Source organism: Lathyrus oleraceus, chromosome 3 (assembly GCF_024323335.1).
Source record: "Lathyrus oleraceus cultivar Zhongwan6 chromosome 3, CAAS_Psat_ZW6_1.0, whole genome shotgun sequence".
NCBI classification, from domain to species: domain Eukaryota; kingdom Viridiplantae; phylum Streptophyta; class Magnoliopsida; order Fabales; family Fabaceae; genus Lathyrus; species Lathyrus oleraceus.
The window spans coordinates 102,400,049-102,472,137 of record NC_066581.1 but is presented as its reverse complement, the minus strand read 5'-3'; the positions used below and the strand labels follow the sequence as shown (position 1 = coordinate 102,472,137).

Here is a 72,089-nt window from a genome sequence, read left to right as displayed (position 1 = left end):
ATGTTTTATGTCATTAATTGTTTTATTTTATTTGATCATGGTATGGGACATGGACCATCTTATGAAATACATGAGTATTCTTTACTTTCCGCTGTGAACGCATATTGCTGGAATATTCATGATGAGTGAAATGTGTTATTTTGAATGACCAGGTGCATTGTTGGTTTTTGAAAAGTTTTAAGTTTCGAAAACGTCGATGTGACGCCCTTTTCTTTATATGTGTGCTTATTTACTCTGATTATATGCTAAATAATTTGGGGTAGAAAAAGGGGTGTTACATTAGTGGTATCAGAGCATGGTCGACCAGTTGGTCAATGGTAGTAGGTTTCTGTGGTATTTGATTTGTATATATGACACGATCGATATTGTTTGTTTGATGTTTCGGGTTGTTTAGGACAATGGTAGCAGGCAGGAATGACGATGCCATTGCTGAGGCGCTGAGGATGCTGGATGAATCCATGGGTCAGATCCATCAAGCGAATGCCCATCAAGCGAATGCGAATGCCGGTAACTAAAAGGGAGATGATGATGAGTTCCGTGCTTTGGGGAGATTCCAGCGGAACAATCCTCCTATCTTTGAGGGTGAGCATGCACCTGAGAAAGCTAAAGCTTGGCTGAAAGCAATTGAGAAGATCTTCAGAGTCATGAACTGTACTGATGCTCAGAAAGTGCAGTTTGGTACCCATATGCTTGAGAAGGAAGCTGAAGATTGGTGGAATAACACTCTTCAGAGGTTCGAAGAAGACAACATGGAAGTTACTTGGACTCTTTTCCGTGATACCTTCTTGGAGAACTATTTCCCAGAAGATTGTCGTGGGAAGAAAGAGGTGGAGTTCCTTGAATTGAAGCAAGGAAATGGTACCGTTGCTGATTATGCTGCTAGATTTCAGGAGCTTATCAAGTATTGCCCTCATTACAATACTGCTAATGCTGAGAGATCTAAATGTTTGAAGTTTGTGAATGGCTTGAGACATGATATCAAGAAGGCCATTGGTTACTGTAGCGGTGTATTCGTCGCTATATGATTTATTGATTAAACCATAAGCAAAGCATACAATGAATTCGAGTCGCCACCGCACTTTTATTTATCCAAAGGACTGGCTAAAAAGCGAACAAAAGCCTAAGAAGTTTTACGCATAGAAAACTAATCAAAAGATCAGAGAGTCTGGGTAAGGGGTAAATTACGCAATGGGAAGGTGTTAGGCACCCATCACGTCCTAGGTACTCCTAGGGAGCCCTTTTCACACTTGTTGTACTAAATTGTTATTTGTTATGAAATATTTATTGTGCAAACATGATTGGGATGATGAGAAAAGAATATACAATTTTTATTATTTTTGTGTTCGAACGGATGAACCCGTTGCCTACGTACCCTTCCATCAAAGGTAAGGATCAAAACGCCGTAGTTCGGCTAAAAGATTTCCAAAAGTTAGTGGATTCAATTTTAAACACAAGCCCTAAGGTCTTACGTTATCCACGGGAGAAAACTCAACCTTATACAAACAACAAGTCCACCATGTGAGAAAAGCTTCAACTTGCTAGTGAGGGTTTAATCCTATAATAAGCAAGGAAGACTTACAATTCAATCAACTAAGGACAAATAGGTGAGATTAACATCAACCAACTAGGATAAATCAAACCTACGGCTAATGTATGAAAACTTAACAAGAATGGACAAAGCCACAAAACAATTGAATGGGTGAAGTTAATTGATTATGATTATTCACAAAAGGAGGGTCAAAGTATGATTAAGATTGATTCAAAAGAAGTATTATGAAAATGGAGTTTGAAAAAGTCAAGGACTTGGGGTCCAGGTTTTTAATTTAAAAGCATGAAGATGTTTGCACAATATTTATCTCAAGTTTTGAAAGCAATGTGTGAAGAGGTTTAGGACAAAATGGATGAATGGATGAAGGTGGAGTGTAAAACTTCCTAGAAGGTTCACCTCTTGACATCATATAGAAGATGATTCAAGTGTGTCCTTTGGAATAGGCAATGAGCAATAACAAACAAGCAAAGCAAAAGAGGAAAGTCAACAAAAGCGGATACCGGATGCCAATCACTGGACTTATACCAATCTCCTAAACAGAACTGGATATCAGAGGCCACTCTATGGACTTATACCAATCTCCTCAACAAATAAATAAAAAGTGGATACCGGATGCCAATCTATCTGGACTTATACCAATCTCCAAAAAAGCAAAACAAGACATTTGGATGTCAGATGTCAATCTATCTGGGCTTACTCTAACCTCCAACATATGATCATAGGAAAACAAATGCCAAATTACACGGACTTACAATTGCATCCTCACATACAACAAACAAATGCATCAAGCAAAGAGAAAATGAGTGGCCAATGAAATGGTCTTATACTCACTTCCATATCATAGGAACAATGGCCAATGAATGGTCTTACAATTGTCCTCAATGGGCAATCAACAAAGATATGTCACAAAGACAAATGAAATGATCATGCACTAATGGGCAATTAATGATGATAAATGCACAAATCATGCAAGCAGACATGTACAAATGGACTAAGTAATCAATCAATCAAAGTCATTCAGCACACACTATAACCAAGCAATAAGGCTCATACAAAGGGTTAGGCATTGAAGCCACCTGGAATAGGGTTAATGGTGCTCTTAACCTTGACATTGAGAGCCAAGGTGAAGCAGATGAAAGGATATGAGGGGTGTGCCTCATGCTCTTATCCCTGGTCAGGAGAGCTTTGAATATCAGAAAGTGTGGGAGTTCAGAAAGATGGAACTCTCTCCACAAATTATTGACTCGATAGATCTTGGGTTTTTACTCACTATGCATCAACACAAGTAGTGTGAGCAAGGTGAGTGACTCACAGAATAGTAGGAGATAGGTTACATATCTCTTGGATTCTACCAATTGCCTTATTTAAAGGACTTTTCCTGCTTGGGACAAAAGTAAACAAGCACAGACATTGCCTTTTAAGGAGGACTTCAGACAGTTGCCTGGCCAAGTAACAGGCCAGGTCTTCCAGACTACATGAAGTAAGGAAATTATACCTCAATGCAAATTGCTTATCAAGCAAAGCAAATCAAACTTCACAAGGAACTAATAGCAACTAAAGTACCTGAAATCAGTCAAGCACAATTAGTATACCAGACACAAAGTTAAAACAAAACAGCATAAGCCAACAGACAATACAGTCAAGCATATGTGCAAAGCAATAAGCTCATAACAAGTGAGCTAGGCAACCTACAAAACAAAAAAGTTAGTTCATGATAAACAATCAAACTCATTCAACTTGTATTGATCTCTTTGAAGCATTTGTTGCTTAACCTGAAAAACCAAGCTTAAACATGAGTGACAAGACCACTAGGACAAACCTAGGGTCAAAAGGAGATAAAAAGTTTAAAACAGCAAGGGACAAGTGCCCAAAGTCAAGACAAATCAATCAAGAAGCAAACCTAAGTGGTTTCATGTTTATATCATTCATCATTATCATTTCACAAACAAATTAGGTCAAAACATGTCATATAGAAGCTCATAGAAGTCAACAGAATGATTCAACTCAAATCCAATCACAAACATTTCAAAAAATTCTCAAATAATTCAAGATCAAACATAATCCATAACATGCTAGGCATACCAAATTTCAGCTCATTTGGATCAAGGGAAGTAGGTCAATGAAAATCAGAAAGTCAAAGCAAGTTCAAGCAAACTCATACGAAGCATCAAAACATGCACCAACTTCAATAAATCATAAAACAGTGACAACATATGATAAATGAATGGGACTAAAACCATTACAAACTTTAAGATGTCTACAATTCACATGTCAAATTTCAAGTCCATCCAATTAAGCATTAGAATTTCACAAACCAAATGAGAACATGTATCACAAAAAGTCAACAAATGACCAAACAGGGGAGAAAATTCCAATCAAATAGGAAATGCCATCAATAATTCCAGAAAAATTCACATGTATTTTCAACATCCATATGTATGTTCATGCAAAAATCCAGACCAATTTGGGTTCAATAAGCATGGTAATAAAAATCATGAAGTTGGACAAGAATGGTGTGACACAAATTGTCACACCCCTATTCAAAAATTCATATCTCAATAACCAGCAATGATAAATTCACAAACTCCACACCAAAATCACCATGAACATGTCTAGTTTAAGCACAAAACATTTCAGCCTCATTGGATAAAGTATCATCATTTCACAATCAATTTGGCATAGCATACTCAAAATGGACAACATGAACAAACCCTAGCACATTTTAAAATCCACACGTGCAAAAAATCTGGAAAAAACATCATAAAAAACTAGAGGTCATGAGGAGCATTCCACAAAAAATCCCATGTAATTTGGATTAAAAATGAGTGACTTATGATTTTTCTAAGTTGGTCATGTAAAATGAAATAAAAATTGAGAAAAGAAATGATTAAATGAAATAATAAAACCGGCCAGTGGCAATTTTGTAATATGGGAGTCCCTTAAGTGAAACTCTGCGTTTCACTTAAGGAGGTGTCGCGTCCTTACTGGTGCATGGCAATAAAACAGTGACAAACATGCAAAACAAAAATCTCAAACAGCCAAACACGATCAAACAAATTCTGGGTTCATGAATTTTAGGGTTTGTATGCTACAGTGCTCATGTTCATCGTTTCCAGATTTCCAGCACAACTTTTTGCAACCAAAATCGAAAAACAACATATCAATGAATTCATCTCATCATGTACATCAACAAACCAACAATCATTAACACCAATTTGAACTAACAAGGAAGCATCGAGCAAAAACACATTTGAATATCAAACTTTAAATCCATGTATCTTCCTCAATACACAACCATTTTTCACGATTCAAAGTTCAGTGTAACCAGCATGAAAGGGTCTACAAGAAGCATAGCATGATTTTGAAAATAAAGAGATTCGAAATCTTACTTGATTTGGAGGGCAGTGATGAAATGAGGTTGTTTGGCTGTGTTAAGCTAAAACAGATGCGTATGGAGGTTGGTATTGATGAATAGAAGCAAGACTTGAAGCTCAGCTAGCACGATTCAGCTCCAACATAAAGCTGCCATGGAAGAAGGTCAATGGAACAGTGGTGCTTTTCTTGCTTACAGTTGTGATTTGATGCTTGCAATGGCTTCACAAATATTGGTGAATGATGAAACAACCAACAGGGCACGAGTTCTTTTGAGAATTTTCAGAAAAATTTCCAAGTGAAGAAAATGAGAACTTGAGAGAAAATGAGATTTGATCTGGTTTAGTGAAGTGTGGCTAGGGTTTTTCAGACTGAAAATGATCAATATATACTCTGTTTAATGTCCTTAAGTTTGGTTAATGAAATGGTAATCCAATTTAGCTCAAAATGAAATGTTTTTACCAATTTGCTAAAACCACTCAAAAATGTATGGGGTGCATGTAAATGCACGAAAATGGGCCTTAGACAAACTCCAAATGTGATTTCTGAACATTTGCCAATGGTAAAATGTGTTGGAAATGGTTAAATTGAAAGTTCATTTTTTTCACCTCCCTCATTTTTAATTCATGCCACTTGAAAAAGGCCATTTTGATTGGTTGATTTTTGGTGAATTGTGATGAAGGATTTGGATAGAGCACATCAAATGTGACTTGTAGCAAAAAACCTCACTCAATTTGGCCAAATGGTTTGGAAGATATGCCACTTTGAAGTTCAAAATTTTTTGAGAATGATTTGATCATAACTTGCCAACCATAAATGAGAAATGAGTGTTCTTGGACTTTTTGGAAATGGGAGAACAAGATCTTCAACTTTCATGTTGGACAAAAAATCATTTGAAGCTTGTATGATGATGTAATTTGGAGGAGAAGAACTTTCCATTTTTGGCAAATTCCAATTACAGGTCAACTTTCTATTTTGGGAAATTTCTTGTCTGACTTCAAATTCTTCACTGTGGATGTTTGACATGTTATATGAGGCTTATATGGACATGAATGAGACCTCTCAAACCAATTCCCACCATCAAATCACTGATTAAATGCACATTTGACCACAGTTGACTTTGCTAGACTTTGCTAGGGTTTTGGTTGACTGAACCATGTTCTGATGAAATCCAAGTCCTTACCACTTGATATCTTGATCCAAAATGATGTCACAACTCATATGAACTCTTGATGAATGATCATGGTGCCCAAATTCTTCAAGAATGGCCACCATCCACTGTTCAATGACTGATTTTGACTGATTTGACCTAGTTGGCTTCATCTGCAAGTAACATGGTTAGATGACAATATTTTTGTACCTTTGGTTAATAGATAGATGAAAAGCAATGATACACAAATGCAAAACATGCTTGGTGATCAAGAACCACACTCACGAGATAACCCACCCACTAGGAGGCAAGCAAAGGTGCACAAAGATCCTTGAGGCAATGATATGGTATGATATGATGCCATGAGGGATCTTAGGGACAAAATTGGGGTCTTACAGATGCCCCTATTTAAGGTCATTCTAGCCGGAGAAGTGAAGTTTAGAAATCTTCATCTCGACGCGGTAGAATGAGCTTAAATAACAGTAATGAGACAAATTTTGGTCCCTAAGAGACCTCATGATGCAAATGTATGCATGCAAAAGACGCAAACTTTGTGGGGAATATGATTCACACAGAAGAAAAGACGATCCATCAGAGTAATACACTTACCAGGAACAGAGACTCTAACAAGACTCTTATTGGGGATAGAAAAAGAAAAAAGAATACGTGAGCAGGACACGACTCTGATTAGGGTAATAACAGAAATCAGACTGGAGACCTCACTGAGGAATGAAGGACTCACACTGGGGAGAAGAAAATTCCAAAAGGAAAACATCCATTGGAGAGACACAAGCTGACTCCTGGGAAGAACAACAGGAAACTCCACTGAGGAAGCACCAAAGAATAAGATGTTACCGGTATAAGGGTAACAAACTCAGGAAGAATGAATATCTAAGACCGATATAAGGGTGAGAGATATCAATCAACCAAACCTCTGAGAAAGACCTAAAAAAAAAAGGTACATAAACTCAGGAAAATCTGACTCCACAGGGGACCGAGGTCATAATAGGGAGCAGAAAGGAAGGAACACCAGGGATACCGAAGTATATAATAGGTGACCGACCAAAGCGTGAATTGGTATATATGCCAAAACACTCATCATCCGAAAGGAGGTCTTGAAAAAGCAAAACGACTTACAGGATGGACATTCGAATCCACAACGGGAAAACGAACCTTACTCAACTGGGGACACAAACCCAAAGAGTGCATGAGATATAATATCCATTACCGGCAGACCGTGGATAAGAAAACTCGCATGAGATATATTATCTATTACCGTCAGAACGTAGATAATAAACTCGCATGGTAAGAAACACCAGAGATACCAAGGTATATAATAGGTGATCTACCGAAAACGTGAATTGGTATATATGCCAAAACACTCATCATCCGAAACACAAACTGGTTAAAGGATGGACATTCGATTCTACAAAGAATACGAATCTTGCTCAGTTGGGGAAAATCAACAAAGGATTCCAACTAAAGAGCGCATGAGAAATAATATTCATTACCGGCAAACCGTGAATACTATACTCGAAAGGAAAAGACACCAGAGATACCGAAGTATATAATAGGTGACTAACCAAAAAGAGAGACAATCGATACCAAGCATCCGGGTAAACGAAAGACAACTCAAAGGGATAAATTGCAAGCATCCGACAATTATCCGACAACAGAGAATATTCGACTCCGCAAAGGGAAATAACGAAACTTACTCGACCAGGGAAACACAAGAGGCTTCGACTGAAGAGTGCATGAGATATATTATTCATTACCGGCAGACCGTGAATAACATACTCGCATGGAAGATTATCCACAACCGGTATAAGGGTTAATAAAGGATAAATCAACCGAAAAGAAAGGTATCGGGATACCAAACTAGGTATATAATGATGACCAATCAAAAGGAGCAACAGACATTACCAACAAGAGGGTAAATGAAAGGCGATCTGCTGTGGATTCACTGGTGAGAATCAATGATCCGGGGATGAATTGCATAAACAGCAATTATCCACAACGACAAGCTGGGGATATATTGATGACAATCAACTATCCGGGGAACGCAATCACTGACAAACGGTGAAGGGACCCGCTGGGGATAAATTGCAAGCATCCGGCAATTATCCAACTGTACCACAAGGCACAAACTCTGCTGGGGAGAAACATCAACACTTGGGATTTACAACTACCGAATACGGGGTAGGAGACCACAAACTCAAACTGGGGATAGAAATCACCACAGGGAGACACCAACTCTGTTAGGGATAAAACCACAACAACAGAAATCCACTTATAATCAGGACGAACCACAAAGGTTATCTCTGTCAGGGGAAAAGAGATAGGACTTACAACTACCGAATACGAGGTAATAGCCATACTCTGGTGGGGATAACCACGAATTAGGGTTTACATCTACCGAATACTGGGTAGAAGACCAACAACTCTGCGTGGGGATAGAACAAATCACAAATCCGCACGGGAAACCAAAAATAAGGTTTATAACAAATCACAAACTCTGTTGGAGAGTAAGAAAAATAGGATTTACGACTACCGACTACTAGGTAGAAAACCAACAATTCTTGCCGAGGATTAAAAGGTATATAACCACCAATTCCATCAAAAGGGCAAGGAAAATAGGACTTACAACTACCGGTATAAGGGTAGAGGCCCGAAAAACTCCGCTGGGGAACAACCCGCTGGGAAGCACAAGACATTTTGACAAATAGCCAAATCCGGGAATAATCCGAAAGGACAGACTGAATCAAGACACGTCCTAATGAGGATATAACTCAAATAGGAAAATCCATCCCAATATATATGTTGGGAGGGAACGGAAGAAACCGTCATCCACGAGGATATATCTCAGTGGGGAACTGCAGAAGGAAATATAACAGACATTTTCTGCTTATGGGGTTGACTATATATGGAGAGATTTAACACCCGACATCTGCTAGGGGAGATCTATTGGGGATCTGCATCACCATAGCAGGAACAATCAACAAGAGATATATGGCGAGAAATGCAACATGAATATCTGAATGTTTTATGAATATGCATGAATATGCGTGATTTATGTTTGATGAATGCTGACAAAACAGACATATCTAACACAAACAGGTCCAGGAATCAAACGCCCGGTACTATACTTCCAGGGGAAAAACCAACTGGAAAGTCAATCCGCGGAGATCTACATGCTATAAAGCATAGATCTGCGGGTACTGCTGGAGAACAGAGGATTAGAGATATCAGGAAACACCAAATCTCTGAATGCTGGATCAGCAAACAAACCAATCAGGTTACAGAAAGTCACAACGGGCAAAACAGCCACCAAGACGAATCTGTTGGGGAACAAGAGAAAATCTCAAAGATCCGCAGGGGATCTCAGCATCAACTGAGAAACAAAGAGCTTTGCAACTCCAAACAACTCCGGGGAACAACCCACTGGGAGAACAACATCATCCAAGTAGAATCCAACTGTATAAGCAACTCTAGTGGGGAAAACTGCTGCTGGAGAAAACTGAGTCTTCAACAACACTCTGTTTGTAACTATGCTGGGGATCAACCCCATCACAAGATCGGGAGAAAGAAGATACAACCAAACCAGGAATATGAACCAAATGTCTTACCTGTTGGAGATCATGCCACCCTTGGGAGAGCACTGAGATATTCTTGAGTATCCTTTCAACCTTATGAATATTCACTTTGTTTAAAACAGCAAATTTTGAAAAATTTGGTTTGTTTAAAAACAATGATATTTTATCAAATAAAACATGCAAAACATTTGTTGAATTGAAACAAATAAGAGTGCAAATAATTGGATAAAAGCTCAAATTCATTTGATGGAATGGTAGCCTGCAAATGGCAAGACTCCATAGATCTGTACAAATTTGAAATCAGTGATATATATTGGAAGAGGGCTACATTGAACATAATGATCCTTTCTCTACCAATTTGAATCTCGATGTATTCGAAGCTTCAGTTTGACGACGAATCGAGAATCCTCTGACGAAATGACAGCTGGTGAAACAGAAAGTCTTGTCAGGATGCAGTTACTTGCCAAATCCCTAATTTTTGCCTAGATTGCCCCAGAGTGAGGTACTCAATCTAGCGGGATGCAAATATTCTCTCTTTTTTTCAAGTCTCTAATTTTTGCCTGGATTACCCTTGCGGGTTCTCCACCGAGACGCTCATTTTTGCCTAAGCCGCCCTTTCGGGTTTTCAACTTAGCGAGCTATTCTGTTTTTTTCATTTGCATATACTTTTTTTTCTAGGTAAAGTATTTCTTGACTGCATCTGAATTCACAGGACGAGTGAAATCCTCCCCATCCATTGTTGTAAGCATCAAAGCTCCGTCTGAAAAGGCTCTCTTAACAACATATGGACCCTCGTAGTTTGGAGTCCACTTGCCCCTGGAATCTGGCGCGAAAGACAAAACTTTCTTGAGCACGAGGTCACCTTCTCGGAACACGCGAGGCTTGACCTTCTTATCGAATGCTTTCTTCATTCTTTACTGATATAACTGACCATGACACATGGCAGTTAACCGCTTCTCTTCAATCAAATTCAATTGGTCATAACGACTCTGCATCCATTCAGCATCAGTCAACTTGGTTTCCATCAAGACCCTCATTGATGGGATCTCCACCTCTACTGGGAGAACAGCCTCCATGCCGTAAACAAGAGAGAAAGGGGTTGCCCCTGTTGAAGTGCGTACAGACGTACGATATCCATGCAAAGCAAATGGCAGCATCTCATGCCAATCTTTGTACGTGACAGTCATCTTCTGGATAATCTTCTTGATATTCTTATTAGCAGCTTCAACAGCCCCATTCATCTTAGGTCTGTAGGGAGAGGAATTATGGTGTGCAATCTTGAATTCAGCGCACAACTCATCCATCATCTTATTATTCAGATTAGATCCATTATCAGTAATGATCATCTCTGGCACACCATAACGGCAAATCAGCTGGTTTTTGATAAACTTCACAACCACCTGTCTGGTTACATTCGTGTACGAAGCGGCTTCAACCCATTTGGTGAAGTAATCAATTGCTACGAGAATAAACCGGTGTCCGTTGGACGCTTTCGGCTCAATCATGCCGATCATGTCGATTCCCCACATAGAGAAAGGCCATGGTGATGAAATCACATTCAGAAGTGTCGGAGGAATATAAATCTTATCCGCATAAATTTGACACTTGTGACATTTCTTCACATACTTGCAACAGTCAGACTCCATTGTCAGCCAATAGTAGCCTGCTCTCAACATCTTCTTAGCCATGACATGTCCATTGGAATGAGTACCAAATGAACCCTCATGGACCTCAGTCATCAACAGGTTTGCTTCGTGTCTATCCACGCATCTGAGCAAAACCATATCAAAATTTCTCTTATACATCACTTCACCACTGAGGTAGAAACTGCCTGACAACCTTCTCAAAGTTTTCCTATCTTTCACAGATGCCCCAGGCGGGTATGCCTGGTTCTGGAAGAAATTCTTGATATCAAAATACCAAGGCTTGTCATCTTTCACTTCTTTGATTGCAAATATGTGAGCTGGTCTGTCCAAGCGCATCACAGTAATATTGGGGACATCATTCCACCATCTGACCACTATCATGGAAGCAAGCGTAGCAAGAGCATCTGCCATCCGATTATCCTCTCGAGGAATGTGATAAAATTCAACTTCTGTGAAGAATGTTGAAATTCTCCTTGCATAATCTCTATATGGAATGAGACCAGGTTGATTCGTCTCCCATTCTCCCTTGATCTGATTAACAACCAGGGCCGAATCACCATACACATCAAGATACTTGATTCTCAAATCAAGGCATTCTTCAAGTCCCATAATACAGGCTTCATACTCCGCCATATTATTCGTGCATTTGAAAGTTAGCCTTGCTGTAAACGGAATGTGTGAACCTTGAGGAGTAATGATCACTGCCCCAATTCTATTTCCATATTGATTAACAGCGCCATCAAACACCATCGTCCATCTGGAACCAGGTTCCGGACCTTCATCAAGTGTAGGCTCATCGCAATCTTTCATCTTCAAATACAGAATTTCCTCATCCGGGAAGTCATACTGAACAGACTGATGATCTTCGATCGGCTGGTGCGCTAAATGGTCAGCCAAGATACTACCTTTGATAGCTTTTTGAGCTCGATACTCAATATCATACTCAGACAGCAACATCTGCCAACGGGCAATCCTCCCAGTTAAAGCAGGCTTCTCGAAGATATACTTAATTGGATCCATTCTGGATATCAACCAAGTTGTATGATTTATCATGTACTGGCGCAAACGCTTAGCAGCCGAAGCCAAAGCACAACACGTCTTCTCAAGCGTAGAGTACCGAGACTCACAATCAGTAAACTTCTTACTGAGGTAGTATATAGCAAATTCCTTCTTCCCTGATTTATCTTGTTGACCGAGTACACAACCCATCGAGTCTTCAAGAACTGTCAAATACATAATCAGAGGTCTTCCTTCCACAGGCGGAGACAATATCGGAGGTTCAGACAGATATTCTTTGATACTGTCGAAAGCTTTCTGGCAATCTTCGGTCCAATCATGAGACTGATCTTTCCGGAGGAGCTTGAATATCGGCGCACATGTGGCAGTCATGTGGGATATAAATCTGGAAATGTAATTCAAGCGGCCAAGAAAACCTCGGACTTGCTTCTCAGTTTTGGGTGCGAGCATCTCTTGTATTGCTTTGACCTTTGCAGGATCAACCTCAATACCTTTTTCACTTACCACAAAACCCAACAATTTGTCGGAACGGACTCCAAATGTACACTTGTTTGGATTCAGGCGGAGTTTAAACTTCCTCAAACGCTGAAAAAGCTTCAACAAATGCTCAATATGCTCAACTTCCGTTCGGGACTTAGCAATCATGTCATCAACATAGACCTCTATCTCCTTGTGCATCATATCATGAAACAAAGTAGTCATAGCTCGTTGATACGTGGCTCCGGCGTTCTTCAAACCGAAGGGCATCACTCGATAACAGAATGTTCCCCAAGGTGTGATGAATATTGTCTTCTCCATATCCTCTGGTGCCATCTTAATTTGATTATATCCGGAAAATCCGTCCATAAAGGAAAAGACTTTGAATTTAGCTGTATTGTCTACCAACATATCAATGTGTGGTAGAGGAAAATCATCTTTCGGGCTAGCCTTATTCAAATCTCTATAATCAACGCACATACGGACTTTTCCGTCCTTCTTAGGAACAGGCACAATATTGGCCACCCATTGAGGATATGTAGAAGTCACCAGAAACCCCGCATCAATTTGCTTATGAACTTCCTCTTTGATCTTCACTGCCATATCTGGATGAGTTCTTCTGAGCTTCTGCTTCACAGGCACACACTCAGGCTTTAAAGGCAGGAAATGTTGCACAATATCTGTATCCAAACCCGGCATATCTTCATAGGACCAAGCAAAGATATCTGAATACTCTCGTAGCAAGCTGATCAAATCTTCCTTGACAGACCCTTCAAGAAGTGCCCCAATCTTCCCCAGACGAACACAATCCTCAGACCCCAAGTTGACTATTTCCAAGTCTTCGAGATGCGGCTGAATGATCTTCTCTTCGTGCTCAAGGAGACGGGTAATCTCATCAGGAATCCCCTCAACGTCATCTTCCTCTGCCTCAAATACAAGGAATTCAAAATTGGGAGATGGCGTTGGATCATTATGTTCAATGGGTTTTAGGATCAACCTGCATAATGATTTTGGTTAATGAAAAACTTTAGCATTTTAAACAAGCAAACCATTATGCAGATGAAAAAGATTGCTTTTATTCTTGTTTTTATGGGTTTTTTGTGATCACTGATTTCATGCAAAAGCAAAAAGTGAAAACAAAGGAAAAACAAATGTTAAACAATGCATTAATTGAATGAAAACATCATTGTATATATGCTTTGCCAACAATGTCATCACTTCTCATTTTGGCATGGGAGAAGGGTTTTGAACAAAGTGAACATATTACGCTGACTTATGAATGACCGTAGGAACATCTACAGCGACCCAATTGTGGCAGACACCACCAGGTATGACAAAATTGCTCAGGTCCTCTGCATCCTCTTCCAAGATAGCAGTAGCCTCTTCTTCAGGTTGATCGTCATGGATGAATCCTCCACTTGCGAACAAACCTTGCTCCTTAAGTGCCCCAGAACAGTAGCCAATGCCAGCCCGGGATTGGTTAACCAGGAATAAATCCATCAACAGTACTAAGTCTGGCAAAATCCTCCTCGAGTTCACAATTCTCTAGCTCAGGATAGTCCATAAATCTGGCAGAGATGGCTCTGGTATAGTACCGGCGAAGTGCGTCTTCAAAATAAATGAAGATCGCAGGGTCAGACCACAGGATGGGAGACCGGAACAAAACACCCGCTTATGCAAATGATGCATGAAGTGTTTGTGTATATGCTTGTTTTTTTCAAGGAACCCTTAGGGTATTGTTTGCAATATTTTGAATAATTAAAGCATTTTAATTTCTCATGGAAAATATTTCATTCAATATATCAAGACAAAGAAGTACAACATTTTTTTGATCATTACAAAGAGAAAAGGGAAATAAACATCCTATGGATCCCTAGAAGCTCGGGATGCTGGAAGACGAGAAGTACACAGCTTCTTGATCTCTCTCTCATAGGCCGCTTCCATGTCTGCTTTCTCCTTTTCAAGTCGATCATACCTCCTCTTCTAGAATTTGGAAGACTGAGGAAGCAGAGAGGTCCAAGTGTCGTTCGGGTCGTCGATCACTCGGTGCTCGAGGAACTCAATCATAACGTCCTTCTCCTTAAGCTGCTGAAGCAATTCTTCTCTTTCACGGATCCAAGCACGTGAAAGGTCTTCTTCTCTCAACTCCTCTACACGTTGGGTAGGGAGGGTTGAAGGCCCAGCCACATCCAACGGTGTAGGTCTCGGATGATCATATGGCATTAAGTACACGACAGCTCCCTGTCTGACCCAAGAGGTGTATGGCTCCAAAGCAATGCAGTTCTTTGGACCCAACTCGTTCCTACTCTTCTTGTGAATACTGCGCCAAGCACGGACAAATGTGGCTTTCAGGCCTTGGGGATCTTTACCCTCCTGGAAGAACACACCTTCTAACAGAATGTTATGAGGTTTATCCTTCAGGGGGAACCCAAGCTGACGTCGTGCGAGAATGGGATTGTAGCTGATCCCACCACATGTGCCAAGAAGAGGCACATTAGGGAATTCACCACAATAGTCAATGATCTGAACGGTATCATACACGCGATCATACCAAGTGATATCATCATTGGTGAGAGACATAAGTCTCTGAGACCACCGTAGACATCCCTTGTTCTCCTTGAAAGCAACTGTCTGCGGCAAGTGCGAAATAAACCACTTGTATAGCAAAGGTAGACAGCAAACAATAACTCCTCCACCCTTTGCATTCCTCAGATGCAAAGAGACATAGGCATCGCCCAACAAAGTCGGAACGGGATTAAGAACTGAGAAGATCCTAATAGCGTTCATGTCCACGAACTTGTCGAAGTTGGGAAACAACACCAATCCATAGATGAGCAGCACAAACAAAGCCTCAAAGGCATCCTCACTCATGGCCTTCCCATAAAAGGTAGCTTGAGCAATGAGGAACTCGGGAGGAAAACCCTGAATTCCGCCTTTGGTAGTCAGATTAGCTCTAATCAGATCTTCATCTATGTGCAACAAGCTGGCAATCTCTCGAGCGGTCGGAATACTCTCTAGGCCACTGAACGACACTTGATCCAGAATCGGAATCCCAATAAGGTGAGAATATTCCTCCAAGGTTGGCAACAACTGGAAGTCCGGAAATGAGAAGCAATGATACAGCGGATCATAAAACTGAGCCAGAGTACTCATCAACCCTTCGTCAACCTGAGTAGTCAGCAGAGGTAGAAGCTTCCCATAGCGAGCTTTGAAACCCAAGGGATCTAATACATAAGATGTCAGATTCCTTAACTCTTTTACATCGGGCTGTCTAAAGCTGTACTTCTTTGTATGCCTTTTTGGTCTTTCCATGTCTGAAAATTTTGCAAATAAACCCTTTTAAGTTCCTTGAAATTTTTCTTTTTTCCGATGACATGAAGTGCAGATGAGTGCATGAATGCATGAATGCAACAATCACACTCAAGGATCAAACAGGTCACACCAAACAAAGGTCATGGGAAAGCTCATTGTATCCCTAATATCAATCATCCATTTTGGTGGATTTAGGTTTTCACCTTATCGACACCCAAGTTCCATTGATATTAACGGTACATGAACTGGCTCGAACATCCTTAATATCAACCATCCGTTTTGGGGGATTTAGGTTTTATACCTGATCAACACCCAGGTTCCATTGATATTAAGGTTGTCTGAACGACTAAACCACGAATCACGGGTTTGTTCGGAGTCACGAGCATGGAGTCTCGGTTAAGAACCACCCAAAGGGAGTGTACTAGGGTTTAAACCTGCCAGACATGTTCTACCAGAGGTTCCCATAATCATCGTTCCATCTTTCGAATATTATCGGAGGAACGAATACTCGTATTCCAAGAATATTCTCAAGAGAAACTCTTACGAGTGTAGTATCGCGTAACAATCGCGTCAGAACTTACATCTGAACGACCTTCGCACTACGTTCCTAAAAATAGGCCAAGATGGGCTTGGTAAACTACGGTCCTTGGCTTCTGCGGCACATGATTGAAAGAATAATGCCTAACCACAAATAACTTGTGTGACATTATTAATCCAACATGACCTCCACCAAGTGAATGGACTCGCAAGTCAACTGGCTAAGGAATACTCCACACCAGTCAACAAGACTATGCCATTCTCCTATCCTAGAGTGCACTCGAGTTCGGGTATAGAAATCACCTCACAGATCACCAAAGCAAACAGCAATTGTATATCAAGCAATTCAAACATTACAATCAATACAGTTATCCCAAATGGTACAAAAATATGTCATATAACAAATAACAATATATCACACAAGGGTGAAAAGTAGGCAATACCACCAAGGATCTGTTTCCCCAGCAGAGTCACCACTTTTCTGTAGCGGTGTATTCGTCGCTATATGATTTATTGATTAAACCATAAGCAAAGCATACAATGAATTCGAGTCGCCACCGCACTTTTATTTATCCAAAGGACTGGCTAAAAAGCGAACAAAAGCCTAAGAAGTTTTACGCATAGAAAACTAATCAAAAGATCAGAGAGTCTGGGTAAGGGGTAAATTACGCAATGGGAAGGTGTTAGGCACCCATCACGTCCTAGGTACTCCTAGGGAGCCCTTTTCACACTTGTTGTACTAAATTGTTATTTGTTATGAAATATTTATTGTACAAACATGATTAGGATGATGAGAAAAGAATATACAATTTTTATTATTTTTGTGTTCGAACGGATGAACCCGTTGCCTACGTACCCTTCCATCAAAGGTAAGGATCAAAACGCCGTAGTTCGGCTAAAAGATTTCCAAAAGTTAGTGGATTCAATTTTAAACACAAGCCCTAAGGTCTTACGTTATCCACGGGAGAAAACTCAACCTTATACAAACAACAAGTCCACCATGTGAGAAAAGCTTCAACTTGCTAGTGAGGGGTTAACCCTATAATAAGCAAGGAAGACTTACAATTCAATCAACTAAGGACAAATAGGTGAGATTAACATCAACCAACTAGGATAAATCAAACCTACGGCTAATGTATGAAAACTTAACAAGAATGGACAAAGCCACAAAACAATTGAATGAGTGAAGTTAATTGATTATGATTATTCACAAAAGGAGGGTCAAAGTATGATTAAGATTGATTCAAAAGAAGTATTATGAAAATGGAGTTTGAAAAAGTCAAGGACTTGGGGTCCAGGTTTTTAATTTAAAAGCATGAAGATGTTTGCACAATATTTATCTCAAGTTTTGAAAGCAATGTGTGAAAAGGTTTAGGACAAAATGGATGAATGGATGAAGGTGGAGTGTAAGACTTCCTAGAAGGTTCACCTCTTGACATCATATAGAAGATGATTCAAGTGTGTCCTTTGGAATAGGCAATGAGCAATAACAAACAAGCAAAGCAAAAGAGGAAAGTCAACAAAAGCGAATACCGGATGCCAATCACTGGACTTATACCAATGTCCTAAACAGAACTGGATATCAGAGGCCACTCTATGGACTTATACCAATCTCCTCAACAAATAAATAAAAAGTGGATACCGGATGCCAATCTATCTGGACTTATACCAATCTCCAAAAAAGCAAAACAAGACATTTGGATGTCAGATGTCAATCTATTTGGGCTTACTCTAACCTCCAACATATGATCATAGGAAAACAAATGCCAAATTACACGGACTTACAATTGCATCCTCACATACAACAAACAAATGCATCAAGCAAAGAGAAAATGAGTGGCCAATGAAATGGTCTTATACTCACTTCCATATCATAGGAACAATGGCCAATGAATGGTCTTACAATTGTCCTCAATAGGCAATCAACAAAGATATGTCACAAAGACAAATGAAATGATCATGCACTAATGGGCAATTAATGATGATAAATGCACAAATCATGCAAGCAGACATGTACAAATGGACTAAGTAATCAATCAATCAAAGTCATTCAGCACACACTATAACCAAGCAATAAGGCTCATACAAAGGGTTAGGCATTGAAGCCACCTAGAATAGGGTTAATGGTGCTCTTAACCTTGACATTGAGAGCCAAGGTGAAGCAGATGAAAGGATATGAGGGGTGTGCCTCATGCTCTTATCCCTGGTCAGGGAGAGCTTTGAATATCAGAAAGTGTGGGAGTTCAGAAAGATGGAACTCTCTCCACAAATTATTGACTCGATAGATCTTGGGTTTTTACTCACTATGCATCAACACAAGTAGTGTGAGCAAGGTGAGTGACTCACATAATAGTAGGAGATAGGTTACATATCTCTTGGATTCTACCAATTCCCTTATTTAAAGGACTTTTCCTGCTTGGGACAAAAGTAAACAAGCACAGACATTGCCTTTTAAGGAGGACTTCAGACAGTTGCCTGGCCAAGTAACAGGCCAGGTCTTCCAGACTACATGAAGTAAGGAAATTATACCTCAATGCAAATTGCTTATCAAGCAAAGCAAAGCAACGTTCACAAGGAACTAATAGCAACTAAAGTACCTGAAATCAGTCAAGCACAATTAGTATACCAGACACAAAGTTAAAACAAAACAGCATAAGCCAACAGACAATACAGTCAAGCATATGTGCAAAGCAATAAGCTCATAACAAGTGAGCTAGGCAACCTACAAAACAAACAAGTTAGTTCATGATAAACAATCAAACTCATTCAACTTGTATTGATCTCTTTGAAGCATTTGTTGCTTAACCTGAAAAACCAAGCTTAAACATGAGTGACAAGACCACTAGGACAAGCCTAGGGTCAAAAGGAGATAAAAAGTTTAAAACAGCAAGGGACAAGTGCCCAAAGTCAAGACAAATCAATCAAGAAGAAAACCTAAGTGGTTTCATGTTTATATCATTCATCATTATCATTTCACAAACAAATTAGGTCAAAACATGTCATATAGAAGCTCATAGAAGTCAACAGAATGATTCAACTCAAATCCAATCACAAACATTTCAAAAAATTCTCAAATAATTCATGATCAAACATCATCCATAACATGCTAGGCATACCAAATTTCAGCTCATTTGGATCAAGGGAAGTAGGTCAATGAAAATCAGAAAGTCAAAGCAAGTTCAAGCAAACTCATACAAAGCATCAAAACATGCACCAACTTCAATAAATCATAAAACAGTGACAACATATGATAAATGAATGGGACTAAAACCATGACAAACTTTAAGATGTCTACAATTCACATGTCAAATTTCAAGTCCATCCAATTAAGCATTAGAATTTCACAAACCAAATAAGAACATGTATCACAAAAAGTCAACAAATGACCAAACAGGGGAGAAAATTCCAATCAAATAGGAAATGCCATCAATAATTCCATAAAAATTCACATGTATTCTCAACATCCATATGTATGTTAATGCAAAAATCCAGACCAATTTGGATTCAATAAGCATGGTAATAAAAATCATGAAGTTGGACAAGAATGGTGTGACACAAATTGTCACACCCCTATTCAAAAATTCATATCTCAATAACCAGCAATGATAAATTCACAAACTCCACACCAAAATCACCATGAACATGTCTAGTTTAAGCACAAAACATTTCAGCCTCATTGGATAAAGTATCATCATTTCACAATCAATTTGGCATAGCATACTCAAAATGGACAACATGAACAAACCCTAGCACATTTTAAAATCCACACGTGCAAAAAATCTGGAAAAAACATCATAAAAAACTAGAGGTCATGAGGAGCATTCTACAAAAAATCCCATGTAATTTGGATTAAAAATGAGTGACTTATGATTTTTCTAAGTTGGTCATGTAAAATGAAATAAAAATTGAGAAAAGAAATGATTAAATGAAATAATAAAACCGGCCAGTGGCAATTTTGTAATATGGGAGTCCCTTAAGTGAAACTCTGCGTTTCACTTAAGGAGGTGTCGCGTCCTTACTGGTGCATGGCAATAAAACAGTGACAAACATGCAAAACAAAAATCTCAAACAGCCAAACACGATCAAATAAATTCAGGGTTCATGAATTTTAGGGTTTGTATGCTACAGTGCTCATGTTCATCGTTTCCAGATTTCCAGCACAACTTTTTGCAACCAAAATCGAAAAACAACATATCAATGAATTCATCTCATCATGTACATCAACAAACCAACAATCATTAACACCAATTTGAACTAACAAGGAAGCATCGAGCAAAAACACATTTGAATATCAAACTTTAAATCCATGTATCTTCCTCAATACACAACCATTTTTCACGATTCAAAGTTCAGTGTAACCAGCATGAAAGGGTCTACAAGAAGCATAGCATGATTTTGAAAATAAAGAGATTCGAAATCTTACTTGATTTGGAGGGCAGTGATGAAATGAGGTTGTTTGGCTGTGTTGAGCTAAAACAGATGCGTATGGAGGTTGGTATTGATGAATAGAAGCAAGACTTGAAGCTCAGCTAGCACGATTCAGCTCCAACACAAAGCTGCCATGGAAGAAGGTCAATGGAACAGTGGTGCTTTTCTTGCTTACAGTTGTGATTTGATGCTTGCAATGGCTTCACAAATGTTGGTGAATGATGAAACAACCAACAGGGCACGAGTTCTTTTGAGAATTTTCAGAAAAATTTCCAAGTGAAGAAAATGAGAACTTGAGAGAAAATGAGATTTGATCTGGTTTAGTGAAGTGTGGCTAGGGTTTTTCAGACTGAAAATGATCAATATATACTCTGTTTGATGTCCTTAAGTTTGGTTAATGAAATGGTAATCCAATTTAGCTCAAAATGAAATGTTTTTACCAATTTGCTAAATCCACTCAAAAATGCATGGGGTGCATGTAAATGCACGAAAATGGGCCTTAGACAAACTCCAAATGTGATTTCTGAACATTTGCCAATGGTAAAATGTGTTGGAAATGGTTAAATTGAAAGTTCATTTTTTTCACCTCCCTCATTTTTAATTCATGCCACTTGAAAAAGGCCATTTTGATTGGTTGATTTTTGGTGAATTGTGATGAAGGATTTGGATAGAGCACATCAAATGTGACTTGTAGCAAAAAACCTCACTCAATTTGGCCAAATGGTTTGGAAGATATGCCACTTTGAAGTTCAAAATTTTTTGAGAATGATTTGATCATAACTTGCCAACCATAAATTAGAAATGAGTGTTCTTGGACTTTTTGGAAATTGGAGAACAAGATCTTTAACTTTCATGTTGGACAAAAATTCATTTGAAGCTTGTATGATGATGTAATTTGGAGGAGAAGAACTTTCCATTTTTGGCAAATTCCAATTACAGGTCAACTTTCTATTTTGGGAAATTTCTTGTCTGACTTCAAATTCTTCACTGTGGATGTTTGACATGTTATATGAGGCTTATATGGACATGAATGAGACCTCTCAAACCAATTCCCACCATCAAATCACTGATTAAATGCACATTTAACCACAGTTGACTTTGCTAGACTTTGCTAGGGTTTTGGTTGACTGAACCATGTTCTGATGAAATCCAAGTCCCTACCACTTGATATCTTGATCCAAAATGATGTCACAACTCATATGAACTCTTGATGAATGATCATGGTGCCCAAATTCTTCAAGAATGGCCACCATCCACTGTTCAATGACTGATTTTGACTGATTTGACCTAGTTGGCTTCATCTGCAAGTAACATGGTTAGATGACAATATTTTTGTACCTTTGGTTAATAGATAGATATAAAGCAATGATACACAAATGCAAAACATGCTTGGTGATCAAGAACCACACTCACGAGATAACCCACCCACTAGGAGGCAAGCAAAGGTGCACAAAGATCCTTGAGGCAATGATATGGTATGATATGATGCCATGAGGGATCTTAGGGACAAAATTGGGGTCTTACAGTTACCAACAGATTACTCGTTTTACAGAATTGGTTAACAAGAGCCGGATTTATGACGAGGATAGTAGGGAGAGTGCTTCTGTCTACAAGAGTCTGAAGGGGAAAAACCAAGATCCGGGAAAACCATATGATGACAAGAGGAGACAATCTAGTGTTGGCAAGAAGCCAAGTGGGGGAGTATCTTCTATTCCACTTAAGTGCTTCAAATATGGTGTGGAAGGCCATCGTGCTACGGAGTGTAGTAGAGATTCTGGGAAGTGTTTCAATTGTGGCAGGATGGGTCACAGAGCAAACCAGTGTAGAGTTGGTTCGAACGTAACTTGTTTCAACTGTGGTGAGAAAGGTCACATTAGTTCACAATGTGATAAGCCGAAGAAGGAGCAAGTGAAGGGAAAAGTGTTTGCATTGTCTGGTGTGGAGACCACTACCGATGATAGACTAATCCAAGGTACGTGCTTTATTAATGGTACACCTTTGATTGCCATTATTGATACCGGTGTAAAACATTCTTTCATTTCTTTGGATTGTGCTAAGAGGCTGAATCTCATATTATCTAATATGCGTAGAAGCATGATTATTGATACACATGCTATGGGTTCTGTTTCTACTTCCTATGTGTGTTTGAATTGTCCGTTGATCATATTTGGTAGGGATTTTGGAATTGATTTAGTTTGTCTTCCGTTAGAGCAACTTGACGTGATTTTGGGTATGAATTGGTTAAAAGTTAATCGGGTGTATATCAACTGTTTCGAAAAAATGGTTATTTTTCCTGAGGTTGATGCTAAGGAAGATTGGTGTGTGTCTGCTAAGCAAGTTGATGAATCGGTGCAAGATGATGCCGAATTGTTTATGTTGTTGGCAACTTTGGATATTTGGGAGAAGAGGACGATCGAAGAACTGCCAATAGTTCGTGAATTTGCGGAGGTATTTCCGGAGGATATAAGTGATTTACCGTCGGAACGAAAGGTCGAGTTTTCGATTGATTTAGTTCCTGGAACTAGTCCTGTATCGATGGCTCCCTATCGAATGTCCACTTCTGAGTTGAAAGAGTTGAAGAGTCAACTTGAAGACTTACTCGAGAAGAAGTTTATTCGTCCTAGTGTGTCGCCGTGGGGTGCACCTGTGCTATTAGTCAAGAAGAAAGAAGGTTCTATGAGATTATGTGTTGATTATAGACAACTGAATAAAGTGACGATTAAGAACAAGTATCCACTCCCGAGGGTTGACGATCTGATGGATCAGCTGGTTGGAGCTTGTGTGTTTAGCAAAATTGATTTGAGGTCTGGGTATCATCAGATTCGTGTAAAGGCTGAGGATATTTAGAAGACTGCTTTTAGGACAAGGTACGGTCACTACGAGTACTCTGTGATGCCTTTTGGGGTGACGAATGCACCTGGTGTATTTATGGAGTATATGAATAGAATCTTTCATGATTATCTGGATAAGTTTGTAGTTGTGTTCATCGATGATATATTGATTTATTCCAAGGGCGAAGAGGATCATGCAGAGCATTTGAAGGTTGTGTTATCGGTGTTGAAAGAGAGGAAGTTGTTTGCTAAACTCTCTAAATGTGAATTTTGGTTGAGTGAAGTAAGTTTTCTTGGACATGTGATTTCGAGCGGTGGGATTTCTATGGATCCTACGAAGATTGAAGCTGTATCTCAGTGGGAAGCTCCTAAGTCTGTTGCGGAGATTCGAAGTTTCCTTGGTTTGGCTGGTTATTATAGGAAGTTCATTGAGGGATTTTCTAAGTTGTCGTTACCGTTGACGCAGTTGACTAGGAAGGGTCAAGCTTTCATTTGGACTTCGCAGTGTGAAGCGAATTTTCAAGAGCTTAAGAGAAGATTGACTACGGCTCCTATTTTGATTTTACCGGATCCGTTAGAAACCTTCGTTGTGTATTGTTATGCTTCTTTGTTGGGTTTGGGAGGTGTTCTGATGCAAAAAGGGCAAGTGGTAGCTTACGCTTCAAGGCAACTCAAAATTCATGAGAAGAATTATCCGACGCATGATTTAGAGTTGGCCGCCGTTGTGTTTGTGTTGAAACTTTGGAGACATTACTTGTTTGGATCGAGGTTTGATGTGTTTAGTGATCACAAGAGTTTGAAGTACTTGTTCGATCAGAAAGAATTGAATATGAGGCAAAGGAGATGGTTGGAATTCTTGAAGGATTATGATTTCGGTTTGAATTGAGTAGGAAGTCATTGCATATGTCTATGTTGATGGTGCGAGAGTTTGAATTGTTGGAGCAATTTAGATATTTGAGTTTGGTTTGTGAAGCGACGCCTTCATGTGTTAAGCTTGGAATGTTGAAGCTTACGTGTGGCATTCTTGACGAGATTAGAGAAGGTCAGAAGTCAGATTTGAAGTTAGTTGATGTTATGACATTGATTAACCAAGGTAACGGTGGTGACTTTCGGATTGATGAGAATGGTATCATGAGGTGTCGTGATCGAGTGTGTGTTACGCATGTTATGGATTTGAGAAAGAGGATTCTTGAGGAAGGGCATATAAGTGGTCTGAGTATTCATCCTGGTGCTACTAAGATGTATCAAGACTTGAGGAAGATGTTTTGGTGGCAAGGTATGAAGAAGGATGTAACGGAATTTGTGTATTCGTGTTTGACTTGTCAAAAGTCAAAGATTGAACATCAAAAGCCGTCTGGTTTGATGCAATCGTTATCTATTCCCGAGTGGAAGTGGGATAGTATCTCTATGGATTTTGTGTCGGGCTTACCAAGAACATTGAGTAATTGTGAGGCGATTTGGGTCGTTGTGGACAGACTGACGAAGTGTGCTCATTTTATTCCGATGAGAATGGATTATTCGATGGAGAGACTTGCTAAGTTGTACATCGAGAGGATTGTGTGTTTGAATGGTATACCGTCGAGTATTGTTTCGGATAGAGATCCGAGGTTCACTTCGAGATTTTGGGAAGGTTTGCAAAGTGCTTTGGGTACGAAGTTGCGTTTGAGTTCAGCATATCATTCGCAAACTGATGGTCAAACGGAGAGGACTATTCAGTCACTTGAAGATCTTTTGAGGTCTTATGTTTTGGAATAAGGAGGAAATTGGGATAGTTTCTTGCCTTTAATCGAGTTTACATATAATAACAGTTTCCATTCGAGTATTGGAATGGCACCGTTTGAGGCTCTTTATGGCAGAAGGTGTAGAACTCCTTTATGTTGGTACGAATCGGGAGAGAGTGCTATGGTAGGACCCGAGTTGATTCAAGAGACTACATATAAGATTAAGATGATTCAAGGGAAGATGAAGCCTTCTCAGAGTTGTCAAAAGAGTTATCATGATAAGAGGAGGAAAGCTCTTGAAGTTGAGAAAGACGAGCATGTGTTTCTTCGAGTTACACCAATAACGGGTGAAGGTAGAGCTTTGAAGTCGCGTAAGTTGACGCCGCATTTTATTGGTCCTTATCAGATTACCGAGAGGATAGGTGAAGTGGCATATCGGATTGCATTACCACCATCACTTTCTAATCTTCACGATGTATTCCATGTGTCTCAATTGAGGAAGTACATTGCGGATCCATCGCATGTTGTTCCATTAGATGATGTGCAAGTACGGGATAATTTGACGGTTGATACATCACCTATGCGAATTGAAGATCGAGAAGTGAAGAAGCTTCGTGGTAAGGAGATTGCTTTGGTAAAAGTGATATGGGGCGGAGTCGCCAATGGAAATATTACGTGGGAACTCGAGGATAAGATGAGGGAATCATATCCGGAGTTGTTCGTTTAAGGTAAATTTTCGAGGACGAAAATCTTTTAAGTGGGGGAGAGTTATAACAACCCATTTTTTTAGTATTTAATTATTATACTATTATTATTATATTTTAATTTAGTTATGTGGAGTGTTAATTAATTAATTGGGGTATTAATTCATTATCTAGTGGATATGAGAAATAATTAAATAATTGAATTAATTAATTAACTTGGTGTGCATAGTGAGTGGTTAATTATTTGAATTTAAATAGAGGTATTTAAATATTAGGTATTTTGGGCCTGGTGATTAAATTAGATGATTTAAGCCCAACTAGAATACTATTATAAATAGTAAGAGGTGAGGGAAGTGTGAATTAGAATTCACTTGAGCATTGAAGGCAATAGAGGAAAGAGGAGAGGAAAAGCGAGAGGAGTCAAGGGTTCCATCAGATTGACGAGGTAAGGGGGGAAATCCTTATTATTATGGGTTAGTATGATTGGGTCAATGGGTAGGAACATGTTTTAGGTTGAAATCCTTAATTGGCATGGCTTTGAAATTATTAGGTCTTGATAAATACTCTGAATTGAGATGATTAAATTATGTTAAAACTGTAAATGAATATATATTTGGATGAGTCATAATTTTCTGAACGTGTAGCTTTTTACGGAATCGAAATCGGAGGTCCGGAAGTCCTCCAACGATGAAAAATGCGGGAAAATCTGCATTCTGTTTCGTTGTTAGCGCAAGAACAACTTTCTGTTTTGCGTTAACCGGTTAACCCAGGGCGTTAACCGGTTAACACTGTTGCGATTTATGAAAATTTACATTCTGTCTTGCGTTAACCGGTTAACCCAGGGCGTTAACCGGTTAACACTGTTAAAATTTGCCAAGAAGTGCATTCTGTTTTGCGTTAACCGATTAACCCAGGGCGTTAACCGGTTAACACTGTTTGAAAAGTGAAAAATTGATATTTAAATATTGTGTGCGTTTTGGAATGGAATTATGTGTACATATTTGATGATTGGCCTATATTGGTGAATAATATATTGTATGAATGTGTATGTATGCCATTATTGAATTGTGAAAGGTTTATGATTATGAATGTGTATATGTACCAATTGTGAGTTATGGTGATATGTGGAAGGTTAAGACGGTATAGAGGTTCTTAATTGCATATATGTTGGTATGTGTGCATTCATTCATAGCATGGTTGACTTCATTGTGGAAGTGGTGAAACTGTGGGTTCACATGAGCAGACGTTGATTCTTGATTGGAATCAGGCGTAGTATTAAGCGGTGATCCTTAATTGGAAACAGACGTAGCAGACGTTAATCCTTAATTGGGATTAGGCGTAGTATTAAGCGGTGATCCTTTATTGGAAACAGACGTAGGGCTTTGGTCTTGTCCGGATCGGAAGCGTGGCTTGGATTCTAGATATTGAATCGGAAAGCGGTGAAACTTTGAGTTCACATTGAGGTACCGCATGCATGGAGTCACATTGTCTTGCATTGAGTCGTTTATAATTATGTGATAATTGATGTGGGTGTGATGTATGTTTGAAATATGTGGAACGATTGTCTGTTAATGTCATTGATATAATAATATAAAGTGTGATGAATTCTTGAATTGTTGTTTTAATTCATTGTGCCTTATTATGCTATTTCATAATAATTCGAATTCTCACCCTTTCTGTTTGAATGTTACCTTTACATGGGTATCGTGCAGATACTACAGAGTAGTATTGCTGGAGTAGGTGGACGGTAGCTCGCTCAAGATTAGCTGGAGAGTTTCCGTATTTAGTTTAAATTTAGGTAATGAGTCAATGCTCTGGTCATGTAACACTGGGTAGATTAGTGGTATTGAACTCGTATCTTATTTGGATATGTTTTATGTCATTAATTGTTTTATTTTATTTGATCATGGTATGGGACATGGATCATCTTACGAAATACATGAGTATTCTTTACTTTCCGCTGCGAACGCATATTGCTGGAATATTCATGATGAGTGAAATGTGTTATTTTGAATGACCAGGTGCATTGTTGGTTTTTGAAAAGTTTTAAGTTTCGAAAACGTCGATGTGACGCCCTTTTCTTTATATGCGTGCTTATTTACTCTGATTATATGCTAAATAATTTGGGATAGAAAAAAGGGTGTTACAATTATCACCTAGATGATTGCATTGGACTAGGGTGTTCATTGAGTTGTAAGTGTTGTGTCACTCTAAGCTTTTAAGCGTGAGTGTTGTGTTTCTTGATTAAAGCTGTTAAGCACAATCAAGAGTTGTTTGAAGTGTAACTTCGCCATTAACTTTAAACCAATTAAAGGTTGTAATCACTGTAGTGATTGAGGGGGAGTGAGTAGGAACTCTGGTCTTAGTTTAGATTGAAATTGCATTGGGTAGGTATTAAGTGATAGGATTAAACAGTTGGTTTAAGGCCTGAATTAATACTGCTAATAGTGGATTTCCTCCCTGGCTTGGTAGCCCCCAGACGTAGGTGTGTTTGTCACCGAACTGCGTAAACAATTCTTTGTGTTATTTACTGCACTTTACATTTACCTGCTGTATACATTCCTGTCTGTGCAGAATTGGATGTCATAACATCCAGTGTGACATCGAAAGTCTGTTAACTAGAATTTCAACAACCACACACATCAATTCACAAACCAAACAGATCCAAAAGAAAACACAGAAGAAGAGGAGAAAGAGTTTGAACTGGGAAAGATGAAGTACTTATGTGCATCAAAAATCCCGATTCGATAAGTTTCGCTCTGGTCTCGATTTCACTCCTTTCATGTTCGCACATACAGAAGTGATAAATGGATCCGGCTGATGCAATTTCGGAAAGGGAACACGACCCCTGAGCCGTATTTCTTCATCGCTCTTCTCATCGATCACATTCTTGAGGAAGAAGAAGTGAAGTTTGAACGCAACAGAAACTTAACGAACTTATTTACTTAAATTAAATCAAAATTCTTTAACAACCTTATTACTTAAAGATATTAGATTTATTCTATATTAATTATTTTAGAAGTAGTTCAAATGCTTTTTCTTTAATTAAAACTTCAATGCAAAATATGCTTTGAAACTCCATCTATTCCCACCACCCCCACCAACTTACATACAATTCACACTTCAAAAACCCACTAAAAACCCAAAACGACAATGGCAAAATCGTCAAGACAAATAAAATACTCGGAGTACCGTTAGATTATAAAATCCAAAACGCAGTGTCGTATCGTAGATCTCTCAATCTAAGAAAGGGCAAAAAGAGAAGAGCGTCTTTCAAAATTCAAATCTCAAACGCTACTACCGCTACCCCGCTCTCATTTCCACACCCTTTCACACAGAAAAACAAACACTGCAAATTCTAATATTCAGATCTACCACCACCACCGCACACCGAAAATCACCAAAAATGTCCGGTAAAGAGAAAGGCGTAAACGTTCAGGTTCTTCTCAGATGCAGGTATTTCCATTTCTTCGTTTTTTTTCGATTTTTTTTTTTTCGAATTTCAAACTCTAACTATAGCTTCTTCGGTACTTTATAGGCCGTTTAGTGATGAAGAGTTACGCTCCAATGCGCCGCAAGTAGTTACATGCAATGATTATAGTAGAGAAGTTGCGGTGTCTCAGAATATAGCCGGAAAACACATCGATAGGGTTTTCACATTCGATAAGGTTCTTCATTTCTGAACCCTAAACCCTTTTATTTGTGTCAAAACTAGCTTATTCTTTTAACTTTTCAATTTTATGCCGTATCGCTGTTTTTTAGGTTCATTAGGTTATGTTTGCTAAGCTTGAAGTAAAGAGAAATGAATTAGGTTTATTTTTTTGTTGAGAAATTAATTAAGTTATTGATATTAAAATGATGAATTAGTGTTGTTTAAGATTAATTTGTTGCGTTTTTGTTCAGGTTTTTGGACCTTCTGCACAACAAAGGGAACTTTATGAACAAGCTGTTACTCCTATAGTGCATGAAGTTTTAGAGGGTTTTAATTGTACTATATTTGCTTATGGGCAAACTGGTACTGGAAAAACATTTACTATGGAAGGGGAATGCAAAAGATCCAAGGTATGATTTTGCTCTATGGTGTAAACAATATGGAAGTGTTGTTAATTAATTAATTAATTAATAACTACAGCATTAGGTCATGTTAATGACTTGATCTGACCATTTTTACTGCAGAGTGGACCCAATGGAGAGTTGCCTCCAGAAGCAGGAGTGATTCCCAGGGCTGTTAAGCAGATTTTTGACACACTTGAGGGCCAGAATGCTGAGTATAGTGTTAAAGTAACCTTTTTAGAATTGTATAATGAAGAGATTACTGATTTGCTTGCCCCGGAGGAGCTTTCAAAGGTTAGTTTAGAGGAGAAGCAAAAAAAGCAGCTTCCTCTGATGGAGGATGGCAAAGGTGGGGTTCTTGTAAGAGGGTTGGAGGAAGAAATAGTGACGTGTGCGAGTGAGATTTATACTCTTCTTGAGAGAGGATCTTCCAAAAGGCGCACTGCAGAAACTTTGTTAAACAAGCAATCTAGGTGACTGTTTCTTTAATTGTCAGATTGCAAAATCATATATATTCAAACTTCCGTTATTAACACATACTTTTGCTACTCAGTCGTTCGCATTCATTGTTTTCAATTACAATCCACATCAAAGAAGCAACCCCTGAAGGCGAAGAGCTAATTAAGTGTGGTAAACTGAATTTGGTAGATCTTGCTGGCTCCGAAAATATATCTCGTTCTGGTGCGAGGGAGGTAATTCATTAGTAGCATATACTAGTTGTGTAGTCATTTAAACTATACATCATGGGGGTTTTGTAATGATTTTTTTTTTCACTTGATAATTTGAGCTTTTATAATACTTATTAGGGTCGTGCAAGAGAAGCTGGAGAAATTAATAAAAGTTTGCTCACATTAGGGAGAGTGATTAATGCACTTGTGGAGCACCTTGGTCATATTCCTTACAGGTTTTTAATTTTGGAATCCCGATAATGCTTCATTCAATGGTTCTCTGACATTATCCTTTTCATTGTATGCTTATATGGATATATGTTGATATTTAGGGATAGTAAGTTGACTCGCTTACTTCGTGATTCACTTGGAGGTAGAACCAAGACGTGCATTATAGCCACAGTATCCCCTGCTGTTCATTGCTTAGAAGAAACCTTGAGCACATTAGATTATGCACACAGGGCAAAGAATATTAAAAATAAGCCAGAGGTTTGTTGCTGATTGAGTTACTTTAGTACTAAAGCCTCCCAATACTTTTTTTGTTGAAATGAAAATATTCTTTCAGTAATATATTTGATTGATAGCTTTTACATACAATACATTAATGACAAACATGTATGACTGAATAACTCTCAAAAATTAAAATCAGAAACCAGATGAACTGAGTTGATTTCTCTAAATGGTTCCATTATTGGGATGACTTGTATTTATTTTTGCTTCCAAAATCCCCAGAATATTAGCTCTTCCAATGAATTACACTCAATTGTGCCGCGGGACAGGCTGAGTGCTTCAAGGGCCATTATGTTTGCAATGTACTGGTTATCAACAAGAGCTAGCTACAATTTAACATTTTATTTTAGAATAAGATGTGGAGATGTTTTTAGTATTGTTGTGATATGGTTTATTGGCATGCCTATATCATTGTTTTTCACCTGCTTTTATATTCTTTTTGTTTTAGATCAACCAAAAAATGATGAAATCGACACTTATCAAGGATCTTTATGGTGAAATTGAGCGCCTTAAGTCAGGTTAGTTGCTTTGTTATTTTGTTTTTGATAAAGTTAGAATTACCGTCAACCCTTAGATTTCTTGCCACAATACCGTATCGATGATCAAATTTGTCACTTTGATCAGAGGTCTATGCTACCCGCGAGAAAAATGGGGTCTATATTCCAAAGGAAAGATACTATCAAGAAGAGATTGAAAAGAAGGTAGTCTTGTATCTTGGTTTGTTTGAAATTTTTCCAGTTTTTGTAATATGATTATTTCAACAAATCACTTTCATTTCAAGTAACTATTTGCTGCTGAAATTATTGATGATTTTTATGTTTAATGTTGTGCACATTTCTTGTTTCTACCTCGTCTATCCTTTTTTTTTACTTCCGGTTCATGGGTAGATAAAATTTAGTTTATGTTTAATTTGCACAATCTGGTCACTAAACCACTACTCTAAGTCCCTTATGTTGATGCATTTTTTTCTTCTGTTCAGGCTATGGGAGATCAGATTGAGCAGATGGGCATCACAATAGAATCATATCAGAAGGTTTGTCTTTCCAAAAAAAACTATAGTCTTATATTAGATGACACGGACCTGTTTGTTATTTATTTTACACTTGACTCTTTTTTTTTTCAACCAGCAACTTGAGGATATGAGAAACAAGTATGATGGCCAAGTTCGTCACTGCTCTGATTTAAGCAACAAACTTGATACCACTGAGGTCAGATATCATTGTTTTTTTCTTCATGACTATCATTAAGTTAAGTTCTACATAATTGCTTATAGGGGAAATATTCTAAACCATACAGAAAAATTTGAACAAAACCAGCAAGTTGCTTGCCAATAGAGAGGACGAATTAAAAAAGTGTCATTATAACCTGGATGCAAAGGAATTCATCATATCTGAACACAGAAAAGCAGGTACTAAGGATTTTGTTTCTATCACTGTTTCTATTGTAATGTTCCTTTGTGTGGAGCTAATGTTAAATCTGTATGTTCCTCTAAGTTAATGTTAACTATGCATTACAGAAAATGATCTAGCGCATCAGGCTTGTGTATTACGAGCTGATTTAGAGAAAGCACTTCAGGATAATGCTTCACTATTTCTGAAAATTGGTAGGTGGTGTCTCTTCTCTGTCTTGATGATTAAGAACCTAGAATGTATTCATTATTATATAATCTATTCTTATATGTCTCCGGTAGGTGGTGTCTATTCTCTCTGTCTTGATGATTAAGAACATAGAATGTATTCATTATTATATAATTTATTCTTATATGTCTCCGTAGGTGGTGTCTCTTCTCTGTCTTGATGATTAAGAACCTAGAATGTATTCATTATCATATAATTTATTCTTATACGTCTCCGGTAATTGTGTAGGTAGAGAAGATAAACTGAACACAGATAATAGAACTGTTGTAAACAATTTTCAAGCGGAACTTGCCCAGCAGGTTGGTTGTCTTTGCAACACTGTTGCAACATCGTTGTCTGAACAGAATGGACATTTACAAGGTGTGGAGAAGCTCTGTTATTCCTTTTTGGGCATTCATGATAAGGTGCGCACATCACATATCCAAAGCAGCTCTTGTTGTTGACACTCTTTCATGCTTTTTATACTTGTTTGTTTCACTTGAGCTTTTTGTTTGGTTTTCCAGCTCATGGTTTAACATTTGTCTTTAACTTTGAATTCTCAACCCCCTTTTTGTTGCCTGTAGGCGGTTATTGATTTGAAAGAGAAAGTGAAAGACTTGAGGGCAGTGTATGTGTCTCATATGGAGGCAGTGCAAAATGTTGTGCGTTTGCATAGGTCAGGCTCGGACGCATCCTTGGAGGAGTTGTCATCTGCCATATCTTCCCACGGTCATTCAATTGAAGAAGTATGCTACAACAACTCTAAATTTTTTTACTAATTATTTTGTACAGTTTCATTCTTTTCATACTAAGAGAAACTAATTTATTTCTGATAAATCAGTTCCTAACAACTGCGGTCATCGAAGCTGGCTCAATATTTGACGAGCTTCAGAGCTGTCTTTCAACACAACAGGGTGAATTGACACTTTTTGCTAGGGAAGTCCGCAATGTATGTGCTTGAAGTTTTCGTGTGTTTATCGTTTCCCTGTTTTGTATAATTCCCTTTAATTCATTCTTTGTTTTGACTGATACTCTTTATCTACTTTTCTTGTTTTTGTTGTGTCTATTGTGAATTAAAGAGATTCAATCTTAGTGTGGAACAAATAAAGGAGATATCTGAGCGATCTGAAGAATTAGTGGAAAAGCTTTTCGAAGAATCAAAGAAGCTTGAAAATTTTGTAGCACAGACTGACAAAATGCAAACAGAGAGCATTGATGAGTTTAAGAAAGCTTATGAGGTAATAATGTTACGTTAACATGTGTTGTTTGGAAGATGATTATGGTTGCTGTCATCTAATATGGACATTTGATTCTATTCTGCACAGGAGCAATCAAAATTTGAGTCGGAGAAACTCATCGCTGACATGACTAGTTTGGTTTCTGATCACATTCGGCGTCAAATCAATCTTGTCAGTTTTTGGCATTCTTTTCTTGTTTTTTATTTCATTTTTTCACATTTGGCGTCAAGTCGATCTTGTCAGTTTTTGGCATTCTTTTCTAGTTTATTATTTAATTTTTATGGGCCTGAATGGGTAATGCCTATGGGTTGATTGAAATCTGTCTTTTTTATTTTTTATTTTTATCAACTTAATGATTGTCATCTAATGGTTGGTCTCACAGGTAGATTCAAAGCTTGTTGATCTTAGAGAAAGTGGTGTTAAGAACAAGTCATTCCTTGATGGACATGTGTCATCTGTGGGTGATATTGCGACCAATGCAAAAAGGAAATGGCAGTCCTTTTGTGTACAAGCAGAAAAAGAAGCAAAAGATACTGCTGATTATTCTGCGGCTAAGCATTGTCGCATGGAGGTACTCCTGCAGCAAAGGTATGCGTTATTTTTCGTAGTTTTCTTGGTCTTCATCCTCTTGTTCACATTCTAATAATCCTTTTCAATCCCTGTAGTGTTAACACTGCTCATTCAGCTTTGGAAAAAGTTAAGAGGACACACGAGGGTGTAAATGATTTAGGGACCAAACATATTCTTGCGACAGAGTCACTTATCAGGTGTGCAATATGATTGCTATAATTAATTGTACTATATTGTTATAATTAATTGTACTATATTGTTATATCATTGACTTTGGCGCAGGAATACTTGTGATAGCAGTGAGCAACATGTTGCCGAGGTCAATTCTGCACGAGCAGCAGCCGAGGAAGATGTGGCAAAGAACAGTGACGATCTTCTCGAGCAGTTTGACGGTTAGTATTGCATTCTGGATTTTCGTCCTTTGATTTCACAATGTTGCAGCAAAATTCATGATTACATCCAAATATCTCTGATTGCACAAAGCATGCAAATATCTCTGATTGCACAAAGCATGCAAATATCATATTTACAACATTATATTGTATAAATAACATTTATGCAGTGCACGTCACCACCATTCCTCCCTTTTTATTGAAGTGTTATTATATATATATTTTGCATTCATGTAATAGTTTTTCTTGGGGTATATTTTCCAGCCACGTCTGCAGAACAGCGTGAGTCCGTCTGTAGTGTGGTAAATGTGGTGAAAAGCCATGCAAATACACTTGAGATGTTCAGAGAGAACCATGCTGGGCAAGCAGCTTCCATAGAACACAGAGCATGTGAAACTTTCCAGCAGGAGTTTAGGGTAGGTTATTTTATAGTCTGAGTTAAAATAATCAATATTATTAAACCAAACTGTTAACCTTGTTTAACTTGAAATTTGTTTTGTTGATTTGTGTTGTGCAGGACTATGAGCCTAGTGGTACAACACCTATAAGATATGAGCCAGAGGTTCCCAGTAAGGGTACAATTGACTCTCTTCGAACCTTGCCAATCGAAACTCTTCTGGATGAATTCCGGGAAAATAATTCGTTTGAATCTTCTTCTGATGTAAAGGAGTTGAAACCGTCCCTTATTCCACGTTCTCCTCTCACCCAATTGAATTGATATCAGTGGTATCAACCTGCTCGGTTGTTTGTTGTGGAATCAAATTTGTATCTTTATTTGTAACATGACATTGTGTTGTTACCGGTTTATATATTTTTGAAGCATGCAAATCTGGTTATAGGATGTAATGTGATATCTAAGTCAGAGAGTTGTTGTCTGTAAATCCCATCTTGGGATGAAATATAGCTCACTCAAATAATAGTTATTTTTGGCAACAGATGTTAATTTTGTTATTATTTTATCTTTTTCCGAGGATGTTATTTTTTTTCATCTTGGTGCATAGAATTTTGACTATATTTTACAATCTTAATATCTATCTAAATGTACTGTAACATGCTACTATAAGCTATCAAGTTTAAACAAAAATGAAATTGAAGAGGTCACGTTCTCTGTAGATATTCAGGTAGAGATTCAAGTATGGATGTTCATAGGTTGGTTCGGTTTTGAAAGAATTCGATTCTATAATAAATGGAAGGGATAGAATAGTATGGTAAGGATGTTTACGGGTCGGTTCGGTGTTCATGGGTCGGTTCGGTTTTGAAAGAATTCGATACTAAAATATAATAAATGAAAGGGATAAAATAGTATGGTAGGGATGTTTACGGGTCGGTTTGATTTTGAAAGAATTCGATACTAAAATATAAATGAAAAATGGAATGGATAGAATAGTGTCATAGGGAAGTTCACGGGTAGGTTTGTTCTATCTAAATAAATGGAAGAGATAAAATAGTATTTTTATCGTACTATTATTGTTTATTTGAATTATATTGAGAGAATAATAGATTGAGAATATTAATTAGATGGTATAATTGGAAGATACTATCTCCGTTTTTTTTGTTATAAATCGTTTTGGAAAAATATTTTATATTATAATATAAGTCGTTTTATAATATCAATGAATCATTAATGTTATTTTTTTTTATTATACCTTTAAATATTTATTATTTTCTCTTTTCAATTATATCCATTTGTCTTTCAAATATCATTAATGAATGACAATTTTGTAAAACCCTTCATAATTTCTCTTTTTTATATCACACTTATTATATTTCTTAATATGTGTAAAAAGTCAAAAACGAGTTATAATAAAAAACATGAGTAAATATTAAAATTGCATTGAAAATTAAAGCGACTCTTATTTTGGGGCACACAATTTTATAAGATGCGATAATTACTTTGAGACGAAGAGAGTATATCGATTGACTTGGATTTGTACAATATTTTTTTTTGATAAAAATCCAAACTGAACCAAATCATTAAACATGGTTTAAGTTATTATGGAACTCGTTAAAAATAAATATGCAAAACTAATTTTAAAAAATATTTAATATACATTAATTAATTTTTCATAAGGTTCCCATGAAAGTTTAAATTCACTTGCAATAAAGAATTAAGCCCTACAAAAAAATCCAAGTACCTAATTAAATTCCCACATGCATCAATTCATGCACAATTTTCCTGCCAAAATAGAAAAATTCATAAAAAATACCATTCTATCAATCATCAGCATACCCATGCATAACACTCCAGCTGAAATGGGGAGTTTTATCAAAAAGTTACAAAAACATTATTTGCATTCTTACCTACATCTAAAAATCCCCAGCAATTGCATACTGGTATACATCTCATGCATCATTCCATGCATGGTACTTCCACCCATGTCATACAAAACGTCAAACATAATATAATTCATGACCCATTATCAATCATTTGCATCCCAGACATTCTTCTTTCAAAGCTAGCCGTATTTCTCTAAATGGAGTTATTACTCTGCATGTGCTCGTGGAATTATTTCGTAGCAAGTCATTATCCAACTTTATGGTTGATAATGATATTCCCCAGCGTCTTTGCTTTATTTCTCCCCAAGCAGAGGTTACCATAAAAAGTCTCTTATGAGTTTTCCCCCTGCAGATCTTTGCTAGTAAATCTCCTCCAAAGGGAGTCTTTTCTAAACTATTTCCCCAAACATTTGTTGCTTGAGATACTGCTTCATTGATTCGGAGAATCTCGTTCATCTGCTTGAGATACTACTTCATTTCATTCGAAGAATCTCATTTATTTTTTGAGATACTGCTCTAGTATCCTCGAAGAGTCTTAGATACGATTGAGGTATCATTCCCCTTATTGGAATATCTTGATTATATCATATAAGACGCTGCTTCGTTGATTCATAGAATCTCATTTGTCGCCTGAGATACTGCTTTGTATGATTCAAAGAATCTCATTTGTTCTTTGAGATACTGCTCTAATATCCTCGAAGAGTCTTAGCTACGATTGAGGTATCATTCCCCTTATTGGAATATCTTGATTATATCATATAAGATGGTGCTTCGTTGATTCAGAGAATCTCATTTGTCGCATGAGATACTACTTTGTTTGATTCGAAGAATCTCATTTGTTTTTGAGATATTGCTCTATTATCCTTGGAGAATCTTAGATACAGTTGAGGTATTATTCCCTTGTTGGAATATCTCGATTATATCATGTAAGGTACTATTTCATTGATCCTCAGGGAATACCGTATGTTCAGTTCGAGACATTGTTCTGCTGATTTTCAGAAAGTCTCAAATATGATTGGGGTATCATTCCCTTGTCAGAATATCTCGATTATGTTACCCAAGATATTGTTCTGAAGATTCTCAGACAGTCTTGATTGTTTCATTTACCTTATAATAACCTTTCTTACCGTATTTCTCACTGCATCTTCTTTTTGCATTTATCCTTGCATTCCAAAGGACAAAATTAAGGTCTTTTCGTATTAAATTATCTTCCACCATGAATGTACGAAGACTATTGTCATTCATACCTTCTGGTTCAAGGTAATTAATTAGATAGGGACAACTGTCATACCCCAATTTGTCTAAGCATTTTAAAAACTTTCATAAATTCAATTTTATTTTCAGTTTATATCATTTGTATAGCATGACGTGCATTTCATCATGAATAACATCTAAAATATCAGGTAGAAATTGGCTAAATCATTTCTCAAATACATGTAAAATCAGCGGGTAAAAAGTTTCAATATCAAGCTTCTAGATATCAGTATTATTAATGTACGATTCACGTAGTTTAACCTGCTGTGCACGTTATATTTTTCAATGACCTTTTCAGTTCATTTTGACCCGTCTATGCCTGTTTAACCGGTCAAAATTTATTTCAAAATTAAATCAAACCTTGTATTTTTCTGAGAGATTTATTTCACATTAATCATTTTAGTGCATTCATTATTAGCTTTTGAGAATTTTTATACGCATCTTTTTATTCATTTTGAATTTTTTTTATTGTTTTTAATTTTATTTTAAACAAAAATAATTAGTAAATTCAAATAAAACTAAACTAGTAATTAGTTTGAGTCTATTTTAAGTATATGATCATTTTAATATCTACTTTTAATATATAAAAGTTAATTACCACCATAATTACTTAATTACCCTAATTACAATCCATAATACAGCTATTTTCATGTTCCTATAAGTAATTTCGTACTAAACTCTATTTATACTAGTAAAAAATATTACCGTTATTTTATTGTTGTTGCAATCTTATCTTTCCAAAATGAAATCAATATTCTGAAATCAAATTAATTATTATTGTAGTTTTTTTGCCAAATATTATCGTTACTTGATTTTCTTTAAATGACAAAATGAATATTTAATTATATAATTATATGTTATTAAATTATAACTTTAAAATTAAAAATAACTATTTAATATAGTTGAGTAATATTAATTGAGTAATTTAATATTATTGTTAATTTACCTACCAATTAATTATTATTATTGTTATTATTATTATTGATATTTACCGCCATATATGATAAGAATATTTTTAAAATTTAAATAGTATATTTATTATTTGATTTGATTTGATTTATTGAGATCCAAACTCTATAAATTAAAATCAGTTACTTATTATGAACAATAATATAGGGTCATTCCAATGTCAATCTATTATTAATTGAATTTTACATAGATGTAATTTTGCAATAACACGCTGGTATATTGAATCTTATACCGCTGTTATCTTTGCACTAACATATTTTATCCTTTCAACAGAATAATTATAGTAAATACGTGCATTCTGTATACCGAATTATAATAAAAATGCATTAAAATCAAAAGCAATAAAACTGTTTACAGTAAATAAAAATATAGAATAACATCTTAAAATTCTATTCTATTATTATTGATGTTTACCGTCATATATGATAAGAATATTTTTAAAATTTAAATAGTATATTTATTATTTGATTTGATTTGATTTAATTGAGATCCAAACTCTATAAATTAAAATCAGTTATTTATTATGAACAATAATATAGGGTCATTCCAATGTCAATCTATTATTAATTGAATTTTACATAGATGTAATTTTGCAATAACACGCTGGTATATTGAATCTTATACCGCTGTTATCTTTGCACTAACATATTTTATCCTTTCAACAGAATAATTATAGTAAATACGTACATTCTGTATACCGAATTATAATAAAAATGTATTAAAATTAAAAGCAATAAAACTGTTTACAGTAAATAAAAATATAGAATAACATCTTAAAATTCTATTCTATTTGATTATTCATTTACTTATTACTAATTTATTTATTATATAAAAATATATCAAATAAGAATATCAATTCTTTATACATTTAGTTGTACAAGAAAATATTGTAAATAATTAAAGTGGGCTAAGAAAATGGGCCCCACTAAATCCCACTATATATTATATAAAATATAATTAAAAAATTGATTCAAATATATCAAAATACATTAAAAGAGAGTTTTTCATTAGGTAAGGTGATGTATGATATGAGTAATTTCAATGGATGAATTATTTTATGGATTTGGGATAAAAAGAGAATTTTGAAATCTTGAATTATGGTGTGGATTTGGAATAAGAGGTGGATTTCCAAAATATGGGGTGTTTTGTTGATTTGAGATACAAAGAGGACTTCTATCATTTTGCATAAAATTGGAGCATGTGTTATGTTGATTGAGGTTCATTTTCAAATGAAATGTGTACACAAAAAAATTAAAATTAAATAAAATAAATTGGTCAAATTTAGATTAGATGTGAGTGAAAAATGTGATAAAATAAATTACCTATTTATACTATTAAAAAATATTACCGTTATTTTATTGTTGTTGCAATCTTATCATTCTAAAATGAAATCAATATCCTGAAATCAAATTAGTTATTATTGTAATTTTTTAAGGTTGCGGGCAGGTTTTGAATCATCACTTTCTAAAAGGTTGCGGGCATGTTTTGTATAAACCCAATTTTTTAAGGACCAAAGAACTGTACGAAGTTAAATCATTTTTGTTGCTGGACTTATTTCTCACAATTTTAACTAAAATTGTAAACCTTTGTTTCAATATCTTTTGTTGCATTAAACCTTACTGTATCAATTGCAATTAATTTCAATATTTTGTAGTATTCATTACTATATTTTAAAACAAATGAGGTTCTGGTATTTCTTTTACATGGTTTATGTATTTTGGTTAAATAATCATTTATTATAAAGGTTAATATTTGCGCTTTTATACCTCAAATTAGTAACAGATTGGAAAATTTCATCAATTACTAAATAAATATATTTTTATTTCTTATGTCCAAAATCTCAATGATAAATGGAATGTTTATTCATAACATTAACAATGGAATGTTTATTATATATCAATATATCAATAAATTGTAAAAATATTTTTGTGTTATATTTTTTGATTATTTCCTTAATATAGTATACAAAAAAAATTAAGCAAATTATATTACTATAAATTAATAATGTTTTACTTTATTATGTCCCAAACTGGAAAAAGTTATTTGTGGAAATTTTTTGAACCCATTTATTGATCATTTAACATCCATTACATTAAAAAAAACTCTTACGCAATAAATTTGTGTACGTTGATCCAACCATATATATATATATATATATATATATATATATATATATATATATATAAACAAAAAAATATATTATATTTTAATTTTTTTAAAATAAATTATTGCACTTGCGCAACCCATGCGAACACACGGGTCCTTTACTAGTTAATTAATAAATCCATTTACAACATTCAAACCTAATAGAAACAAGTAAAAAAGGAAAAAAGGAAGAAAAAACAAAAGAAGAGATATTCTTTTTCTTGAAAGAACGTCTCTGCCTTCTCTCTCTTTCAACAGATCTCCAGGCCTCCACTAAGAACCAGCCATATGTCCCACTATTGACAGATGCACGTCACAAAAGAAATAATACCCACGCATACCTCACGGATCAGGAGGATTTGTTTTTGAAAAAAAACCTATTTTCCACTCAAAGGGTAGATAATAATACTCTCTGATCTTACTTTGAAGGTGGTGGCAGAAATAACCTTCACCCACTTCAACCACCACCAACTCAATCACCATGTAAAAGTGAAACCCTCCGAACAACCGTCCACACCACCACGTCCATCACAACCTTCCTCCGACGAGCACCCTAAACCGCCTCACGGCGTCGCCGTTCCTTTCCTTAAACTAACACCTCCGCTCTTCACCACTAAAAAACCCACAGATCCTCCGCTGATCTGCAACAAGTGATTTGAACCACCATGAATCCACTTATCTCAACCACATACTTCCTCCAATTCATCACTATCACCTCTGTTACACCTCAAATCCACGCCATCTCATTACCTACAGCACCTCAACCTCTCTTCCATTTTCCGACAACCTACTAGAATCCACCGTCACTCGCTTGTATTTTCAACTCTTTCCACCATAAATCACCTTAACTTCTTCTACTTTAAATAACAACAAAACCGTGATTCCCACCTGCATAAATCCAACAACATAAACATAAACGTCTTCATCCTTCCGTTTATCTTTCTGCAAACCTCAACAACAATCCTACAACAATCACACCATTGTGCTTTTTCCGGCAAGCCCACTCACGACTCCGCAATACTATCGATCTCCCACCACCGCCTGAACAACGCGCCGCCTTCTGTTGACGAAAGTAGAGCTTACGAGAAAAGGGCATTTTCACTAAGAAGCGTATTTAGGGATCCGACTCGTGATGACGTGTTTTAGATGATGCTGCTCAGTTTCATTTCCAGCATGGTGGCGATCCATCGGAGGTGGTGTTTTATTTACATTTGAATCCCTTTTCTGTTAAGTTGTATGCATAAACTTGCTTCTGTTTGAGTTTTCCTTTGAATTTATAAGGTTAATTTTGATATTTGAAATAGTAATACTGAGTTGTTGTTTTGATTGTTAGAAATTTGTTTGCTTGCATCTTGTGGAGAAAATTTGCAGAAAACCGATGGAAAAAGGTAAGGCAATGGTTGAAATTATTCACTCACCTTTAAAAAGTTAAATTACAAATTGTTGGTTATTTTTTTTTTACTGTTGTGTAAAATTTTCTGGCTCATGATGAGGTATGTGCTGCATTTGTTGTTGTGTAGGGGAAAGTTTCCTTTTGATTTCTCACGATTTTTTTCATTTTTTCAGAAAGAGAACGATATTATGGTATTATGATATTAAATTTTAGAAAACTTTACTTCGTAACTCTACGATTGTACCCACACCTTTACAAATGAATATTTTGACGAAAATACCCTCATATAAATAGGATATAGTTTTTAGAAATGGAAGTTTTTCCATTTGCGCTTGAAAACTTCTGAAACACAAATTTTTAGATTTTTTGGCATTGTAAACCGGAACACTAAAAGTAAGTCTTCTGGTTCACAAATTGTATACCAAAACATTTATCTAAAGTCTTCCGATTCGCTGCATTTTGGGGGCATTGAACCAGAAATCTTTTAGAAAGTCTTCCGGTTTGCTTGGCTGTATACCGAAACTTTTTTTAAAGACTTCTGATTTGGATGAACTAAACCAGAACTCTTTTAAGAAGTGTTCCGGTAGTCAACCTTGTTTTTTTCCCATTGGAACTCTTCTTTGAAGTGTTCTGGTGCATTTTTTTTTAATTTTAATTTTTTTTTTAATTTTTAATAATTTTGTTATAATATTTTTTGTAGTGGTTCGAATACGAGGTGCATATGGTAAGATTCCAGACCGCACTTTAGGATGGAGCGCATCTTCATCTACAGCAGAGTCGGCTGGATATCTAGGAGGGCCGTACGATAGTCTCTTTTGGTGAAGTACGAGCATCATGTTGCTCGCCATTTATGGTTTGGTAAGGTAATTAAACGAGATATATTTGAAAATGAATAATAGTTGAATATTTTAGGAAAGAGGTCTAAATAAAGAGTTAAAAGTTGTTGAACATGGACTGAAGCTGACATCTAGGGTTCCACTAGCTCTTCCACAACAAGTGGAGAGTTGGGTATCTAGATCTGATTTATCTTCATTTCAGAGAACTAGTCTGAACAAGATAGACACAAATCTTGTCTCTGCATTTGTGGAAAGACGGCATCCAGAGACATCTTCATTTCACATGCCGTTTGGTGAAATGAGCATTACTTTGCATGATGTCTCATGTCAGCTTCACTTGCCCATCACAGGTATCTTCTGGAGTCCCCAGGATGTCACGGAAGAGGTAGCTTTTGAACTTGCTGTTGACTACTTAGGAGTGTCACAGGGTGAGACACAATCACATGTTCGTAGCTGCAAGGGTTCATTTTATAAGTTGGAGTGGTTATACGATTTATTCATATAACATAGAGCTGCTTCCAGCTGGGCATATGCGACCAGATCATATCTGTTGATGTTGGTCGGTTCCACCATTTTTGCCGATAAGACCTTTACCCTATACAGATATCTTGGAGATGCGTCCATGTTCAGTTGCAAACAACTCGGTGGATATCCTACTCTCCTACAGATATATAATTTAATTTTGTTTATTAAGTGTTGGATTCATTTTATAAATTATGTTAACTTAATTTATTTTGTTTATTATGTTTTTATTTTGTAACAGTGCTGGATTCACAAGTACTTTCCAACTGTTGGAAAAAGATGGGAGAATTGGAAACCAGTTGATAATTATGGTCTTCCTCGAGCGATGGGATGGTGCTATAGGCAAGGAGTCCTGAAGGTTGATGATTTACGACCTAATTTGGACGAGCTGACACCTGCCGACGTCATATGACGTCCATTTGAGGATCATAGAGCACGGCGTCAGTTTGATGAGTTATATCTCTATAGGGGATGTTTGAAGTGGGGTGAGACAGTTGTTTCATACTTGCCTGACAGATGTTTACGTCAGTTCGGGTACATGCGGTATGTTCCATTCCCACCTCTTGATTGTATGATGACGACTGATATTGATGTTGATGGGATTGGTTACCATCAGAGCGTTATCGCTGTGATTCGTCAAACTACCCTGGCCACCACTCCATCTGATGTAGAAGATGGTTATCTGGAGTGGTATTATTGTGTTTTGCATCCACGGTTGGTCCCTTCCCATCGTGACGATCCAAGAGAGGTACCAGTTCCTGTTTATGACGTCGGACTATCTGATCCTGATTAGGCTCGTGTATCTACATTGATTCATCGTTATCTGAGACAGGTTAATGCCGAAGAGGAATATCCACAATTTGCTGATTTATTTGAAGCTTTGCATATTTCTCGTTCACATTGATTTATATATTAAGTTTTAGAACTGAATATAATAGACATAATATAAAATTCATGTTTTGATTACATATTTATATGTATTCAAAACATAAAACATGAATATGTAATAAAAACATGAATTTTATATTATGTCTATTATATTCAGTTTTAAAACTTAATACATAAATCAATGTGAACGAGAAATTTGTAAAGCTTCAAATAAATCAGCAAACTGTGGATCTTTTCGGCATTAACCTGTCTCAGATAACGATGAATCAATGGAGATACACGAGCCCAATCAGGATCAGATGGTCCGACGTCATAAACAGGAATTGGTACCTCTGTTGGATCGTCACGATGGGGAGGGACCAATCGTGGATGCGAAACACAATAATACAACTCCAGATAACCATCTTCTACATCAGATGGAGTGGTGGCCAGGGTAGTTGGATGGATCACAGCGATAACGCTCTGATGGTAACCAATCCAATCAACATCAATATCAGTCGCCATCATACAATCAAGAGGTGAGGATGGAACATACTGCCTGTACCCGAACTGACGTAAACATCTGTCAGGCAAGTATGAAACAATTATCTCACCCCATTTCAAACATCCCCTATAAAGACATAACTCATCAAACTGACGTCATGCTCTATGATCCTCAAATGGACGCCATATGACGTCGGCAGGTGTCAGCTCGTCCAAAATAGGTCGTAAATCATCAACCTTCAGGACTCCTTGCCTATAAGACCATCTCATCGCTCGTGGAAGACCATAATTATCAGTTGGTTTCCAATTCTCCCATCTTTTTCCAATAGTTGGAAATTATTCGTGAATCCAACACTGTTAGAAAATAAATTAAGTTAACATATTTTATAAAATGAATCCAACACTTAATAAACAAAATTAAATTATATACCTGTAGGATATCCACCGAGCTGTTTGCAACTGAACATGGATGCATCTCCAAGATATTGTATAGGGTAACTAGTGCAGTTGCTCCCCAACTATATCCCGAACATCTAAGTCCGTAAATAGTAGGAGGTATCGTGCCTCTACAAGTGTAAAGGTCTTATCGGTAAAAATGATGGAACCCATCAACAAATATGCTCTGGTCGCATATGCCCAGATGGAAGCAACTCTATGTTGTACGAATAAATCGTATAACCACTCCAACTTATAATACGAACCCCTATAGCTACGAACATGTGATTGTGCCTCACCCTGTGACACTCATAAGTAGTCAACAACAAGTTCAACAACTACCTCTTCTGTGACATCCTGATGACTCCAGAAGATATCCCTGATGGGCAAGTGAAGCAGACATAAGACATCATCCAAAGTAATGCTCATTTCACCAAACGGCATGTGAAATGAAGATGTCTCTAAATGCCGTCTTTCCACAAATGCAGAGACAAGATTTGTGTCTATCTTGTTCAGACTAGTTCTCTGAAGTGAACTATTATTCATTTTCAAATATATCCCGTTTATTTACCTCACCAAACCATAAATGGCGAGCAACATGATGCTCGTACTTCACCAAAAGAGACGTGTCGTACGACCCTCATGGATATCCAGCCGACTCTGCTGCATATGAAGATGCGTCCCGGTCTAAAGTGCGGTCTGGAATCCTACCATCTGCACCTCGTCTTCGAACCACTACAAAAAAATATTATAACAAAATTATTAAAAAAAATACACCAGAACACTTCAAAGAAGAGTTTCGGTGGGGAAAAAAACAAGGTTGACTACCGGAACACTTCTTAAAAGAGTTCCGGTTTACTTCATCCAAATCGGGAGTCTTTAAGAAAGAGTTCCGGTATACAGCCAACCAAACCGAAAGACTTTCTAAAAGACTTCTGGTTCAATGCCCCCCAAATGCAGCGAACCAGAAGATTTTAGATAAGTGTTTCGATATACAGTATGTGAACCGAAAGACTTACTTTTAGTGTTCCAGTTTAAAATGCCAAAAAATCCAACAATGTGTGTTCCGGAAGTCTTGAAGCGCAAATGGAAAAAACTTGCATTTCTGAAAAATATACCCTATTTATATGAGGGTATTTTGGTCAAATAAATTTATTTGTAGGGGTGTGGGTACCATTGTAGGGGTACGAGGTAAAGTTTTCTAAATTTTATTTAAGTGTTGAATTTCTTGTTGTTTATCTTGGGCCCATTATCCGTTACACGACATACACACTTTTAATAATTTGTAACCATTGTAAATGACTTTGTAAATATAATACTTGTGTTGCTATTGTGTGTAAAGTTCGATTAAATCAGCAGTTCCAACATTGATTTTATGTTGATATACCACAAAAATTACAATACATCAATATGATATTTCACCGCCTTTCGATCCTCACATACGCAACTACAACCCCATTGTCGCTATGTACAAACCAGCTTATGAGCACATGGTGGTCGATTCAATTCGATTATTTTATATTCAATATTGTCACTTATTTATTTTTGAATTAATTAATTAAAGTTTTGATTAAATTAGATAATTTTGTTAACTAATTTTAATTAACTTAGTTATTTGATTATATTAATTTTTAATCAAATGATTTTGATAATTAATTTTAATTACCTTAATTAGACGACTTAATTGAATTTTAAATCAATTAATTTTGTTGAGTAAAAAACTGACCGACTTGTTTCACCATCATTTTCCACTATCATTTCATAATACAAACTCAATATAATTTCATCATCAACTCAAAACCATGATAAACAATTAAGATCACCAAATTCTCAATGCAATGTCGAGCCAATTCCATACCCTTGTAAGTCGATAGTTTTTAGCATCGCCATCAACCTCACATACTTACTCTTGGGATTTCTTACAATGAGACCTATTTGATTATTAATTAATCGATTATATGATTGATTCGCTAAATATAATTCAATTTATCCATAAAACACAAACTTAAAACCTCGATCCAACATCAAGTATTTTTATTCAAATCAAATTCAAAGTACCTAATCACGATTAACCACCATTTCATTAATGATGAAAAAGGAGATGGTTTTAAGCCTTCAATTCCTCGGTTAGTCAAACAATTGTCGTTTCTCTAAAAACTTTTAAACCTGATTAAATCAAATCATTTTCATAACAAACTAAACAAAAAAGGAGATGGTTTAGAGCCTTCGATTCCTCTCCTCAGATGCTTGGATATGAGTTCCCTTACTCAGTCATTCGAGTATTTATCGTTTATCTAAAATACATCAACCATACATAAACCTATTTTCATAATCATTTATAGATGAAAAAGAAAGTGGTCTAGAGCCTTCTATCCCCTTTCTCGAATACTTGGATACAAGTTGCCTTACTCTACCATTTGAGTATTCATCATCCATTCAAAAAACCATAACTACTTTCAAACCCTTTTATAATTAAGGATGAAAAGTAAGACGGTTTTGAGCCTTCAACTTCTCTTCTCGACTGTTTGGATACGAGTTGCCTTACTCGACTATCCGAGTAATCATCATCCAATAAAATACCAAATACACTAAACTAAATTTCTCGTCCCCGTGCGATCAAAACCAATAAAACAGAACATTCAACATGTTAATCCAACTTGTCATCCCCGTGTGATAAAAACTCTTTTCAGAAAGAGCATTGTTTAATCCTTTCTAACGTGCATAACAAACTAGTGTTTAAGCCTCCACCGAGAGTAAACAAACCAATGTTTAGCCTTTAGAATGTGATCTAAATAGTTGTTCATTAAAACACACCAATAAACCGTAGTTCCCCGAACTACAAATGCTCTGATTTCCGTATTGCACCATAAGGATACGTAGGCAGGAGATTGCAAGATCTTCGTGAGCACACTAATAAAAAACCTTTATTTCCCCCCTTTTGAGGTTTCCATTCATTTCTCTTTTCAATCTTTTATTCATTCAAAGAAAACAATTAACATTTTGCTAACATTCAAATTTCAAATTAAACAAAAAGGTTCCCGTTGAGTACAACGGACGTGAGGGGTACTATTACCCCCCCTTGCACAATCGACTCCCGAACCCGAATATGGTTGCGACGACCATTATTCTATTTTCAAAGGTTTTATCGATATTTTCCTATTCCTTCATTGAAATAAATAAAGTTCGGTGATGACTCTGTTTGAACTATTTTTCCGCGACTATTATGAGGAATCTTATTTTTCGAGATGCGACACATACATCTTTTGGGATCATCACCTTAGGGTCTCACACCCACTTTCTAATCAATTGCCTCATGCATTATTGATACAATTATAGACTTTAGCAACTTCTTTTACCCATGGAGTTACAAACTTTGGTAATCCTTGATAGTGCCTATAAATTTCAGACTTTGGCATACTTTGTTCTTTGCCTATAAGGTAAAGAACTTGGCATTCTTGCCCTATAGAGTTACAAACTATGGAAAGTCATGTTTTGCCCCATTGAGTAACAGACTTTGGCAACCTTGATTTTTTCTATGCAGTTACAGACTTTGACATTTCATTTTTCCTATGCAGTTACAAACTTTGGCATTCTTTCTCTTTGACCTATGTAGTTCAGACTCTGGCAATCACTTATGTCTTCCTTATAGAGTTACAGGCTATGGTACATAACCTTAATCTTTTTGCTTATACAGTTACAGACTTTGTCAAACAGGCATTTCTTGGAGTAACAGACTTTGCCCTTTGTTCATTCTTGCCCTTATATAGTTAAAAACTATGGCACATCTTTACACTCTTACCTTATGGCACACATCTATCTTATCCTGTAGAGTTATACACTCTGGCTAGGTCATTCTGCCTTGTGGGGTTTGTTAGAACAAGATTTTGTGTCTACAATTCATCTCTAAGGTTTTGATGATAACAAAGGATGAAACAAATTGGTAGCCTAACAAATTTATCTAAGTGTGCAGGACTCTAAGAGAAAAAGGATCAGATAGACAAACATCTGACATCACGCAAGTACAAAATAATCAACTTAGAATAAATTGAAGCTGACGCTCTGACTCTGAAGAAAAGGAAGCTCACAGAGTCTGACGAAAGAAGACTCAGACACTCTGAATCTGAAAAGTTCCACACAACTGGTCTGATGATTTGTACTCTGAAGAAGGCTCTACAGAAAAACATATCACGAACTTCTTAAGAAATATCTACTCTCAGCAACTATCTGACGTATACACACTGAATAAGAAAATTTGAACTCCGCGTACTCTGACTCAAGGTCAACCACAAAGACTTAGCTATGAAGTTTTCTACTTTTGGTATGAATCTTTATTTGGAAAAGATTAAACACTCTCCAATATTGCTATGGAAAGGACAACGGACTTAATGCCATTAAAAGTCCATTATTGCCAAGATATTCATTAATGCCTCAACTAACGGTCTCTTGTCAAATCATTATATAAAGGCAGGATCATCATCATACGAGGAATGAGGCATACAAACAAGAATACTGCAAACAAAAATTCTATATTCTCTTTTATTCTTGTTCAAATTTGTTCACACGAGTTGTTGCTCTAAGTTTGAAACCCTTCAGTTCTCATTGTGTTAATACTGCTTACTTAGAAGCACTAAACACTTCATTCTGTTTTTAAAATAGTTGTTGAATATTTCCTCAAGTGACTTGTGAAGTCTGTAAACTTGAGAGGCTAAGAGATCTTTACTCTCTTAGACGTTTTCGTTGTAATCTTTCTAGATTATTCGATTAAGTCCCTGTTGAAGGCGAAATCACCTTGGCCGGGTGGACCGAAGTAGCTTTGAATTTCAAGCGAACCAGGATAAACTTCTCTGTTGATAGCTTTATCTTTCATGTGCGTTCTATTTGCAAAAGTTTTTATTATCTGTGAAAACAATTCAGACCCCCTTTCTTGTTTTTCTCTATCTTCAGGGTTATAAACCCTGGCAAACATCTTTCCCTACCTTGTAGAGTCTCAAACTTTGGTAGCATCTTTGGTTCAGATCATTCCTTCATACAATTTATTATGGTTGATTACCATCATTGGTTAATGCTACATCTATGTTTTTTTAAGCAATTTGCTTTGCCTCTTGGCAATCCAATCAATCTCCTTTTCTTTGTTTTCGTGGTTCCACGAATTACGGAGCTCTGAATTTCTCATTGCACGTTGAGAATATGTAGGCACGAGGGTTCGAAACACCTGTAAGCATATTTATCATTATTTATTCTTCTGCCTTAGGGAATTATCCACATCTTTCATATCTTCTACCTTCATTCACTCCATGTGATATACCTCTTTCTTTGATCCAAATACACTATCTCTTTAAGCTTCATTTAGTGTCTTCCTTTGAACCGAGAGATGTTTGCCTTAATTCCAAACACATAATTCCTTTCTTTTCGGCCAAACCATATATGGTGGTTACATGCTTCAGGCAACCCACACATTGGTTAATGCCAGTTTTACTCTTGGGTTCAGATTTCATCCCCTCTTTGCAGTCAAACCATATAATCCTTTGGTTCAAACCATATTTCTTATCATTCTTCTTTTCATCTCCCACCATTAGTTCTATGAACTACGAAGCTCTGAATTCCTTATTGCACTATAAGGATACGTATGCATGAGGGCCCCAATCCTCTTAGAGTACTCTATCTATTCTTTCTTCTTTATTCTTCCGCGAGTAACCTTTAGACATAACACCCATTCGAGCTTAGAACAATCAAAACGGTTCCCGTTGAGTATAACAGATGTTAGGGGTGCTAATACCTTCCCCTTGCATAACTGACTTCCTTACCCAGATTTCTCTTTCCTCGAGTTTTATCGATGTTTTCCCTTTCCTTCGAGAATAAATAAAGTTTGACGGCGACTCTATTGTATGTTCGAACATACGATGCATTTGAGTATATTTCTGCTAGATTCACGTGCCAAGCTCGATCCAGCTCATTATTTCGAATGTTAAGCTCAAAAGTTCATCCTAATAGAGCACCACCAACCCATTCTTTCTTTACTTTCTCATCCCTTAACCTCTTCTTGTTATTCTCAAACTTCTCTTTGATTTTCTTACGATCGTCTTCCAAGTCTTCATTTCTTTGCTTGGCACAGTTGAGATGGACTTGCAGCTGAGTGTTCTCCAATTTGAGCTCTTTGATCTTATCGACAAACTTATCCATATCTTCTCGTAAGATTGGCTCAGGTTTTGGCACTAGAGGGAAGGATGAGGACTCGAAGAAGAAAGGAATCTTGACAACTTGAGCTCTTTCTCTTACCCACTGGACGCATGTGTTAGCTGGAAATTTGACGCTAAGAAAATGTTTGAGATAAACTATAAAGACCAAGGGAAAATATTCTGAAAAGAATACATGAAGTTGATTCTTTCGATAAAAGGAGTTTTGGTCGAAGGCACCCTTTATGTAGAGGGAAATGCTGGTTTGGGACTTGGAAACAAATTGAGTTCAGAATGCAATTCGACAGAAGCATTTTGATTAGGATTGCCTTCGATGAGGCGTAAATTCAAATAAGGCTCGCAACTGTTTTTGGCATTATCTGATTCTTTAAGAAAAACACGTGGAAAGTTGTGGATGATGAAGTGCATGCAGATAAAAACGTGTCATCTTTTGGAGAAGAGACTGTTTGTTATAGTTATTTCGAATTAGTATAAATAAGAGTCTTAGTGATTAGGATTCGGGGTGTTCCATCGTGTACAAAAATCTCAAATTCACTCTAAGTATCTGTGTGTGTTAAGAAACGAGTTACTGGGAATGTACGTGTGATCACCATATTGTTATTTTTTTTTATATAAAGTCATTGACATTGTCGAGGCCATTTATCTCTATTACCAGTTTAATTCAAATCCTTCTTTATACCATTTCTTTATATTACTGTTCTTTTTTACTTTTAAAACTTTTGAATATTGTTTTCAAGTCAAGAACATTGTTGAAATGCTCATCCTTTATAAAACTTAGATTAACAAGAGCACATGTCCTAAGATCAATCTAGTCGATCATGTGAATAACTAAACTATTTTTAATATTTGGAAGACTAGCACTTATTTACCAAATTTAAGGGTAAATAAATTGGAACACCCAGTGGGATAGGTGCTATTGTCAAAATCTTTTGAAATATTCAGAAGTTCCTTGTTTATTGTTTATTGTTTACTATTTATTTCCTTTAACTTCATTACTTGAGATTAAGAAGTGGTAAAATAACCATTGATAACGAGGCAATAACGAGAAGGAAATACGTGAGAGAAATGGAGAATCCTCCAAGTAACGATGGAGAAACTACGACCACAATATCTGCGTCCGAAGCAATCCCATCCATGGTGAGTACGACGACCACAACATCGAATACTCACATTGGACCAATCTTATCTCCTGTAAGGACACATGGTCAACAAATGTCCCCTTCTCTAGTAGAATCCAACATATTCAGGCCCTATGTGATGGGATTTTTGCTAGCTTCATGTGCCAAGCTCGATCTAGCTCATTATTTTGAACGATAAGCTCAAAATTGCCTCCTAATAGAGCACCACCAACCATCTTTCTCTCTCTTTTCTAATCCCTTAGCCTCTTCTTGTTATCCTCAATCTTCTCTTTAATTTTATCACCCTCGTCTTCCAAGTCTTAATTTCTTTGCCTGACACAATTAAGATGAACTCGTAGTTGAGTGTTCTCCAATTCTAGCTCTTTGATATTACCGACAAGCTTATCCATATCTTCTCGTAAGATTGCCTTAGATTATGGCACTGGAGGGAAGGATGAAGACTCGAAGAAGAAAGGAATCTTGACAATTTGAGCTCTTTCTCTTACCCACTGGATGCATGCACCTTTTTGGTTATGACATTCTTCTTTCCCCATTCTTGACCAATTATGACGATTTTCGTCCAAGCTTTTCTCACTTTCCTTACAACTGGATTGAGTGGATCAACATCATTGATGATGAATGGCAAAAGGTATTTATCTTTGGGAGGACTAACCATTGCATGCTCAAGTTGCCTCTTGAATAAACTCGAGTTATAATTGATGCAACCATGCGTCCCTACTAAAAGTACATTATGAAAACCTCCATATTTGAGTATGACATTTTTCAGTTTCTCACTCTCTTTTGTACCACTGGACAACACCAGTAGCGAGAGCTCCAAAGTCCACTTTTTCTGTCAATAGGTCCAGAATATACCCATAGGCTACATGGAACTTGTTGTGCTTGATTGGAGTCACCCTATAACTCAAGGCTTTCAGACTGTCAATTTGAGGTTCTTTGTATCGGAAGGAGAATGTGCTTTTCCTAGGAGGAGGATTCATGATCACATTGGAAAATGTTTGTGTGTATTCCTTGCAATGAACACAAGATACTAAGAGATGTATGAATGCATGAATGCATCGATGAATGGATGGATGATACTTAAGCATGGGTTCATAAGTCTGAGATGTCTGAGGTACGAAATGTAGTATAACATTGATTTCTTTCCAAACATGGATCTCATTGGGTATGATCTAGATTTTAATAAATAGGTACCCTAGAGTCATTGATTCATCTGACTGTTTGCTGCTTATGGAAAAATCATGCCTGTCGACAACTCTATCAAGTGAGTATATTCTGGGTTAGGTCTTCATACTGACCCACGCGAGAAAAGCTTCTCGGGGACCTGCATTACGCGACCATTTGACATTGGGTTCTAGACAAAGGTTTCAGAGTCATGGATTTCCTTGACTGTTTTCTACTTATGTCAATTTACTTTCCAGGCATCAGCTTCATCAAGGAAATCTACTCTGAATGAGGTATTCGTACCGACCCTCGCGAGAAAATATTCTCGGGGACCCGCACTACGCGACCATCATTTTTAATTGGCCAAAGGTTTGAGGTTTTATAAAGGTCCTTAGAGTCAAGGATTCCAATGAAAATACTGATGATTATGCCAAAAGCTTGACGATCATCAATATTATCAAAAGAATCTACTCTAAGCGAGGTTCTCATATCGACCCTTACGAGAAAAGCTTCTCGGTGGCCCATACTACTCAACCTCTCCTATCTCAATTGTACTCTCTAGACTCGGGTAAAGAGTCTTTCCCACAAGGTTTTTCTTGCAATCAAAAGTATCTACTTCGTACCTCATCTTCTAAGAGCCATGTAACAGATAAGATAGTGTCAATAGAAACAAAGAAACCAATTAGATATCAAGATAAAACAAAAAGATAAATACCCATACATGCGGAAAATAACCTAGACTAGGCTTGACTCGCTTAGGGAAACCAGAGATTTTGGATTTGATCCTTAGCAAAGTCGCAAGTTGTCGCTATGTGAAAACTGACTGCAGACACAAAGTCGCTATGTGAAAATAATCGATAAAACCCTCTAAACAAAAAGAAAAAATTGGTCTCACAACCAAATTAGGGTTTGGAAATCGGTTATGCAAGGGAAAGGTATTATCATCCCTCACATCCATCTTACTCGATGGGAACCATCTAAGTTATCTATGTGAAACTGGTGTTTATCTTATCTTAATGTTCATCAGATATCGGGAAATAAAGGGGAAAATGATTTGTTTTCTGTTATTGTGCTCGCCAAGGATTGGGGCCCTTGTGTCTGCGTATCATCATCGGGGATGAAGAATCAGAGCTCCGTAGTTCGGAGTAGAAAATGATTGTTTGGTTGTTGTTTTTACTTTAAAAAAGGGTTTTTGGAGTGATGTCCTGAGGCGCGAAAATAAGTTTGATGAGTTGACGTTGTTTTTAGGGTTTTTGAAAGGATATTATTTTGGATTGAATTGCACTAAAGACTATGAGAAAAGGTGAATATTTCAGACAAATTAGTCAAGCGTCTTGCGTCCAAAATATTCAGAGTGAGGGTAAGAAAACTCCATTATCACTCATTCTCCACCAATTAAGACTTGTGGCGCATAATTCTAATCGTATTTTTATTATATTTTGAATTTTATTGAGAAAATGTCGTTTGACGATGAACCAAGGGTTAATTGATTATTGATTTTGAAATGGTGAGGTACATGGATATTTACAAGGAAATAATGTGAAAAATAAAGGGTCTCATTGTAAGGTAGGCCAAGAGAAAGTCTTGTGTGTGCAAAGTGACCTATGCTAACAAGTGGATAATGGGATTAGGAATATGCCTCCCTAGGGTAGTGCCATGAATGCCATTATTACAATGAAAGATTGTAAGTTATCTATGAAATTCCAAGTCAGGGCAATAGGTCAAGAATCATAATCCAAGGTACAAGTGCAAGGGTCCTAATGACTCCTCTAAGTCCAATAGTGGTCACGGATGAATGCATATTTGGTCTTTTAATTTTATCATCTTTTTGTTCTTTTGATTATGCAATGACAATGAATAAATGACAACAAGATAAAGATGCATGGAAAATATACAATGATGATGAATATGAGAACAAAGTACTTGAAAATAAGTAGCATGAAAATAAATTGACAACAAAATAAATGACAACAAATAAATGACAACATAAGATTAGGTCAACATGTCAATGGTTGGTGACAAAAAGTTAGTGGTTTAGAGGTTAAGTTGCACAAGGTAATCACTTAGGGATCAACTATCCACAAGTCAAATGATTCAAAATATGGCGCATTAAGGGATAACCTATCATTGATTCAAAGTGTCAAAAATGATCCAATGATCATTTATCAACACGTTTGAATCAAAGAAGATTGAATCGACCGAAACGTCCATCTACCAATAATTTGAAGTGTGGAAAGCAATCATAAATTCAGATAAAAGAAATAAAAATTAAACATCGGATGTCAAATGTTAGTAGTTAATTATCAAAGGAAAGATCAATCGAGTCGGGCCACTTTAGCACTATGTTAAACAATCGTAAGTGGATTTATGTAGAAGCCACACCTATCTGAGGCTGGTCAATAACAATATATGTGCTAGGCATGTTAGAGATCTAACACAAAGTTAGTCTCTTGAAACAATGCAACACAATAAAAATGAAAAGGCAAACTAAAGCAACAAAAGGTCTCATCTATCATCAAGAGATTCAATAATATGATCAACTAAGGGAAATCTATCAACAATCAAAGTATCAAAAATGATCCATTGATCATTCATCAACATGTTTGAAGTGTTGAAGGTTCAATCAACCTTAGAACCAATAATCAATGATTTTTTTGAAGATTATCATCGACCAATTATAATCAAACAAAAGGGGAAAATGGTCAAAAGATAATAAATAATAATAATAATAATAATAATAAAAAAATTATATTAAGTAAAAAGGTTAAAGAAAATAAAATCAAAAGTTGATTAAAAAAAGTGGTTAAAAATGAAAATAATAAAAGAACAAAATAAGGAAAAATAAATGAATAAAATAAAAACAAGGGGAGGGTTGTAAGATCCAACTGGACCTGTCAAAACGAAAAGGGGCGCAAGGCCTATAAGTCAACACCCAATGGCCTTCAGCCTGGCCAGGTGGGGTGTGTGTATGCACTGAGAGGAAAATTTTACCTTGTACCCCTACAGTTAGCCCCATACCCCTACAAAATTTTAAAAATTCCCATTTTACCCTTAATTGGTTTTAACCAATTTACCATTTCATTTTTACCATTCAGTTGAAAATTTCAGAAATTACACTTTCACACCCCTCGCACCGGAACTCCTGCAAAAAGACTTCCGGTATGTATTTTTCCAAACCGGAAGACTTTAGGAATGACTTCCGGAACACACAAAAAAGCAAACCGGAACACTTCATGAAAGAGTTCCGGTTCAATTAAAAGAATTTTACAAAACCGGAACACTTCTTGAAAGAGTTCCGGTGAACAAATTTTACATACCGGAACTCTTTGGAGAAGTGTTCCGGTATGTATTATATGTGTTCCGGAAGTCTTTCAAGAAGTCTTCCGGTTCGCTTTTTTTTTTATTTTTAATTTTTTAATTTATTTTTATTTTTATTTTATTTTGCAGGAATGGAAAATCTTCCCCAAATATGTGTAGATACTACTGATGCATTTATGACGACGGAAAGATTTGGTACACGAGAAGAGGTTATCAGATGGATTAAAGAGGTTGGAATCAACAATAAAGTAACTGTTATTATCAGTCGTTCAGATACTGAAACGGGGAAGAGAGGGAGAAGTAACAAAATTATATTTGGTTGTGATAAAGGTGGGAAACACAAGATTAATGATAGTGGTACCCAAAGTGCGTCGAAGAAATGTGGATGTCCATTTAAAATCAGGTCGACTCCGGCGAAAGATGAATCTGGTTGGAAGATTGATGTAAAATGTGGGTTACATAATCATGGTTTACCGGATAGATTAGAAGGTCATTCGTTTATTGGTAGGTTGACCACAGATGAGAAGCAACATGTCGCTGATTTGGCAAAGAGACATGTAACACCTAGACACATATTGCTTTCCTTGCAAGACAATTATCCTGAGAATGTCACTCAGATTACGCAAGTATACAAGTATAAAAGTGTGATACAGAAAGAGATAAGAGGTCCTAGGAGTGAGATACAACATCTGTTTAAGCTTATTGAGGATGCAGGATATGTGTATTGGAGTAGAAAAAAGGATGACTCGGAAGTGGTGAGAGAGATATTTTGGGCACATCCTGATTCAGTTAAGTTGTTGAATATATTTCCGATTGTGTTAATTATGGATAGCACCTACAAGACAAACAAATATAGACAACCTTTGTTTGAAATTGTTGGCATGACATCGACCGAGTTGACTTTTGCTGTTGGATTTGCGTATATGGAGTCTGAGCAAACAAAGAATTTTTGCTGGGTATTGGAGAAATTAAAAGAGTTGTTTGTGAAGAAAGACATGTGTCCACAAGTGATTTTGACAGATAGAGATCTTGCTTTGATGAAAGCAATTGAACTTGTGTTTCCCAGCTCGATTAATTTGCTATGTAGATTTCACATTAACAAAAACGTTGGTGCCAAATGCAAACAACATGTGGTGAATGACCTGCAAAAGACGATAGACACATTATGGATGGAAGTTGTCTGGGCTAGTGATGAGGTTGAGTATGGTCAGCGGTTGCATCAACTTAAGCAAGCATGTGTTGATTATAGTGGATTTATTAATTATGTGAAAGACACATGGTTGACTCCACGTAGGCATATATTTGTTGGAGCATGGATAAATCGAGTGCTACATTTGGGTAACACAACGACTAATCGGTACGTCTTATAATTTTGTATGTGTTATTTTTATATCTGATATTATTTTTATGTATTTTTTATGTGTTATTTTCAATATTTTTAGGGTTGAATCTGCTCATTGGAAGTTAAAGCAGATGTTAGGAAACAGTATAGGTGACATGGTCAAATGTTGGGAAGCCATGAATAACAACTTGAGGTTACAACTGGGAAACATTAGAGCTTCATTTCAAAAGAGTTTTTACGAAGTTGAGCACGCGCACGTAAGTCCCTTTTATAGTTATTTGCGTGGTTCCGTATCTCGAGCTGCTTTGAGACGTATTGCTGAAGAGTTATTGAGAGTTGATTATGTTGGAACTAACAGGAAAATATGTGGTTGTACTCTTAGAACATCTTATGGGTTACCTTGTGCTTGTGAGTTAGAAAGATACATAGTAGGTGGTATACCGATACCCATTGATGCTGTTCATGTTCATTGGAGGAAACTAACTATGGAAGTTGAGTTAGAGGTAGGTGAAGATGATGGATCTGAAGGAGAATTGCGGTCCAAAACGCAGCGGAAATTAAAATTTTCTCCTTTAGAGATCCTTACGAATGGTCATGATCAGTGATAGAATATTTACCTCTTGTGACGATTGAAACCTTTGGTGCAGATCTGTTGTGACAATCAAAACCTTTGATGCAGATCCACGGAGCGATCACGAACGTTGAACGATGACAACGTCTCTACTCAGTCCACACGAACGGATTCCTTCAATCTCAGTGCTAGCTGGTACGAATGAAGGCTTTGAGTGAGTGAGTGTGTGTGTGTGTGTGTGTGTGAGAGAGAGAGAGAGAGAGAGAGAGAGAGAGAGAGAGAGAGAGAGAGAGAGAGAGAGAGAGAGAGAGAGAGAGAGAAAAAGAAAATAATGCAACCGCAATGAATGCTTCTGCACAAGGGTTCTATTTATAGAACCACTTGTGTGGGCTTCAAGCTAAAAGCCCACTTAAGTGTATTTTGGCCCATATCTTATAATATGCCCAAAATCACTTAAGTCCATGGTGTCGCATCCTGCGAAAAATCAACCGGCGAGCCTAAAAATAAAACAAAACAGAGCCGCCACTAAACGTTATTTATCCCAAGATAGGGAAAGGAAACGCTCAGAGAAACCTGGAAAGACATGGTCTCGCGACCAAAGAGAAAAGGTTCGGGAGTCGGTTACGCAAGGGGAAGGTATTAGCACCCCTCACGTCCGTCGTACTCGACGGGATCCACGTCCTAGAATAAAGAATAGGTTGCTAAACATCACACACACACACGGGGAACGCAGGTGGGGTTAAGAGAAACGGGCTCGATAAGGTATCGCACCTTATGCCTACATATCTTGTCTGGAACAAGAATCAGAGCCACTGTAGTTCGGCTTACGCACGCCAAACAACACAAAACATACAAGCAAGCAAGGGTGGCAAACATGGAGCCCGACAACCACTTGATGGAATTATGTCGGCATCCGAACCAAAACACGCACCAAAGGGCAAACGTGGAGCCCGACAGCCAATCACTGGGCTTACGTCGGCATCCGAACCAAAACACGCACCCAGATAACAAGTACACACACGCAAAAAAGAAAAAGGTTGCCCGGAGTGGTCTCGCACGACCACCTGCCTACATACCTCGTCTGGAATGAGGATCAGGGCGATGTAGTTCCCCTGAAAGGGACTAAATTGCTAACCAGAAACCGGGGAAAGATACACAACTAGGGAGCTGAGACTCGAGCCTAATGTTGTCATGCATCGTTAACCCTAAGTTCGGTTTTCTATCCTACTTGCATAAGCAAACTAACCTAACCAGGAAAGAAGCTAGCACACAAGCATACAGTCATATCATACATCAAATGAGAACAGGCATCTCAAACAAGCATGTCAATCAAATAATCACAAAACACCCACTATAACCAAACAAGAGGCTCAATCAATGGGGTTTGACCGCCGAAGCGAGTCGTCTGTACAGGCTGGTTTTGCTCTTAACCTTGCCATTACGAGGCTAAGGTGAAGCAGATGAAAGGATGAAGTGAGGATCAGACCTCACAGCTCTTATCCCTAACCAGGGAGAGCTGACAAATGAGCATGGGTCCAGAATAGGGGAACCCTTCTATACTCGATGACTCTGACACAATGTGCACTGCACAAGATCTTGGGCTTTTGATCTCAATGCTACAACCATGTAATGGGAGCAAGGAGAAGACTCACTGAATAGTGGGGGACAGGTTGCTTGTCCCTACCTTCCACCAATTGCCTTACTTGAAGGGCTTTTCCTGCTTGGCTTAAAAATAAACATACACAAGCATTGCCTCTTAAGGAGGACTTCAGACAATTTGCCCGGCCCGGTAACAGCCGGGTCTCCAGACTACATGAAGTAAGAAGGTTATACCTCAAATGCAAGTTGCTTAAGCAAAGCAGAGCAATAGTTCACAAGGAACTGAGCAACTAAAGTACCTGGAAACAATCAAACTCAGTCAGTATTCAATCAGACAAATTGTACAGCAAACAATCAAACAGTTTAAACAATACAACACAAAGCAAGCTCAAGGCTTAAGCCCAAGCTCCAACACCTACAAAACAATGTTATGTTAGTGTACAAACATCCACAACATCAATTAAAATCAGCTTGTATCATTCTCCATGTACATTATGCTTTTGATCCTGAAAAACCAAGCAAATATTAGTAACTAGACCACTAGGCCAAGCCTAGGGTCCACAAGCAAGAAAAAAGTTAAAACAGCAAGGTATCCACCATCCAACATCAAATTAACATCAAACAAGAGCAAACATCCTTGGTCTCATGTTTATATCATCCATCAAGTTCAATTCATGCACAAAACAATCCATATTGGTTCAAATGAAGCACCAAATATACAAACAGAAGTATTGCATTCAAAGCCATGCCAAAACACATCAAAAAAATCTCAAATTAAATACACCTAAACAGGGGTCAATCAAGGTCTACCATGTCAAATTTGAGCTTAATTGGGCAAATGGAACCATGTTAATGAAAATCAACAAAAACAGACACAGTTACATGCTTCAATTCACAACATCAATGCATACATCCACTTCAAAAATTCATAACTCAATGAAAACTAAAAAGAAATGGATGGGACCAAAACAGGGAGGTCACACAATGTGTCTAGTTCATGCATATCAAATTTCATGGCCATACAATACAATATGAGGATTTCCCAATCAATCTACCAACATGTATCACATGAGCTTGCAATTTCAACAACCAGAAATGAAAAATCATGATCAAATTGAAAATACAGCGAAAAATTCTACAAAAATTCATCCAACATCCTAACATGCCAACTAGTCATCATGCAAAATTTCAGCCAATTCCAACATGCATAGGTCATCCAATTAAATTCTACAAGTTGACATCAAGAGGTGTAACACAAATTGTCACACCTATGTTCCAAAAATCATATCTCCCTGTCCAGGTATCATAAATGCACAAAATTTACATACAAATAAACCTCAATCAGTCATGAATCACCACAAAAATTGGCACAAATTTCTTTTACATCATATGCATTTCACAAGTCAATTGGCAAAACATGTACAAAATGACACATACAATCAAACCTTAGGCATTTTAATTTTCTACACATGCAAAAAATCCACAAAAATCATGATAAAATTCTACACATTTCCAGAAGAACAATGCAAAAAATCTCACCAAAATTGGATAAAAAACGAGTGAGTTATGAATTTCTAAAGATCAGGCATCAAAATGAAATGAAATTGTGAAAAAAAATGAAATAAATGGTGCCAGTGGCAAACTCGTAAATACAGCGAAACATTTGAATCTGGCGCCTCTATAAAACCGCGCGGTTTCGCTAAGCGAACCGGAAGCTTCGCTAGGCGAACACTCATCTTCTTCAAGCTTCGCTAGGCGAATGGATCACTCGCTAGGCGAATGCGCGATTTCTTCGCGAAAAAAGACGACGGAACAGTGAACACAACACACACTTACGAACAAATTTTCACAGAATCATGCAAGCAATATACCGATCGAAACGTCTCGTCATGTAGAACATCGAAACAACAAGCATTCATCCTAAATCTACTCATGCTAACCGGATCGAGCAAAAGAAAGTTTATCATCAAAAGTTCAGATCTACGTATCTCATCCAATTCTTAACGAAAACGCATGATTCAAGTTGCAGTGTGTTCTATGTTGCAAGATCTACCTAAACCACATGTCAATTTCAAGAATCGAAAGGTTTGAATTCTGACCTTACGAAGCAACAGTTGCGAAATCGAGCTCCTCAAGGCTCCAATGGTGAAAACAGATGGAGTTTGTTGATTAGGAAGGTGAATGGAGAAGCTAGCTTAGCTCGAAACAGCTCCAAGTGCAAGAATCATGAAGATGCCATTGTTGTGCAAGCTTTGGACAGTTGGAATTCTTGAAGATTTGGCCACGAATTCTGCAAAACAGTTCACCACAACCACATATAGAACCTGAATCAATCAAAAACGAAGCAAATTGATGAAGATTTTGTGAAGAAATGTGAAAAAAGGTGATGAAGTTTTGAGAGAATTTGAGAGGTTTTGGAGGGAAATTCAGTTTGGATCTTGAAGAATGAAATGTGGTTAACAAATTCTGTTATGATTAACAATATATACCATCTCCTTAATCCACTTCTTAATCCATAATTACCAAAATCATGTGATTAGTGCTAATGAGCTTTTTAAGTGCAAGGGCAAAATGGTCCTCTCCAAATAATGCAATGTGACAGCAAATGACAGCTCAAACAAGTTCTATTTGGCATATGGAGTGTATTAGAATTGGCCTTGCATTCAAAAACCATGAATTTGCAAAATGTCCATTTTTAGCACTTCATTTTCCAAGCCAAAATCCAATTTACATGCCTTAGCCATGAAATGAATATTCAAACACCCTTAAAATGCCATTCCTGAGGTGTTGGAAAAAGTCCCATTCAAAAATTCCAATTATTTTGAAAGTTGGACAATTTTGCCCCTGGTCCAATTCAGCTGTCCAGTTGAAAAGTGACTTTTTGCCTTGGCCATTTTTGGACAAATCTAATGATGCACCCTTGAAGTACATGTCAAATGGAGTTTGTGCATATAAAGAACTTGCAATTTGGACAATCCATTTGGAAGTTATGGCCTCCTGATTACGGGTCATTTTTGAAATTCAATGAGCCATATCTTGCAAACCGTACATTGGATTTTCAAGTTCTTGGACTTTTTGGAAAGGTGAGAACAAGATCTACAACTTTCATGTTGAACAAATTTTCATTTGAAGCTTCCTTGGACACGTGGCTTTGAGGTCCAAAACTTTCCATTTTTGGAAACTTCCGTTAAAGGTCACTTTCTATTTTTGGTAGTTTTTGTCCTGACCTGATTTCCTTCATTTTTAAGCTTTGAGATGTCATTCAACACTTGTTCCAACATGATTGAAGTGTCTTCAACTCATTTTCACCTCCAAATCCATCAGATCATGTACAGTTGACCATAGTTGACTTTTCATCTGATAGATGAATTTGGCAATGCACAGATCAAATTGAACCCCAATTTCCAGCTGAAATGGCTCAAGGGTGACACCCTAGCCTCAATAATCACAATATAATCACAAAATTATCCTCATCTCCATCTCAAACCCCCTCTCCTGATCCAGCCATGATTGGCCCAACACAACTGATTAGGGCTGACCAGTGGTCAAAACCCTAATCTCAAGGAATCTTCTTCCATCTCCTGATGACACCCAACCATGATGATGATGATGTATCAATTCAAACAAGATGAAGGCCAATATCCTTGGGAATCATGAAACCCTAATTCACAGTCCAATCCTCAGATGGCCCATGATCAGTCATTAAACCCTAGCTTGCACCTTTGAACTTCCTCATCTCCCGATTAAGACTTGGGAAGATGGATTGCACTATGTAACCACATGCTATGCAATATGAGATGCCTAATGTCCTAAAATGATATGTAAATATGTTAATGCTAGTCCCAAGAGAGGAGGGCAAATTTTGAGGTGTTACAGCTGCCCCTATTCAATCCACTGTGAACCTGTCGATACGAAATAGCCTCGGATTTCGGATGATCAGGATGAAGAGTGATTGAATACCAAGAACAGACGAACAATTTGTACTCTGATGGGATGATAATTAACGACGCCTGTCAGCATCGGCGAAGAAACAAACTCTGAACAACGTCGACCTGGATACCAAAATAAATGGTAACACAGGGATAACCATGGCCTGAACACCACACATCCACGCGGGATTCTCAACTCTTCTTTTTCTTTTGCTTTTCTTGAACCCCGAAAATTTTCTCTTCTTCTACCTGGTCCGAAAACCACTTCGGTCTGAACTCCGAAAAACTGGCCTGAATACCATAAGTGCTTCAACCTGATAGTCGGAAACTTCACTAATCACCACTCTAAGGGCAACACGTCAGAGGGTACACCTTCAACCAGACACTGACTGATGACTGGGAAGAAACTCGACGTTTACTGAACATCGGACGATGATGTTTACTGACACCAAAAAAAAGCTCGACCAGACATTAACCAATGACCGGGAGGAAACTCGATGTTTACAGGCACCGAACAATGATGTTGACATGACATCAAACAATGATGCGGACAGACATCAAACAATGATGTGGACAGACATCAAACAATGATGCGGACAGACATCAAACAATGATGCGGACAGACATCAAACAATGATGCGGACAAACATCAAACAATGATCGACCAAACACTTACTGGTGTCTGGGAAGAAACGGTGGTTCCAAACTCACAATGCTGAACTCCTCGGAGCATCGTCTTCACTGTCCGACAAAACCAAACCTCAAGCGGTAATCACGGCTTGAATCGCGCTGATCGCGTAACGTCTTCTGACTGTATCCCCATCTCTGTCCGACGGGAACATTTCCTCCAATATCGCACTACTGGGGAACATTGCTGATCTGACGTTGTGATGCTAATCTCCTCAGAGTAACATCTTCACCTTTGGTGAACCCCAAATCCCAAGCGGTAACCACGGCTCGGGTTGCGTTGAATACATCCCTTTTCCATCTCCGTCCGACGGAAGGAGTCTTCTCCAGTGTCGTACCACTGGGACAATACCTGTGATCCAATCATGAGGCTATACTACTCGGAGTAACACTTTCATTTTCTGGCAAAATACCTCTCAAACAGTAACCACGGCTTGAGACTAGCTGACGTTTGCAATGATGCATGCTTGATTTCTTCTGCGTAATGCTCCATAATTATGGAAATGCTACGCGATTATTTATTTTTCTATGCAATATGCAATGCTTATTCTACATGATGAATGCATAAAAATATCCCCCTCAAGGGAATTTTCTGGGGAATACGAGACTCTCTGCTGAGGAACTCGCCACTGCTCCGATTTCCACCCTGCCGGGGATAGCACTGCTGCTAGGAAATAGACAACCCTTGCTGGGGATACAGATCCTTTGCACTCTGTGGGAATACCACAGTCTTTGACTTGCTGGGGATATAGATCCCAACTCTGCTTTGGGAACCCTCACAGATACTCCCGCTGGGGAAATGAGCAATCTTCAACCTGCTGGGGGAATACCATCCAGACCCTGCTAGGGGAACGACAACTACTCCGCTGGGGAGGACCCAATCAATCCACATGTAGGATACCCTCGGCTGGGGATGCAGATATTCGTCTGCTACGGAAACTCGTTCAATCCACTGGTAGAATGAACACTGTTGGAGAGATATGTCATTGAAAAAACCCGCTCCACTCGGGGAACTGCAACCTTCTGGCCTGGCTGCTGAGGAAACAACATTGTAACCTGTCCGGGATAACCATCCCGACTCGGCTGGAGAAGTTCACAGACTTTGAATCTGCTGGGGAGCTAATCCTATAACTCTGCTTGGGGACTTAGCCGGGAAATGAGAAAAGTTGGTATAAAAACACCCGTCAACTCGTCGAACCATGGTGTCTACCTCCAATACTCATATCGGCTTTCCACTTTTGAGAGTTCCCAGACTCGTCTGGACCTTTTCTGCTCCATCATCTTGTATTCCAAATCGCCCCGCGCTCGACGAGAAACGTACTCCTGGGATTTATACAGAAATTTCAATTTTCCGACTTTGAAGAGTCTTCTTGGTTAATTTCAAGGGTCGTCGGACGTCTCTCGTCGCCTCTTCGTCGCCCTCCTTTGTGCACTCGTCCCTGATCGAACTCTGCGGGGAATTACAAACTTTCAAGTCTTCCGACTTTGAAGAGTCTTCTTGATTACCATCAAGGAACGTCGTACGCCGCAACGTCTTCGTCATTCTTCATTCGTTCATCCCTGAGCAAACTCTCTGGGGATCTATTACAAAGCTTCCACATCACAACCTGCAAGTGAGTGAAGAATATCTAACAGTACCTGCAAAACAGATCGTCAAATAAAACCGTGCCCCAGGCGTGTCAAGATTTCAACACTTGGGTCACTCAACCTTCCAAATAAGATTTCCAGCATTCAATCTTATAAACATGCATTGGAAGGAACCTGTATGTCTTAAAATGCAAAGATTCTTTATCAAAATAATCGGATGTTTTTGCAATCAAAGCGGTAATGAAAAACAAAAACAAAATTATTTGACTGAATATGCATTTTATTGATTGGAAAAGTGTGGCTCAAATTGAGCAATACAAAGGAAGCAATTCCTGAAAAGAGGTAATTGCGCAAAAGGAAAAATCTATCCTAATGGCAATGTGAAACCCGTGATCTCATCGAGTTCCAACTCGGTTACACCCCCTATATCCTCAGACTCTCCATGCTTTCTGCCTTCTGAACAAGACAATTCTGACTGATCCCTACCGGGTATTATCCATGATGCTTCAACCAAAGCGCAAACGATCATGCTAGACGCAGTTGTTCGTTTCAATCCCTCTTTTGCCTGGACCGCCCTTTCAGGTTTTCAGTCCACCGGGATACCCTTTTTTGCCCAAGTCGCCTTTGTGAGGTTTTCGACTTGCCGGGTGTACATTTTTCATCTTATCCCTAATTTTTGCCCGAACCTTTTTTCTGTTTTTCGGTTCGCCGGGATGCCCATTTTTGCCTGGACTATTTTGTTCTTTTCGTCCAGCGGGTCAATTTATACGAAGTATTTTTTAACTGCGTCCGCATTCACAGGGGATGGAAAATCCTCGCCATCCATGGTCGTCAACAACAAGGCTCCGCCAGAGAAAACCTTCTTGACCACGAATGGACCTTCATAATTCGGCGTCCATTTGCCCCTTCGATCGTTTTGAGGAGGAAGGATCCTTTTCAGCACCATATCACCCACGTGATACACTCGAGGTCGCACTTTCTTGTCAAAAGCACGCTTCATACGTTGCTGGTATACCGCCCATGACAGATGACTGCTAGCCTCTTTGCTCCAATCAGGCTCTCTGAGTGAGAAAGGCGTTTGCCCCAGTAGATGTACGCACCGAAGTACAGTACCCAAGATACCAGCTTCGTGTTCAGCCACTAACGTTGGTCCTTCAGACATTATCCGGGCAACAAAAGCTTATTCACCTTAACCTCCCCATCAGACATCAGAATCCGTTCGGATTCAGGGTCAGGCCCCTCCTCCGGGATCGGTCACTCTCAATCTTTCGATTTGAGTACCTCGAGATGTCCTCATTAGGGAACTCAAACTTCATCGGTTGATAATCCTCAACAGGTTGCAGAGAGATGTAATCAGACAACACACCCCTTGATTGCTTTCTGAGAGTGTCACAAACCAGTCAACATTCTTTTGCTCTCCCACAACCCGTCCGGTCGATGCTGGCTTCTCAAACCCATACTTGATCGGACCCATCTGGGGAAATCCACAAAGTGGTATGAACCAGCATAAACTGTCTCAGTCGGCGAGCAGCCTATGCCAAAGTACAGCAAGTTTTCACGAACAGTGAATGTATTGTTTCACAGTCGGTAAACTTTTTGCTAAGGTAAATTGCATGCTCTTTTCGACAAGACTTGTCATGCGGACCCAATACACCTCGTAGACCCCTCGAAGGCCGTCAAGTACAGATTAACAATTGTTCCTTCCACAGGAGACATCGGAATCAAAGGTTCCTGCAACTTTTCTTTTATTTTTTCAATGCCCCTTGGCAATCATTATTTCACCTGACCGTTTGATCTTTTTTTTTTCAACATCTTGAATATAGGTTCGCCTGTGGCTGTTAGATGAGATGTGAACCATGACAGGTAGTTCAATCTTTCTAAGAAACCACGAACCTCTTTTTTTCTTTCTCGGTTCAGGCATTATTCTTTTTTTTTTTTTTTTTTTTTTTTTTAGCAGGATCAACCTCGATTCCTCTCTTATATTGAACCCCACCGATTTACCGGATCGCACTCTGATAGTGCCCTGATTTGAATTCAACCTCAGTTTGAATTATCTCAACCGGTCAACCGACTGACCCTGGTCCGCCAAATGCCCCTCTTCTGCTTGGGACTTTGCTATCATGTCATAGCATCTGATTCCATGATGAATCATATCATGAAACAAAGTCACCCTGATACGCGGCATCGGCGCCCTGCTTCTCAAGAGGACAGTCTTCTCTCCGTGGTAGCTTGTGAGCAACGATATCGGTATTCGACCCTGGCGTATCCTGACACGACCAAGCGAAAATATCCACATGCTCTTTTAACAGGGCTACCATCCTGCTTTCGGCTTGCCTCTGAAACGGCCCCAATTTTTCCTTCCTGACCTCGGCGGTGCATGGAATAACAATCTCAATCTGCTCCACAGGCAGCTGAATCACCTTCTCCTCTTGTCTTCAGCAATCTGGCTAATTCCAGCAGATCACAATCTTCTTCGCTTTCTTCTTCAGCCTGATCGCTCGGATTGTCGAAGTCATATGAGGGTGTAACCAAATTGTTATCAACGAGATCCGGAGAATTATTTTTGATGTTGGGACGAGACAAATCAAAAAAAGATGAAAAATGAAAATAAACATTGCCATTTTTATTTGTTTTTAAACTGCAAAAATAATTGAAAAACAGGGAACACTGTTTTTTTTGACTGAAAAACATCCATTTATTAATGATGCAGAAATGCAAATTTAAACATGAGGTGGCCCTTACAATGGACCATTACGTGTCGGGCAACACGTATGGCTTTCATGCATATAAACTGAAAACAAGAAATATTACTCTTCCGGACGAGTGTCAGTGCTGATCTTTTAAGCCTTCCAGCTTCCTGGTACGCACGATTTTATCCATTGATCAATCTCCCAGTCACTGTCAGTTTCTTTACCCACTGTATAGGCGTGATCTGAATCTAGCATTCCGGCACTTACAAAGGTGAACGACGGACGATGTCCTCTGTTTTGCTCAGACGAGTCTTGACCTGGACGATAACCAATCCCAAACATATCCGCCTTTACCACAATGCCTATGATCTGTCCCCAGCCTGGGATCCCTCCATTTCTCACCACCTCCAATGCCTGCTTGTAAGAAGAAATGAACGGCTTTTTCTCTTTCTCAACACCAATGGCATTTTCCACCTTGACGGTTTCAACTGCCAGACTGAGTGCTTTACACCTTGCATCGTCCATTTCTGATTTCATCATTCTCTGGACCGATTCCCCAATTACTACACACCCCTTTGTAGCGATGGATGCACAACAATCATCAACACGAGGGAAAGCTCCATTTTTTGTTGGATGTTTTGGGACCACAGACATTGGCATTCTTAACTGATCCTTCTCAGTCCCCTCTATCCCTTTCTTGTCCTCCGACATCATTTTCGCTTTTACAGGACCATGCCTTGGCACGGGGTTAGCACTATCATCTGCCATCGGTGCAAAGCTGATTGCCTTAGAATCCACCAAGTCCTGGACCACATGCTTAAAAGCTTTGCAATCCTCAACATGATGTCCGGGTGCCCCAACGTGGAACTCACACCTGACATTCTCATCATAACTGGCAACCCTCTGATCTGGTTTCCCTGGAACCAATATCCTCGGCTGCACCAACCCAAGATCCATCAATTTCTTAAACAGAACAGCATATGTCACGGGCGGCTTATTGAAATGACGATCTATCGTCCTCCTTCTTACTTGGCCCACTGCTCTTTGTGTCCTCTGTTGAGGTGACTGTTGCCGCTGTGGTGCAGATGAATCGCCAACAGGAATGGTTACGGTGGCAGCATAAGGGTGGTAACGATCCTTACTGCATTCTCTTTTAGTCTGCGCACCACTTGATTCAACCTTCTTCTTGGGCTGACCACTGTCAAGGGATTTCTTCACTACAGAGTCAGAGGGATTTGTTACTTCGGATGACGGAGCCTTTCCCTGAACTTTTTCCTTAATCATCC

General features: G+C 37.7%; 1 protein-coding gene and 1 long non-coding RNA gene across 2 annotated transcripts; both read left to right on the top strand.

Annotated features, from left to right (window-relative positions):
* The first annotated feature begins 29,554 nt into the window (after positions 1-29,554).
* Positions 29,555-36,343, top strand: LOC127125628 (kinesin-like protein KIN-5C). Its single transcript, XM_051054408.1, has 23 exons — positions 29,555-29,793; positions 29,876-30,005; positions 30,241-30,399; positions 30,514-30,863; positions 30,944-31,082; positions 31,197-31,294; positions 31,391-31,547; positions 32,017-32,086; positions 32,193-32,269; positions 32,548-32,601; positions 32,696-32,776; positions 32,865-32,976; positions 33,085-33,175; positions 33,438-33,609; positions 33,769-33,930; positions 34,026-34,133; positions 34,264-34,422; positions 34,510-34,593; positions 34,805-35,010; positions 35,088-35,189; positions 35,275-35,384; positions 35,649-35,800; positions 35,902-36,343. The coding sequence occupies exons 1-23, from the start codon at positions 29,744-29,746 to the stop codon at positions 36,100-36,102; spliced, it is 3,024 nt and encodes a 1,007-aa protein (XP_050910365.1). The 5' UTR covers positions 29,555-29,743; the 3' UTR covers positions 36,103-36,343.
* Positions 36,344-42,227: 5,884 nt separating this feature from the next.
* Positions 42,228-45,614, top strand: LOC127125627 (uncharacterized). Its single transcript, XR_007804772.1, has 5 exons — positions 42,228-43,222; positions 43,363-43,417; positions 44,123-44,285; positions 44,609-44,902; positions 45,022-45,614. It is a non-coding gene; the product is annotated as an uncharacterized LOC127125627 (long non-coding RNA).
* Positions 45,615-72,089: the final 26,475 nt, after the last annotated feature.

What these genes read in the sequence shown, in the direction of transcription:
- LOC127125628 (XM_051054408.1), top strand. Translation starts at nt 29,744, where the DNA reads ATGTCCGGTAAAGAGAAAGGCGTAAACGTTCAGGTTCTTCTCAGATGC. An exon ending in CAGGTTCTTCTCAGATGCAG is followed by an intron (nt 29,794 to 29,875) that starts GTATTTCCATTT and finishes GGTACTTTATAG; the next exon opens with GCCGTTTAGTGATGAAGAGT. An exon ending in GAGGTACTCCTGCAGCAAAG is followed by an intron (nt 35,011 to 35,087) that starts GTATGCGTTATT and finishes CAATCCCTGTAG; the next exon opens with TGTTAACACTGCTCATTCAG.